Source organism: Mytilus trossulus, chromosome 1 (genome assembly GCF_036588685.1).
Source record: "Mytilus trossulus isolate FHL-02 chromosome 1, PNRI_Mtr1.1.1.hap1, whole genome shotgun sequence".
Lineage (NCBI taxonomy): Eukaryota > Metazoa > Mollusca > Bivalvia > Mytilida > Mytilidae > Mytilus > Mytilus trossulus.
Genome location: NC_086373.1, coordinates 53,906,526 through 53,978,614, shown reverse-complemented (window position 1 = coordinate 53,978,614; position 72,089 = coordinate 53,906,526). Strand labels below are relative to the sequence as shown.

Sequence of the window (72,089 nt, the reverse complement as noted above, 5' to 3'; positions counted from 1 at the left end):
CCGTTTTAAAAACTGAAGTCAAAGAGTATAATGATCATCTTCGAACAGAGCTTGTATACCCTTAAATCCGATTACAGTAATCTTAAATTGACTTCTTTCACCTAGCTTGGATACATGCAAGACTAACCGACAGACGTTCCTTGCAATCAGTTTAACTTTAGCGTACTTACTTGACGTGTATATAAGCAAAAATAAGTTAAAGTACGGTTTTCTAACACCAACAAAGCCAACGACCAAATTCATGACAAAACAATTAATAACAAGAATGTGTCATAGTTCACGGATGCTCCACTCGCACTATCCTTTTATATGTTTAGTGAACCGTGAAAGAGGGTCCAAACTCTAAGTTGGCATTAAGATTAGAAAGATGATATCATAAGGAACATGTGTAATAAGTTTCAATTTGATTGAACTTCAACTTCATCAAAATCTTCATAGACTACATTAACCTGTAGAGGGACAGACGAACGGCCAAACAGGCGAATAGACGAACGAAAAGACGCACAAACTGAAAATCATAATGTCTATAAAAAGGACATAAACATGTATAGCAGACAACAACCAACGACAATCACTGAGTTGCAGCCAATACCGAATGTGTAGGTTAAACGTGGTTGGGTGCTCTCAACTCATCCCTTAATCTACACAATGTTGAAAAAAGCACAACATAAGAACAAACTGTTTAAGTCAATAAGAAATGGTTTAACGCATCGATACGAAGTACAACAAAACCAACTAATATAAGGGTATTAAACATGATGTTCCGATCCATTCGAACCCGCACTTATTGAAAGCTAGTTTAAAGACAGTTACAACCAATAAGCTTGTACCAACCAATGCAATATACTTTTTTTACTTAATATTGATAAAACGTTGACGAACGTTGTACCCAAGTTTCGTTATGTATTATAGTAATACCACGAATTCTCCATACCAAAAGACAGTTTAAGAGATTGTTTACAAGCAATAGCTTACACTTGCCAAACAAATAAACAAACAAAAAACGAAACTATTTGAAGTATGATTTACGATCGTGATCTTAACAAATTAATTTTTCCTTCATAACTTTTTAACTTAGTTTTACACCTGTTCTTTAGTAATTATTTTGTATTTTGATTTCAAGCCAATTTCATTTTTTTTAAAGTTAAATCGAAATGCCTAATCTTTCTTTCTATCTTAACACCTTGGATATATACTGTAGATATGGTTTATAATTTGCGCTACACGAAACATAACTTAAACATTTAAAACTATCGAATCAAATGCCAAGTGTTTGAATGTTCTTCTTTTACTTATTAGACATTTGAAAGGCTTTATTTGAGCATCACTATAATGAGTCTTTTGTGGACTAAACGCGCGTCTGGTGTACATAATTGTCATCCTGGTATCTATATGATAAGTTTATTTGATAAGAATTAAATTTGAAATGGTTAAAAACAAAAACAAAATTTGGTTCTACTAATTCGGACCATATTAAAAGAAGTCCATACAAACTGACATAAGCAGTCTTGCATTTATGTTTTTATTCTAAATAAGTACTGTACCAAGGTATTCACTACTGATAAACACTTTCTAGTATTATCATGCATATTGCAAGTTGCGGATACGCTTTGTTGAATAGCTGTTGAAGAAATAATTGATGCAAGCCATACTTTATTGTTGTTTTGACATTGGTAGGCATTATATTCGTGATTATTTTTATATTAAATATAAATATGGAATAACACGAAATTAATGCCTATCCATGTTTAAACTACAATAAAGTATAGCTAGCATCAATTATTTCGATTCTCAATAGGAAAATTACGGTAATTTCTATGTCCGATAAGTAAAAGTGTAAAGTCGTTTGTGTAGGCTCTTCCATGAAACTACGTTTTTGTTTGTAAAGAAGCAAACGGCTGGCACTATGATTTTTCAGATGGAGGAGTTAAAACAGCCAGTATGAACGGTTGTCGTATCTAGGTCAAATACTAGTATGTCAATTTCGGATAGCAACACATTACAGTCATAATAAATGAATAAGTAACATCCTGTGCACCATTTAAGAGTTTAAAAGTGTTTTAAAGTTAAGGAAATACATAAAGTGCATGATAATTTGATAAAATTCATTATTCTGAAGAAGTCAATATACGCATGTGTAAACACAATTTTATTGGATTTAGAGCATGGGTTTGTTCACAAAGCAAAAGAAGCACGTCATGTAAGAATGACTGATACAATTCATCTTAATACTACACTTTCATACAATATCATTACACCATTGATGAGTTTAAAATATTGTAGTTGTCGATCTCAAAGTTGGTCTGGAAGTAGGCGGATATTTTGTCTTTGTTATTATTCAGTTGGTTTCTTTGCAATTTTATGACATTATCAACTGTTCTGTTTAAGCCAGGTAGGTGATCTGGGCAGCCCACTCACCAGGTACAACTTGATGTAGTACTGGTTCACTTTGATGATAATAATTTGAAATTTTATATTAATAACGAAGAGATAGAAATTGTTAAAAGCAATAAATACCTTGGTGTTATATTCTCTAGAAATGCATCTTTTTGATGAGCTACTAGAGCTATTTATTGTGTTATTTAGAAGTGTATATCAAACCATCTATCTATAGAATGCCAGCTCGATATGTTTGACATAGCTGTTTTACCTATACTCTTATATGGGGGCGAAAACTGGGGATACAAATTCTTGACATTTTGGAAAGGGTACATTTTAGTTTTTGTAAGCATGTCGTCATCGACTTCAAATTTTATGGTTTACTGAGAATTGGGAAGATATTCGATTTCTTTAATCGTTAAATTACGGATGATAACATTTTGGTGCAACCTTCTTGATACGCACTTGATAACGAGATTTCGTTAATGTTATATAAGTTGATATATATTAATTATAATAAGTATGGAATTGAAAACAAATGGTTATCATTTATGAAAAGTATTTTCTGATAATTGTGGTATGTCAAACATTTGGCAAAATCAAGACTGGCTAGCAAATGTAAATCAATCCTCAAACATTGTCAAGAGGTCTATGCTATAAATCATTCAAAACAGAATTATATTTCAGTTTTATCGTTAAAAATGCACTAAAACTATGTAATTTAGATGTGGCAATCACCGTTTGCCAGTGGAGACAGGGAGGTAGCAAAATATTCAAAGACCCGACAGACTATGTCACCTTTGTGAATCTGCTGACATCGGCGATGAATTCCATTATGTAATGTCTTGTCCTTTTTTTTTTTTTTTTTTTATGAAAAAACGATATAAATATTTACCATACTATTGTTGTACAAATGTTAATATTCTTAAATTTAAAAATGTATTCACTACAGTTAATATTGTCTTACTAGAAAAAATGTGTAGATTTATAAACTATATACATGTACCAGTGAAACTATGTCCTCCCGGTTAAATTACATGTATTTATGTATATTTCACACATGCAAAATATGTTGTATTGTATATATTATCATCTCTGTAACTATGTTATTTAGTTAATGAGAATAAAGATCTATCTATCACTGTCGTGAAACGATTAAATGACGACCCATTACCCAACATCACGGATACTCTTTTCACAATAAATCTTACAATTAAAATTGATAAGTTATACTGAAATGTGCATAACTTACGAGTATGTTTTACTCTTCAAATATGTTTTGAAAGGAGTCGCAGGGCCCTCGGACGTCAGACGGCAAAACACTCTCTCACCCACAATAGGGTTTTGAGTGTATTCTGACGCAGACGTTTTCACAGACTGCAACATAGCGTTAAATTGGTTTCTGTGATCACAAATATGTCGGTCAACCATCTATTCAGCAATTAAACATTGTAGCTTGCAGAAAATAAGGGCCTGATCAAGCACGTCCGATCAGCTGTAAGGACTGAGACGTGACTGTTGTTCCATGATGATGTTTAATGTAGATGTATGATACCTGCAGGAATTTAATGATAAAAACTTGTATTTCACATTAATTATTAAATTGTTATATTGATTATTAAACAAGCTTTTTTCGTTAAGTGTTTTTTTCGTGGCTTGACAAAACTTCCTGGTTTATAGTTATAATCAAGTCAACCGCCTATACTGAAGTACAGGACAGCATGATTTCGTATCGTTACAAAAGTGGAAGGTTAAACACCTTTCTGGAACTGTCAGCTTTCTTTAATGCGGGCTTGGCATTTTATTATGTTTCTTGTACAAATAGGTTAGCCATCTTTAATACCTTTGTTATGTAGTTAATCATTGTAACATGTAGTACTACATGATTCAGCGATCTAATTGAATTGTATAAAGAAAAATGCTAGCAACTAGAGCGTGTGGTATTGCATATGAATATCGAATAATTATATAAGTTACATTTGTACTTTTGGATGAAAAAAAAAGTACAGATGTAGAGGATGCACATAAACATATAATAATGGTTAAAGTGACTTTGTGGAACAGTGATTTGAACAACCACAATTTTAAGATTAAATTGCTTGACTTTACAGAAATATTTATTATTATTCTCTGTATTTGAATCCCCCCTGTTTTATCTAGGAAAAACACAAAAGAATTATATATTTTTCTATGTTCATTTGCAGTTTCCTATAATATACATGCAAAATTATATAAAAATCTGTGAGTTTGCTCGTTTATTAATTTAAGTTATTCGTTGTCATACAGTGGTTCAAATGTCGTAAAGTACTATTATATTATTCATTTGTATATTTCTCTGACATGCGTTTGTTTGTGCTGTGTTCCTGTTGTGTAGTGTTGTCGTTTGGCAGTATTAACATTCTCATAAAGTGCGAGGTTTTGCTAACCACAGAACCAGGTTTGGCCCACCTTTATTTTTTAGGGTGTCCTTAGGAGTCGGGCATTTGTTATTTTTAAATAACGTTTATATATATACATTGCATTGTCGTTTTGTTTCTGTTGCACTTCAGTGTTCTGTTGTTTCCTTGTTTTCCTCTTATAGTTGGTGCGTTTTTCTCGGTGTTAGTTTGTAACCCGTATTTGTTTTCTCTCAATCGAGTTATGACTTTTGAACAACGGTAAATATCTTTTGCGTTTATCTATTTTGTAATTATCATAGTTTCTGTAAATTTTATTCATAACTGTCATTCATAATTTAAGATATTTCTTAAACAACTATCGATTATAAAAGATCGAACTTTTACATTTAGGCTATGTGTTTATTGGTGTCGTTATAGGTTGCTGTGTCTTTAAGGGATAACCAAAGAGGTTATATGATCTCATATAATGTGGATTCATTATTATTCGTTGGATACCATTTTTTTGTGGTTTTCGTGGGTACTGGTGAACAACGAAATTAAATGTTCAAAGAATAACAATTTTTCTATAGACTTGTATGCAGATTTCGGCAAAACCACGAAATGTAGTATTTACGAACAGGCAATTTTTCCCTAATCCACGAAAATTGGTACCCACGAAAATAAATGAATCCACAGTAACCTCATTTAACCTTTGTAAAGCTTATTTTTCACTGAAATAAATCAATTATGCAATTAAAGCACCAAGAGGGTGTTATGATTTTGAACAGTCATTGTCAAATTTAAGGAGGCTAGGCAAACAACATTCTACAACACAGTTATTACTAAAATAACCCCCTCGACAATAGCTTAATGAACATTGGTTCAGTTTCTTGTTCCACTAGTTGTAACTGTTAAGTAAAAACATATTTGGGAGACTGCCATATTGAACAACCCATCCCAGGGTAATATACTAGTCAACAAAAGAAACGATACAAGACTTTTTTCAAATTAAAGATAAATTTTTCCGTTCATTGGACCAATATTGAAGGTAGTAATACTTTTATTATTATGGAAATATAAATCTGTTTAAAAAAATTTTTTTTTGCTTTCGTGACGTTTTTTCGCATTTTTTTTTTTTTACAAAGTTTACATAAAACGACAATTTAAAAAAAACAGAAGTTCCCACTAATGATGTCAACCTCTCATTTAAAGTGGAAGACAGTGTTTGCCATCAATTTGTTTTTAAAAATGATACAATTTCTTCGTTTATTTGTTAAGCAAAGTTCGGCCACACGAGAAATCGTTAAAATGTATACATTATCAACTGTTTTACCATAGACAGTATGTGTAAATTGATATTCTAAAAGCGGTAACAATCTTAAAACTAATCCGAAAGGTTCCAAATTTACTGTGTGTTGTTTTCATATCTAAAGCATTTATTTTAGAAGAAAATAAAAAAAAAAATGCATTTTTTGAGATTTTTGAGAAGAAAAAAAAACAATAGTTCAACCCATTAGTTTTAACATGAACATAATTTGATTAGCATATTGAATATTTTTAAACAAATTTGAAATTTTATTTAGTACTTAGAAAATTATGTGTCGATTTTTTATTCAACTTTCCGCAAACCTAATTTGCACCCTATGATTGTTTACACGGAATTGAGATATTTCCCGACAAGTTTTGATTTTCATTATCACATGTGCATACATTGGAAATGAAAGCATTTTAAAATAGTGGATCTCATTTTGTTTTATCTTTAATACTTTTTGATAAATTTTATTTCAAAGTCGTGTATCGTTTCTTTTGTTGACTAGTATATAAACACTGATAAGAAATAAAATCCTGGCAGATATATGCAAGTTAATACATCTGCTTCTGAAATGTTCTGTGTTGAAAGTAATGTTTAGACCTTGAGAAAATGTCTCTTGTTGCAAAGTTATAATTTCACCCGAGCCCTATTGTCGACATGAAGTTTTTGCCTTCTCATTTAAGTAATTGTTCAGACTTAATTTATCTCAAGTTTATTGCTGTCGGTATATGTATTACCCTTCTGTGATGATCTTAAACTCACAGATATTCTAGACCTTAGTTTTTATTTTGAACATGTCTGGATCAGCTTAAATCATATCCTTTTGTAAAAGTTCAATTTTCTGGATACATGTGAATTTTTTTCTTGTTTATTAATAATTTCAATTAAAGGATTATCATTAAAATTAACCTTTCCGCTGAATTTAGTTTTGAATTTTAAATGTTCATGTATATTTGAAATGTTCATTTTACCGCATTCTCTCACGTCTATGTAACCCTTATAATAAGTTCAAATATTTAATAATCGTTCCGTGTTTTAAACATTTTAAAAATTTTGAAGTACATTATTTTATTGAAATGATATAATAAAACTATAAACTTTTCAAATCCTTTGGTTAATGTGTAAGACCACACAATATATTTGCAAAAATGCTACGAAACACGTAAGCTGAACGATAATAACATGGTACCAAAAGTTTAATATTTTTCGTACCAGTCAGATAGAAATTGATTAAGGGTACAAGCTTCAAGGTTAAGCTTCAAGCTCAAGTGGCAGTTTTCTATCAAAACAAAATTGCATGGAAAAGGCTATTCATCAAAACAACAAATACAATGAACCAAATCAAAAATACAGTTACACGTAAATAATTAAACAAATACTTAAACTAAGATTTCTTATTAGTTCATAGGGTACTATTTCATCCTATATATTTGCTTCGGTAATTAGAGTGAGAGCTCGAGTTACATCGTTTTGGAATGGGATTAGTCCATAGATGTGTTGCCATGGTAACTCTTCAAGTCTAATTGGTCAATCATTCTCCTTAATTAATGTAAGTGAATTTAACTTTATTTCTTAGACTTCAACGGATGTTGTAATCGTGTTCCAAAAAAAGGCAAAATTTAAACGGAAATTCCCTAATCAAATGGCAAAATCAAAAGTTCAAACACATCAAACGAATGGATAACAGCTGTCGTATTCCTGACTTGGTACAAGCATTTTCTTGTGTGGAAATTGATTTTTTAGACATGGTTTTATAGCTGGCTAAACCTCTCACTTGTATGACAAATTATACTGATATCAAAGGCCATTGACCGGGGCCTTACATGTTTCTAATTTTGTCCAAAAATTCCTATTGAGAACATTTGATTAGTTCCATGCATTCAATATTTAAAGCTTGAAAATGACTTCGAAACATCAAAAATATGGATTATGCTCGTATTGTTTGTCAACCTAAAGGATGTTGAAAGAGTTCATAAGTTATCATAGTAAATTCCTTTACATAACTGAATACACTTAATCCTAAAATTCATTTGAATAGGGTAGGTTAATTAGACAAATAACTTCCTACTGAAAGAAGAAATTCGTATGTCAATAGGTGTAAACTTTTTTCAACTCAATTGGTAAGTTGCGGCAGCTACCAACGATTTATATAAAGTAACATGGTACAACTGAAAGCGCGTGCGAAATTATTTAAACATATGCAAATTGAGATAGAAAATGCTGTCCGACTACGTAGTTAATCACATAAATGCTTGTTATGCCCCACCTACGATAGTAGAGGGGCATTATGTTTTCTGGTCTGTGCGTCCGTTCGTCTGTTCGTTCGTCTGTCCGTCCGTCTGTCCGTTCGTTCGTTCGTCTGTCCCGATTCAGGTTTAAATTTTTGGTCAAGGTAGTTTTTGAAGAAGTTAAAGTCAAATCGACTTCAAACTTAGTACACATGTTCCCTATGGTATGATCTTTCTAATTTTAATGCCAAATTAGAGTTTTTACCCCAATTTCACGGTCCACTGAACAAGGAAAATGATAGTGCGAGTGGGACAGTCGTGTACTGAGGACACATTCTTGTTTATTGCATATCAAAGAAATTTAACTTTAAAATATTCACTTCAATTATTATTTGTAAACTTACTTGACATAATTGAGTATAACTTGCTCAAGGGGAGATAACTATTATAAGTATTCGAATGTAAAATTAACACTGGTTTTTATGCAATGTGAAAGTGCAATGTAATAACTTGAGAAATAAGAAACGTCACAGATAAAAAAAATGAGAAAAAGTAAAAGCTTGATTATTCGTCAGCGTCTGAATAATTTGAATGTCTGTAAAAGCAGCATTAATATTGCTATATGAGTCGGAACAAAGGGGAAAACGAAAAAGTACAATCACAAAAATGCTGAACTCCGAAGAAAATTCAAAAAGGGAAGTCCTAATCAACTGGCAATATCAAAAGCTCAAACACATAAAACAAATGGATTACGACTGTCATATTCCTGAATTGGTATAGGCATTTTCTTATGTATAAAACGGTGGAATTCACAGTTCAAAAATTTCTGAAAAACCCTGACAAATTTACTCTAAATCCATTAAAGAGTGTACGACGCATGAACTATATGGTTCTGTTTTCGTTAGGGTTCTTTTTAGCACTTGATGGACATCTCATGGATTTATGAGTTTTGAACAGTGTTATACTACTGTTACCTTTATTGAGGATCTAGGAACAATTGTCGGTAATGCAAACATTTGTTAAATGTGGTAACAATAGCAATTTTAAAAATGGTACAAAAAATCCAGTTCTTTCCTGTTATCAAAGTGAATCAATTTTAAAAAGTTTTTATTGGGGAAAAAGTATAAGTTTTAGATACTATTTGTGGTTTGCTAGTATATCCTGCAATAGTTTATCAAATGCCAATAAGTCATTTTAGCATTTGCAATACAAAAGGTTAAGAAATATAATAAAATATAGTCCGATATGTCGGTAACATGAAGGAATCTTGAATAACAGGACAGAGTTGGTAATCGGAAGGATTTTTTTCAAAACAATTGCTTTACTTTCATAGTTTACGAAAAATACATCATTTCAGATTGGTCACAATTGGAAAATAACCGCAAACAATGTCATTTATCTTTTGAAACTGTATTTGCAAGATGAAAAATCTGCCGAGGTAAAGAAAAATTCAAAAAGAAATTCCTTTCTGTAACCATCTACTTTACTAGACCTGCACAATAAAATGTTCTCTGCTGTTATCAACAGTAAAAAACCTGTCTTTTCATTCAATATACTGCATACTATGTTGAGATTTAATTTATTTAATAATATGATCATAACTTATATTAAATGAAATGGTTTGCATATAGTAGACTAACTTTGTGATTCGTGAGTGAAGTTGTCTTTTAACATCCTTCCTGTTACTGATTATGGTTATGCTGTTACTTTTTATCAGGTAACATGACAGAACGTAACAGAAAGGAATTACACAGTACTTTTTGTCCTTTTATTCGAATTGTGAAGAGGCTTACTTCCATCTAGCTACACTATCAATCTAATAAGATGCGTACTATAAAACACATTTACTGTTATAGTGCTGACAATAAAATATTCTCAGAAGGTACACAAAAAGGCTGTAACAGGAGAGAAAAACAAAATCATTTTCCCCTATATTCTGATCTTTGTTGACGTTAGGATTTTAAAATTTAAAACATTTTGATTATAATATTTTATTAGAAGAAATATATAAGAAAGAGTGTTTAAAATTGACAAAAGATGGTGCATTATATACTCTTGTTAATACTGAAACTTAAAATTTTCCATTAAGATACCTGAATAAAATAAATGCTGGTGAAAGATGGAACATTGAAATAAGCCTTTTTCAGGAACCGTTTTTCAGGATGATATTGTCTCATATGAAAAAGCAATATTGTCTTTTATGAATTGTAAATATGCAAACGCTCCATGCTGGAAAAGCCACACGTTAGTTTTCGGCAAAGAAAAAAAACAATTTCAATTCATATTGTTCACTAGACAAGTACTGAAATACAAACAACAGTTAGGTAGAAGATAAATATTTATTCAGTAGGTGGTTAAAATCGAAAGTTTAAGTCCGTGTAAAATTTGTAGTGCTTTATGAACGCATCGAAACACCATATATCCGAGATTCTCTCCGCTACACACGCATGACAGACTTTCTTTATTTGGAACAATGAAACTATAATACTGTGGCAAAAATGTAGCATACTTTCCTTGTTTTATAGTATTGATTCTACAAAATCTCGTTTTTCTATACCGGCGGACTAAACGGTAGGTGTTCCTGTTTGGTTGGTTTTACACTAATAATTTTGGGGCCCTATGTAGCTTGTTGTTACGAATGAAGACTATATACTTTGACCTATTATGGTTTACTTAAAGTTTAACAAATTGTCATTTGAATGCAGAGTTGTCTCATTTTCTCTTTGACACTCATGCCACATCTTCTAATATCTATAAATCTTATTATGATCCTGGTACTTTTGATAACTATTTACACACCACTGGGTCGATGCCACTGCTGGTGGACGTTTCGTCCCCGAGGGTATCACCAGCCCAGTAGTCAGCACTTCGGTGTTGACATGAATATCAATTATATGGTCATTTTTATACATTTTCTGTTTACAAAACTTTGAATTTTTCGAAAAACTAAGGATTTCTTACCCCAGGAGTAGATTGCCTTAGCCGTATTTGGCACAACTTTTTGGAATTTTGGGTCCTCAATGCTCTTCAACTTTGTATTTGTTTGGCTTTTACACTATTTTGATCTGAGCGTCACTGGTGAGTCTTATGTAGACGAAACGTGCGTCTGGCGTATAAAATTAATCCTTGTACATTTGATAACTATTTACACAACTGGGTCGATGCCACTGCTGGTGGACGTTTCGTCCCCGAGGGTATCACCAGCCCAGTAGTCAGCACTTCGGTGTTGACATGAATATCCCAGGAGTAGATTGCCTTAGCCGTATTTGGCACAACTTTTTGGAATTTTGGGTCCTCAATGCTCTTCAACTTTGTATTTGTTTGGCTTTTTCACTATTTTGATCTGATCGTCACTGATGAGTCTTATGTAGACGAAACGCGCGTCTGGCGTATACAATTATAATCCTGGTACTTTTGATAACTATTGAATCGTCTGACAACTTCATTGTATCGCATTGCATAATTTAATTTGCAGATGTGAAGTATATTATAAGTTATTTGGTTCGCTACTGACCACCTACGGATCCATAGAGGGTTATTAAAATCCATAGGGGGAGAAGGGAGGCTGAATCCCCCTTTATATATTGATTTTATTCACCCTCTATGGATCCGTAGGGGTCAGTAGTTAACCTTATAACAAATTTATCGCACGCTAGACTTTTGCTTATGCGTTTTGTTGACTAAATATAATTATTTCAAAGAAACACAACAACATTATATAATCAAGTAATAGATGACATTACCATTACCGCGTCACGAACCCTCTATGGAATTTACTTCCCCCTGTGGTTTCATAGGGGTCACCACGTGAAGGCGCTAAAGTAATCACAACGTGATATAAAATTACCTGCGGTGCGATAGGCCTAAGATTGATTATCTTTTCATAGATCCTTGTTAGGAGGAAGATTATTACAAGTTCACGCAATCAATTCACTCGTTTCTTTTCCCCATCGTTGTAGTGTCCCTGAAAATGACAACCGATACAATCGAAAGATTTGAGAAGAAAATAGTAAATAATGATGGGAAAAAATTATACTGTCGTTACTGGAATGAAGAGCAACAAATAGACAGTGCTCCAACTAGGTAATTTGTTTATTTAGATTGAAACAAGCGAAAAAGACGTTGATTCATTTTGATAATAATTTGATGATAAACAGGTTATCTGTAAATTGTAATGATCTGTAATGTGCTGTTTGAGTTAATATAGCTCTATATTTATATATATAAAAGTGTGTTAAAGCTATATGTTTTTCCCAGATAAGGATGAATGTGGATAGTTAAAGTCATGCAGCCTATCCAAGGTAGTCCGAGATTACTCTGAAGTCCAATCCATATGATTCTCACCACATCCTCTTTTACATTGTAAACATTAGACCTTTTTGTCATTTGGAAATATGTGCCTCTTTACCTGAGAATATGTCTTTTGAACAATTGAAGTCACACAACAATCACTTTCCATAAGGGTGTGAGATGCTCACTATTACATGTACATGTATTATGATGTCAATTTACTCAAAATTTACAGGAACCTTTGTAATGTCTAGTAATTCAAATTTAAATTCTTTATTTCCTATTCACAGGGCCCTCTCTGGCACTATTAAAAATATGACCATTTACACTTTCACCAACTTTTGCACTCCAGTCACTTTGATTATGTTTAAAGTTGTTAAATAGATACATGTATATAATGTAAATTAGAAAAGTATTAAAAAAATCATTAAAGTCCAGTTAGTAAATAAAGAAAGATTTATGTAACTTTGATTGTTGAAATAGAGTTATATATTGGGAACAATAACAAGAAAGTTGTACAAGGTCAGTCAGTAGAGCCAAAGGTGAGGGTTTGTGGGGTTGGAACAGACCCTTTTTTTTTGGATGATCAATGCTTTTAATAAAGACATACAAAATGTATAGTTGGATCCCTTCCCCCCTTTTTATGTTGGGTTGGGAACTTGGGAATCTAACCTTTGTAACATGGCTTGGTCTTGTCAAGAGAAAAAAATATTTCTGTCGTCATGGTACAATGTATTTGTCATTTTAAATTTTGAACATATGGTATTATATTAATTTGAACATTTTTAATGACATGTTTTAATTTTAGGGGACTTGTATTCATTTGTCATGGAGCAGCAGAACATTGCCTATGTTACACAGAACTTGCCATGTACTTGATAGAAAATGGATTCTATGTTTTTGCACATGATCATGGTAAACTTTTACTGACAGTTATGTTATAAGATCCCCTTCTAGGGAAGCTTAAGTGGATTGATGGATTGCACTATGTCTGTTAGATTAAAGCTCACCATCATGCTTTATAAATCCCCCCATCAGTTAGCAAAAAATAATATTCCAATTGACCAATAAGAAATGACAAATGAATGATAAGTGTTTTCTAAATTAAAGAAGATTTATATTGACCTGCTTTTTAAAGTATTTTTTGCTGTTTAAATCATATGACAGTACATGTATATATATCAATGTATAAAAAAATGTCATATAAATGCCAAAAAGGAGAACTAAAAACTCATATATAAGTAAACAGAGACAGACAAATTCAAGGCAAAAAAAAAACACCTAAATAACAGTCATGACAGTCTACAAAACATTACATAAAACAACATTATATCATATACTCAAGAAGGGTAAAAATATCTTGGATTTCCAACAGCTCTCAGGAGAACAATATCATAAATATGGAAAACATGAAATGAAATAAAATTTGAATTGTAAATTTTCAGATATATTTCTTCTTTCTTACATTTTTGTTTATAAATTGTAAGATCAAATAAATAAAATTGGAACTGGACACATGTACATGATGTAGGTCATGTAGGTAGAGATCAAAATCATATTTTCCCAAGTTATTTGTAAATCATTTTGCTATCTCACATGTTTAATACACAAAAAAGTACATGTCACAAACAGAAAAAATGAACAGTATGTCTTTGATTTTCTGCTTTTTGTTGACTTAAATATGTTAATGTGATTTATGTCTTTAATAATTTCAATGTAATATCAATTTAATATCTATATATAACACATAACAGGCTATTATTTGAACTTGTAATTATTTTTAATTATGGAATTTGCATAAATTATTGTTCTGGAAATTTTTGATGAATTCCATGTTTATATTCTGTATTCATAGGGATTCAATAAACATATTACGCAGTTTGACTGTTTTTTATTCTGAAAACAAATAAAATTCACACGTACGCGACACAAACAAATCCACGATAGACTGCAATGTGCGCGTATCTACATGTATATGAACTATGGTATTATTGCCCTTGATATTCTGTCCGTTACATCATATGGAAGGAGGTACAGAATAAATACGCGGCTTTCGTACTGCATAAAAAATGTTCTGTGCGGTGCACAACACTTTCTATTACAAAGAAGATGGCACATTTTCAATAGAATGTACTGTGCCACGCACAACACTATTATAGTAAGTATCTATACAAATTACTTTGTGTGGAAACTGTTCTGCTCCACTCAAAAGATTATAATACAGAATAAACATCAAAATTATGCAAATTCCATAATTAAAAATAATTCCAAGTTCAAGTAATAGCCTGTTACATGTACATGTACAATGATCCATTAAATATGTTAAACATTGAAATTATTAGACATAAATTAAACCACATTAACATGGTTAAGTCAACAGAAAGCAGAATATCATTATGAAAGAGATATATAAAACTGAAATTCTGCATTAGCCAAAATTTAATTTTATAATATTTTACAGTTGGTCATGGACAGAGTGATGGAGATAGAGTACATGTGGAGACTTTTGACACATATGTAAATGATGTATTCCAGCATGTAGACGGAGTTAAGAAAAACTTCCCTGACAATACTCCTGTCTTTATTATTGGTCATTCTATGGTAATTGTTAACTATGTACTCGGTATAAATTATTAAAATGTCCAAATCTAGTAAACAAAGTAAAAAGAGTTTAAGCAAAATTAATGTTTATTTATCACATGTCTGTTTTGTCTCATTTTTTATAGCACATTGTATATGTTTCTTCAGACATGCATATATTCCTTACTTTTATTAAAATAGGTTTGAGTAACTAGATATTTAAATTCCTTATACAAAACCCATAGTTTAGGCAGCTTTGTTGTTTTATCCCATTAATGACCAATCACTATTCACATAGACTGTAAACATGAACTGTCTGAATGTTAATTTTTTGTTAACTTTTATACTTATACACTATGCTTTTAACTACAAAACACTGTAAGTTCTAAATTAGGTTGCCTCAATTTTACTGTTATTTATGTTGTCATTAAGTGCAAATGGGGCCTTTATCTGTGTCCCATGTACATATTCTCCATTTATTTATATCTAAACCAGTCTTAAAACTTCAATTTTCTCATCTTCTTTGTTCTACTTAGTTGATTAAAACTGATTGTTAAAGCTTGTAGTATACTGTGGATTCATTAATATTCGTTGGATACCAATTTTCGTGGATTTCGTGGAAACAGGGAAACCACGAATTTAAATGTTCAACGAAATACAAATTTACAAAAGGAATGCATGCAAACTTTTCCAAGGCAACGAATTTAAATATCCTCGAATATGTGAGTTTTTCGCAATCCGCGAAAATTGGTACCCACGAAAATAAATGAATCCACAGTACAATTCAAAATAAATATCACATCATGTGAGTAGATTAACGAAATTAATTTAGAGAAAAGTCTGTCTTAAAGTATATTTTCTTTATCATGACACATCATTAATTCCTTTTATGTAGGGAGGGACTATTTCTGTTTTATGTGGACTAGAGAGACCAGATTACTTTAATGGTGTGATATTAATTGGTCCAGCACTCATTCCAAGTCCAGATGCAGCATCTCCAGTGAAGGTTCGTATTTTATAAAAGACACTTTAAATAAAGATGTCTGTGGTATTAACTATTTTAAGGATTTGCTATTGACATATATAGGAAACTTGTGATTTCATAGAATTCCTTGATGCAACACCATTATCTGAAGATTCAAGTAATGTTAAGAAACATACAATGTGTCTTTATTGTGCTTCATTTTCAATAAACAGTTAATTGAGGAAGAGAATATTTATATCAACCAATAAAGATGAAAAAAAAAAAATGTATGCTTAGAGTTTCTAACCAAAACTTTAAAGGGTCAGTGGGTCAGAAATTTTGGCAGAGTTGGGACAAATTTGTGCACAGATGATGATAAAAAGGATTATTAAGATGAAGACTTCATAGTGAGTGATTCATTTTATTTTCAGTGCAAAATCTTTTGAGAATAATCAATATTTTCCCCACAAACATAAAATTTGTTGGAAAATGACAAATGGTACCGTTTGGGAAATACTGCCATTAATTTTTAAGTCGCTCATTCAAAGGACACAGTTACAGCAGTGTTATTTATGAAATGTGAATGAAATTTTGGTTTCCAATTATTATCTTTTAAAGTAAGGCCTTGCAGACCACCACTGATTTAAGCTTTACATGTTAATATGCGGATACAAACATTTAAAAAATTCAACATCCTTATCTGTATTTAATTTTCCCATTTATGATAGGTAACATGTTTTTCATCTCAAAAGTGTTTTCTGCCGTATACTTTTCAGGTTTTCTTAGGCAAGATAGCAGCTAAAATACTTCCACAGCTGTGTGTCATAAAGCTTGACTCAAAAGGCTTGTCAAGAGATGCTGCTGTGGTAAATGAACCAAGTTTTACATGTTCAACTAATGTTACTGTGTGTCGCTATTATATTACTAACTGCTGATGTCATCTTTTTCAAAAGCTAGGTGTTGCTTAAGATTTTTTTTGTTGTTGACTGTTTGGCATATAGGTGTTTCTTGTTGCAGTAAGATTGAAATCTTGAACAGAAAGTAACTTTTTTAAAGTGTATTTCATTAGATTAATATGTTTTGATATATAACCATGTACTCAAACACTACCACAACTATGATCAAATGAAAATATGGCAAACACTCAGAAAAAAATATTTCTCTTTCTTAAAAAGATGTTCCATAAAGCAGGAATCTTTCAAATGTCAACTCTTGACCATGAATGCCCTAGGGATCATTCAAGACAGAAAATTGAAAGTTTTAGATTAAAAATTGAAAGGAAAATCTTTTTACTGTAATATATTCATTGAAATTTATCAGTTCTTTTCAAGTGGTTCATCTTATTATTGTCAACCATGCATTAAAGACAATAAAATCACTTATAATAATATTTTTACTCCTTTATGATTTTTGGCAAAAAAATAACTACATTGTATAATGCTTCAGCAACTTTTAAATTCAAGTATCTAGCAATTTACTTTTGTATTATAGAAGATATTTCCTTTTTCTGATAACAATATCTCTGTATTCCTGGGTGTTTGTAGCACATATGTTTATGTTATATTTATATTTAAAAGTAATATAAACCTGTCTGTGATATAAATTTCTTTCTTCTGCACTTACTTTTCATGTTATTAAACTTCTTTTCACTAACATTTTTGTTTAAGCACTGTTGTTTTGAGGTAACACCAGCGTGGATTTAGCACCTAACTGTTTAGAAGGTAAACCATGGTAAACTGTACCAAATATCTTAATAAATTCATGTCAAAATATTTTAATTTAAAGGCTCAAAATCATGATTTGCAGTACATGTAGATAAAAATTTCATTGAAAGGTAACTTATGGCCACCGAAAGCTCTTTTTTTGAGAGCCCAGGTGGTAGTGTGGTCTAGCCGGACGGCTGCAGTGCAGGCGATTTGGTGTCACGATATCACAGTAGCATGGGTTCGAATCCCGGCGAGGGAAGAACCAAAAATTTGCGAAAGCAAATTTACAGATCTAACATTGTTGGGTTGATGTTTAGACGAGTTGTATATACATTATGTACACAGCCATGTATCACCATCATTGATGGCGATCCGATGGATACATCTGTTGTAGGGTTGTCACTGACTCAGACGTACTTATGAATATAATTATTTTCTGTGACTGTATCTTACATTAATTTGTAGGATCCTTTACTATAGATAATTTAGCTGATCTGTAACAATAACATCTTCATGCCTTATATATCATGTACTGTAGTACGCCGCTAGATTAAAACTGACGTGGAAAGGTAACATATGGCCACCGAAAGCTCTTTTTTTGAGAGCCCAGGTGGTCGTGTGGTCTAGCGGGACGGCTGCAGTGCAGGCGATTTGGTGTCACGATATCACAGTAGCATGGGTTCGAATCCCGGCGAGGGAAGAACCAAAAATTTGCGAAAGCAAATTTACAGATCTAACATTGTTGGGTTGATGTTTAGACGAGTTGTATATACATTATGTACACAGCCATGTATCACCATCATTGATGGCGATCCGATGGATACATCTGTTGTAGGGTTGTCACTGACTCAGACGTACTTATGAATATAATTATTTTCTGTGACTGTATCTTACATTAATTTGTAGGATCCTTTACTATAGATAATTTAGCTGATCTGTAACAATAACATCTTCATGCCTTATATATCATGTACTGTAGTACGCCGCTAGATTAAAACTGACGTGGAAAGGTAACATATGGCCACCGAAAGCTCTTTTTTTGAGAGCCCAGGTGGTCCTGTGGTCTAGTGGGACGGCTGCAGTGCAGGCGATTTGGTGTCACGATATCACAGTAGCATGGGTTTGAATCCCGGCGAGGGAAGAACCAAAAATTTGCGAAAGCAAATTTACAGATCTAACATTGTTAGGTTGATGTTTAGACGAGTTGTATATACATTATGTACACAGCCATGTATCACCATCATTGATGGCGATCCGATGGATACATCTGTTGTAGGGTTGTCACTGACTCAGACGTACTTATGAATATAATTATTTTCTGTGACTGTATCTTACATTAATTTGTAGGATCCTTTACTATAGATAATTTAGCTGATCTGTAACAATAACATCTTCATGCCTTATATATCATGTACTGTAGTACGCCGCTAGATTAAAACTGACGTGGAAAGGTAACATATGGCCACCGAAAGCTCTTTTTTTGAGAGCCCAGGTGGTCGTGTGGTCTAGCGGGACGGCTGCAGTGCAGGCGATTTGGTGTCACGATATCACAGTAGCATGGGTTCGAATCCCGGCGAGGGAAGAACCAAAAATTTGCGAAAGCAAATTTACAGATCTAACATTGTTGGGTTGATGTTTAGACGAGTTATATATATATACATATATATGCAACTCGTCTAAACATCAACCCAACAATGTATATATATATATGTATGCACTTGATGAGGAAAATAGGGTAAGAGTTACAACAGACCTACAATTAATCAAATGCCCCAAGATAATTTGAAAAATTTGTTACAATTACAATGCACTAAAAAAAAGCCTAATTAATCTTCTGTATTATTCACTGTTATAATATTTTAAAAACATGAAAAATATGCTGTATAAAATGCCCTGCAATTATTCAGAATAGAACAGAAAAAGGATGGTATACTTCATATGGTCTAAAAATACATAATTTCAGGCTCTATCTATATACATGATCTTTTCTTATACTAAAAAAGTTGTGAATAATTCAAAAGTGACTATAATATATCAGCCAACAAAATAAAATCCTGTAAGTGACAAAACATCATGAAATAAACTATATTTTTATGATATTCAAAAAATATATCTGCTAGTGCAGTGCAAATAGTTGAATGTATATCTAGAATAATATTTTCATCATTTTGCTGTTACTCTTTCTTGTTTATCCATAATTCATAAGAGTTCTATCTAAAATGTATATTTGGTATCTGATTATATATTACATTTGTACTTCTTTTACAGTTTACTGTAGTGAACACAATATTTGATCTAAGTTGCTTCATTTTAATGTTTCTTTTGTCTGTGTGTAAATTTTTATTATTAGACCTCAAAAGTATCATTTATTTACACACTCTAAATTCAGAAAAGTATTGTCATATAAAATGTAGAGTGGGGCGCTCATATTCGCCGTGGACACAATTTTTTTTGAGAGCCCAGGTGGTCGTGTGGTCTAGCGGGACGGCTGCAGTGCAGGCGATTTGGTGTCACGATATCACAGTAGCATGGGTTCGAATCCCGGCGAGGGAAGAACCAAAAATTTGCGAAAGCAAATTTACAGATCTAACATTGTTGGGTTGATGTTTAGACGAGTTATATATATATACATATATATGCAACTCGTCTAAACATCAACCCAACAATGTATATATATATATGTATGCACTTGATGAGGAAAATAGGGTAAGAGTTACAACAGACCTACAATTAATCAAATGCCCCAAGATAATTTGAAAAATTTGTTACAATTACAATGCACTAAAAAAAAGCCTAATTAATCTTCTGTATTATTCACTGTTATAATATTTTAAAAACATGAAAAATATGCTGTATAAAATGCCCTGCAATTATTCAGAATAGAACAGAAAAAGGATGGTATACTTCATATGGTCTAAAAATACATAATTTCAGGCTCTATCTATATACATGATCTTTTCTTATACTAAAAAAGTTGTGAATAATTCAAAAGTGACTATAATATATCAGCCAACAAAATAAAATCCTGTAAGTGACAAAACATCATGAAATAAACTATATTTTTATGATATTCAAAAAATATATCTGCTAGTGCAGTGCAAATAGTTGAATGTATATCTAGAATAATATTTTCATCATTTTGCTGTTACTCTTTCTTGTTTATCCATAATTCATAAGAGTTCTATCTAAAATGTATATTTGGTATCTGATTATATATTACATTTGTACTTCTTTTACAGTTTACTGTAGTGAACACAATATTTGATCTAAGTTGCTTCATTTTAATGTTTCTTTTGTCTGTGTGTAAATTTTTATTATTAGACCTCAAAAGTATCATTTATTTACACACTCTAAATTCAGAAAAGTATTGTCATATAAAATGTAGAGTGGGGCGCTCATATTCGCCGTGGACACAATTTTTTTTGAGAGCCCAGGTGGTCGTGTGGTCTAGCGGGACGGCTGCAGTGCAGGCGATTTGGTGTCACGATATCACAGTAGCATGGGTTCGAATCCCGGCGAGGGAAGAACCAAAAATTTGCGAAAGCAAATTTACAGATCTAACATTGTTGGGTTGATGTTTAGACGAGTTATATATATATACATATATATGCAACTCGTCTAAACATCAACCCAACAATGTATATATATATATGTATGCACTTGATGAGGAAAATAGGGTAAGAGTTACAACAGACCTACAATTAATCAAATGCCCCAAGATAATTTGAAAAATTTGTTACAATTACAATGCACTAAAAAAAAGCCTAATTAATCTTCTGTATTATTCACTGTTATAATATTTTAAAAACATGAAAAATATGCTGTATAAAATGCCCTGCAATTATTCAGAATAGAACAGAAAAAGGATGGTATACTTCATATGGTCTAAAAATACATAATTTCAGGCTCTATCTATATACATGATCTTTTCTTATACTAAAAAAGTTGTGAATAATTCAAAAGTGACTATAATATATCAGCCAACAAAATAAAATCCTGTAAGTGACAAAACATCATGAAATAAACTATATTTTTATGATATTCAAAAAATATATCTGCTAGTGCAGTGCAAATAGTTGAATGTATATCTAGAATAATATTTTCATCATTTTGCTGTTACTCTTTCTTGTTTATCCATAATTCATAAGAGTTCTATCTAAAATGTATATTTGGTATCTGATTATATATTACATTTGTACTTCTTTTACAGTTTACTGTAGTGAACACAATATTTGATCTAAGTTGCTTCATTTTATTGTTTCTTTTGTCTGTGTGTAAATTTTTATTATTAGACCTCAAAAGTATCATTTATTTACACACTCTAAATTCAGAAAAGTATTGTCATATAAAATGTAGAGTGGGGCGCTCATATTCGCCGTGGACACAATTTCACCGTTTTATGATTTTGAGGTGTAAAAACTTCAATGGATGGTTGAAATTGAAGAAATATGCCGTTAAATTATATTTTTGTAACAAATATGATTATTTTTGAAAATGAGACTAAATTTTGTCAGTTACAGCAAAGGACCGAAAATGGACAACGATTCTCAGCCAATTTCATGAATGACAAAAATGAGTTTAAAGAAGCATTCCTTAGTAATCCTTTGAATGATTGCCCTCAATGTCAGTTTTTTTACACCTTTCAAATGTCTGCTATTCGTCTATAATGAAATTTATTTGATAAATATTATTTAAAGGTGCAGTTATTTGGTTTTAAATAGATATGTAAAAACGGCGAATATGTGTCCCCCGTTGGCAAAAAATAGGAAATTTCAAACACCCTTTAATCCAACTTTTCAGATGATTTTACTCAAAACAAACACGTTTTCAAGCTAAGAATATTTTGCATTTGAAGTTATCTTCATATAAAAATATCAGTATACTTCAAAAACATAAAGACCTGAACATAAACTGAAGAAAACATGGAAAGATAAGGCGAAAATGAGCACCCCACTCTATATATAAAGTTATGCAACTAAACATCATACAAAAATCGGATTTTTGATAATTTTATTTTGAAGCTTTGTAGTTTTGAAGGATGCACATTCTTGTATTTCTGGTGTTATTGTATATTAACAAGTTATGAAAATATCCACAGGATATTTTGTTCTTTTTTGATATATTTCATTGAGTAAAAAAGAAATTGTATAAATTAATTTAGTATGAAGTAATTTATTATTTTATAAGCTGTATTTATTTGCTGTAATTTCTTCCTGTGTACATTAACTTTCACAGTTGTGTTTCTGTTTTGCAAAATTTCTCTATGATAGATAAGATATTATAAATTTGGAATAGAAGTTTGAAGTTTGAAGTTATATTCTAATTGGTTAATTTAAAAAAAATGTACAGGGAAACAATGTTTTAATTTGCTGTCCATTATGTTTAGGTTAAAAAATATGATGATGATCCATTGGTCTGGCATCATGGTCTGAAAGCAAGGTAAGTACAGATATGATAAATTGTAAATGTGAAATTTTTTAAATTGTCCCATATTAGACCTGGAGTAATTGATTTTGAACCTATTACAGTATTCTGCTAATGTCGAAACTTTACAGCCCTTTCCTTAATGATAAGTATTGCTTAACCTGTATTGTGATGTCACAAAGACCATTATATTATGTAAATATAAAAAAGAAGATGTGGTATGATTGCCAATGATACAACTCTCTACAAGAAACCAAATGACACAGATGTTAACAACTACCGGTTACCATACACCCTTCAACAATGAGCTAAGCATGATCAAAGCCAAAACTGGCTAGTCGGCTAAGAAGGCCCTGAAATTACAATTGTTAAACAACTCAAACAAGAAAATTAACAGCTTGATTAATGTAAAAAACAAATGAACCACTAAAAAATATAACTTGTTTGATTACTTTTGATTTAGATGGGGAGTCAGTTTCTTAAAAGCAATGGACACAATAAAAGAGAAACAGTCAACAGTAGAGTGGCCTTTCCTTGCACTTCATGGTGATGAGGACAAGTTATGTGATGTTGAAGGTGCCATAAAGTTTCACGAACTTGCTAAAAGTACAGATAAAGAAATAAAGGTATGGGGGAAACAATTTATTATGATTTTAGAATATGAAAATAGTTTTCAATTTATAAATATTAGAAGAAAGGAAAAGTCTGAGGGGCAATCCTGGAATAACACAGTCATTATTTGAAGGGGGAAACTTTTACAATCAGAACTCAAGATGAGAAATTTGACGTAAAACAACAAAGATGTATGCATGGTCTGTATATCCTGACTTGGTCCAGGTAGATAATGGTGGTAGGGGACAATAAACTGGCAAACATATCAATACTGGAAAGAACAAAGCTAGTTGTAGACAGCATCAATTTTTCAGAAGGAGAAGCTTCACCTGAACATAATGAAATGAGGGAAATGTTATGTTTTATCAGAGTTACTGCTCTTTGTCAGTTCAGAAAATCAGAAAATTGCCTATGTACAGTTCAGAAATTGTATAACAGCAAATGATTTCCTCCAGTTAATGAAATAAAACTTGACACACTTGATATTAACTAATTCAGATTATCCTATATAAGTATTAAAAGAGTTATAACTGACTGTTAATGCTTTTATTGCAGATTTTGTACATAAGAAACTTGATAAGGGTTAAATATACACAATGTAACTAATTCTGTAAATATTTCAATGTGTAATACACCTATTGCAAATTTTGTGATTGAATGGGATCATATGAATAAAAGGCATTTTCTAAATATCTGCAAATGTCATTAAAATATCTTTCAGTGGTGTATATATTTTTATGCCCCATTTATGGGCATTATGTTTTCTGGTCTCGGGGTCTGTCCGTTAGTTTGTTGGTTCGTCCATTTCTCCATCAGTCTGTCCCGCTTCAGGTTAAAGTTTTTGGTCAAGGAAGTTCTTGATAAAGATGAATTCCAATCAACTTCAAAACTTAGTAAGCATGTTCCCTTTGATATGATCTCTCTAATTTAAATGCCAAATGAGAGATTTTATCCCATATTCATGGGCTACTGAACATAGAAATGATAGTGCGGATTCTTGTTTTGTTTGTTACTGTAACATTTTAAAAGTATTTTTCTTACAGATATACAAAGGACTATATCACCAGCTGCATAACGAACTAGAAGAAGATAAGAAAGTAGTATTTGAAGATATAAAGAGCTGGTTAATGAAAAGATCTTAAATTATTTCAATTAGATATGGCTAGTGAGAATATAACTTTCAAATTAAGGTCTGAATATGAAATGAAATAGAGTAAATAGCATGTATTAGTATGTTATAACATATGAATACATACTATGCTAAGATTTAAAACATTTTTGACCATCCATTTTTTTCAAATCTACGACTTTAGTCGAAAAAGCGAGACTAAGCGATCCTACATTCCATCGTCGTCAGCGGCGTCCACAAATATTCACTCTGTAGTTAAAAGTTTTTTGAAATGTTAATTACTTTCTTAAACTATACTGAATTTCTACCAAACTTGGACAGAAGCTTGTTTATGATCATAAGATAGTATCCAGAAGTAAATTTTGTAAAAAAAAATCCATTTTTTACGTATTTTACTTATAAATGGACTTAGTTTTTTCTGCGGGTAAACATAACATTCACTCTGTGGTTAAAGTTTGTAGAATTTTAATAACTTTCTTAAACTATCCTGGGTTTGTACCAAACTTGGACAGAAGCTTATTTATGATCATAAGATAGTATCCAGAAGTAAATTTTTTTTTATTTTACTTTTAAATGGACTAAGTTTTTCTGCGGGGAAACATTACATTCACTCTGTTGTTAAAGTTTTTGAAATTTTAATAACTTTCTTAAACTATCCTGGGTTTGTACCAAACTTGGACAGAAGCTTACTTATGTTCATAAGATAGTATCCAAAAGTAAATTTTGTAAAAAGATAACTCCATTTTTTTGTATTGTACTTTTAAATGGACTTAGATTTTCTTCCAGTTAACATTTCATACATGTACAGTCTGCAGTCAAAGTTTTCAAAACATTTATTAGATTCATTAACTAGCCTAGATGTTTACCAAACTTGGACAGAAGGTTCTTACAATCATAAGATAGTATCAAGAGGAATATTTTTATTAATTTATCTTATCTTCACATTCCATCAAATGTTATTGTCGATTTAATTATAGTTTTTTTTTTGTAACGGGTCCAAATTATACAATTAGATTTATTTGTATTTATATAACAAGAGAGAATTATATCACAAACATTTATTTCATAATCGAATATGGGTCTGCTTATATTAGTTCTTAGTTGTATATTATTTTTCACCAACAAATTTTATCCACCTGATATCGATGGGTTTGTCATGGTATATGGTTGCTCGCCTCTATGATTGTCTATTCTTCCACATGTACTAAATCTATTGAAGGAAATGATCAAATCTCAGGAATTTATATGAAATATTTGAATTGTTATAGAAAGCTTCCTGTAAAAAATAATTGGGGGTTTATAGTTCAGGGTTAAGTGACTTTAACTGTCAGAATTAAAACAAATTTTCCACATGTCAAATATCAATTCTGAGTATGAGCATGGTCAGGTTTAAAAAAAAATCCCAGAGGTATGGCATTTAAAGTCAAGTTTTCTGCCTGGATTTTCTGCAAAGTTGCATAAAATCTTTATAAAATGTGCATAGATGAAATTTTACATCATTGTTGGGCTTGGTGCTCCCATTCAATTTTGAAAATTTTTGTAAATACTTTTCCTGAGTAATGGCACTTTGAACCTCAGTAATGAAGGCAATTTTTATTTTATAAGCAAAATGAGACACTATCAAGCTTTTATATTTCTTAAAATAGATTTACTCTGAAGCTTTCTTTTCATTTTCAGTGAGTATTAAAGACTAGTACTCAGGAGTGAAAGAGTAGTGGGGGAGGGGGCAATGACCATCCAACTTTTTGGCAAAGTTAAAGACAATATTGATAATATTTTTTGAGTGTTATGTTCAGAAGTTTTTGCCTGTTTAGTCTACGCCTACACCACTTCCTTGTATTAACTTGTGATATCTTTCTACAAAAGTCTATTTATGAACATTATTAATAATTGGTAGAGTAATGAAAAACATCAGCCTACACCTCCCATGTTTTGTTTTCATCATTATGATAAGAAATTGTAAACAGGATGAATGTATTGTATATAAACATGAAATTAACATTATCAATCATGTTTCAAGTTTATGACACTTTTATTGTAGTTAAAATTTTTGTTGTGAATAATTATTAATTAGATGTAGCTCTATATTATTTTTTTTTACTTGTTTATCAATTTATTGCTAGAAATTACTAAAAGCATCATTTCATGATTTTGTAATTTTGTATTTCATATTTAATTTTTGTGGAAAACTTGTCTTTTGTATAAAGACAGAAAAATGCTGAGAAATAAGGAATGATTTTAAAGTTTCCTACAAAGTTCTAAAATTTCCAAGGTAAGGCACTGCTACATATCCTCAAGTGTGCATGAATATTTTGGGAAAAAAATGCTCATTTTTATTGTAATAATACACATTTTTTTTCTTGTGTATCATGCACAATTTTTGTAACATAATGTATGTTTTGAACTTATCTGTTAGTATGATCTGTCTTAAACTTCTCAAATTTTACATATTGTAATGGATGCGGGTATTTTAATTGTTACATTCATGCTTAGCAGGTGTACATAGTCTTCCAAACTATACCTTGGGGAAGTGTTACACTCTTAAGGGAGGAAAAAACTAAAGCTTAAATAATGAACAAAAAGAGATGCAAAAAATACATCAATGAGACAGCAACATAACAACACAACAAATCTCATCAAAAGGCCAAAATAAAGTCTTCCAAAAAAAACCATGATAAATAGTGTTAACTTTGTCAATGTGTTCTGTTGTTCAAAAAGTTATTGGGATATTATAATGTTTAGGTCTGTAGAATATAGAAGGTAAACCTCAATAGACAAGAGAACATAATTGAGAAATAATTCATGGGGGCTTGAATATATCGGGATTTTACTACGGGTTGGCCCTTTATGACAAATATTTTACCCTGAGCGATTCTAATAGTACAAATACAGCAAGTCTTTTGATCAAATCACTCTACGTGGAGGCTAATATTTGCCTTTCCCATTAATAAACGCACTATTAAATTGGTGTAAAAGAACAGAGCTAACTAAATTAATGACATGCTTAAATTATTTAAAATAATATATTTAGGTAGTTTTGGATGAATTTAAATGAAAATTTATACCACATTTTTGACATCGATTGTTTATGTTTCTTTGTTGTGTTGATTTTTGGTTTCACAAGCTTGTATTTAATTTCCCATAAAAAATGCTTTATTTTAATGTCATCATTCTATGATGTCGGGAAGCTCATTGATAAAAAAAAGCATATGACGTCACAAGGGAGTACAATTGGAACAGGAACAGCCCAGCAAATACATTCATATTTTACCACTTGTGTGTACTCGAAGCATTTGAAGGACGTCATATTAGAATAAGGATTTTGAACTAAGGGAGACAACCCTAAGCTGGGTTGACAGTTTTGGATATCTCCTGAGTCATACAAGTAAATGTTTTATTATTCCATACAAATATTGGCATTCAATTTGCCCTCGCATGCAGTAAAGTTACAGCTATTCATTGGACTACACATTTTGTAAAGGTTATTCATCGCCCTGCTGAGTTAGACAAAATATCTGAATTAATGCATACCTCATGATATTTTTATCAGATTTATTCAGTTTAATACACTATTAGTTTTAATAAAAACGTAATTTTGATCAAATGTTTTAAGTTCTTTGCTCTATGGTCTTAAATTAATTATTGATTATAAAATGTTATTTGCTATTGGGTCATGCCATTCTTGTCAGAAAAGGGTAGAATTATACCAAGGAATTGTATATTTTAAATATACAATTCCTTGATTATACTAATATAAATCAACTACATATTATCAAAAGTTTATTCTTTGTATATTTTCTTTGTTTATATTGTTATTTATATTTTAGAAATTAAATTCTAGCACACTAATTGGTTGATATGTTTTTATGCCCCACCTACGATAGTAGAGGGGCATTATGTTTTCTGGTCTGTGCGTCCGTTCTTCCGTTCGTCCGTCTGTTCGTTGTAGCGTTCGTCTGTCCAGTTACAGGTCAAAGTTTTTGGTCAAGGTAGTTTTTGATGAAGTTTAAGTCCAATCAACCTGAAACTTAGTATATATGTTCCTTATGATATGATCGTTTTAATTTTAATGTCAAATTAGAGTTCTGTCCACTGAACATAGAAAATAATAGTGCGGCATCCATGTTACTGTACTGGTGACACATTCTTGTTGTTTTTCTTATGTGAGAAAAAGCTGTTAGCTATATAGCTACATCTGCCACATGTTCTTGTTCTTATTTCTCCTTAACAATGTTACAAATAAAATTTATGACAATCATACTACTAGCAGGCTCCCTTTAAAAATGAAAGAAGTTACAAAGGATGCAATAAAAAAACATAAGTTGAAGAAATTTGGCAACACCATAGCATAAGGAAAAATTATTAACAGACAAGTTCAGTCCACAAGACACTACACTGCTTCTATTGGGTGTTTAACTACCTTGACTACCTATGAAGGTTTTGTAGTACTATACAATAATTAAACAACATGAATCTCACCCAAAATTGGATTGGAGACCCAACTACTGGAATATGTTAATCGGAAGATAGATTAAACTTATGGGGATGCTGCTGCAATTTAGCTCCATAAAAAAAAGGAAAATTCAAGATTTAAAATATGTTTATATAGGTTGTTCGGATCATACATCCTTTGGTGCAGCTTTTTATTTTTTTCTAAATGAATGGCATTGCAATGCTCTAAGATAAATTTTTCATGTAGTTTTTACATCATGACAAGTTATAGATCGACTAAGAATTTTGTTCCATTACAATGATTTTTTAACTGTTAGGGGACTATGTATTGCGATGCAATACTCACAGAATGCTTTGTTTAAGATGTTTTTTTTTGTACACCAAATATTTTACGCTTTCAAAACTTCGACTTCCAAGTGTATAGATATAGGAAGATGTGGTGTGAGTGCCAATGAGACAACTCTCCATCCAAAAAACAATTTATTTACAAACCATTATAGGTCAATGTAGAGCCTTCAACACAGAGCCTTGGCTCACACCGAACAACAAGCTATAAAGGGCCTTAAAATAACTAGTGTAAAACCAACGGTCTAATCTATATGAGAAACGAGAAACATGTATAAATTACAAAATCAATCTCTTTATAAATATTAATCCATAAATTGGAATTACACTCAATCAAAATTTTTTTGGTCAATAAAATGATGTAAAATGATTTAATGCACGTAAAATGGAAAGGAATAATATGTTCATGACCTTCAAAATATATTAATGATATCAAACATCTGACTGGACATGAAACCCATGCTAACTTTTCATAGTTCAATTGGTTTTTAATTTGATTGATAACTAAGGAAATGATTATTTGACTTGAAAGTACAATAAATTTAACATTATCTTTGATGTAGATATTTTACTTACAAGTTTTTTTTCTAATATTTTAAATTTATTTTAAAAAATAACTTCAATATTGGATTGTTGCCACATAATTTATAGCATTCTATATTCGAACATTGAAAATGATTGATATTAAAATAATGATATGTTATATTATTGCCAATGAGACACCTATGCACCAGAGTTCAAATAAGATAAATGGGTTTTTTAAGTAATTACAATATAGGTAACCCAATGGCCCTCAATAATGAGAAAAAAAAACTTCAGTAAAGACGGCTATAAAAGGCCATGACAAATGTAAAATAGATCGAACGAAAAAACTAACATATATACAGATATAAACCAACGGCAGCCATTGAACTACAGTCGTCTGCTAACTTGGGACAGGCAAAGAAATAATTTAGCGTGGTTAAACATTTTTGTGAGAGCTCAATCCTCCTGACTTGCACAGTGGAGTTATAGTGCAACATGAGATCAAACTAAAAATCAGTTGCAATTGTAATATGTTTAGCACAAAAGATTGAAACGAGTATAACTTGAATTGGAAACATTACGGTGACCAATGTAATGTTTGGAGGTTGCACACCTCATAGAGACGACCTTGTGGATGACAATTCAAAAATGTCGTGTCGCCTGAAATCGACCAGCTCTGTCGACACAAGAACCACCAATCCAATCAATTAAAGTTCTGATATTTTTTTATTGCCACTATTTTTGTAACAAAATAGAGCTGTATTTAACAATATCAGAGGCATATAATACACATTTAATATTGTAGTATATGCCTCTGACCGTGAGTATGTTCGCCTGAAACAGTTTTAAAATAACACCAAATATTATTTTTTTGGAATAATGTTGATTTGGTTTGTTAGTAAATACTCATTTTCTTCTAGTGCGTTAACATGTCTGTATATACTCATTTTCCATTTATGCGTTAACATGTTAGTAAATAATCGTTTTCCTCTTATGCTTTAACATGTTAGTAAATACTCATTTTCCTCTTATGCGCTTACATGTTAGTCAATACTCATTTTTCCTGTTATGCGTTAACATAAAAGTCCGTATCAACATACTAGAATTAAGTGAAGTAAAATTGGCACCTTTAAAGTTATTACTGTCACTGGTTTGATACCTTTCCAGGCGGACTGTGGGTTCCCTAGGGGTATCAACAGCCCAGTAGCCGGTGCTTTGGTGCTGGCATGAAACATACGGACATTGTTTCATAAAATTTTCTGTTCCAAATTTCTGAAATTATTTGAAATTATTGAATATAATATCCCACAATCAAAGCTCTGATTCATTGTCCGGCTTTTGCAACCCTTTTTGTCCTATTTGTTTGTTTTTTCTTTTGTTTTATCAGCTCTTATTTTTGTTATAAAATTGGACTTTCAAATATTTTGCTGTCGATCATTCCTGTACAGACATTTATTGTTAAATTCCGTATATATGGTGCTGTAAAATTGTTACCCATTAAAGCTAAGCATATTTCATAAAAAGAACTTTTTGTGGGTCCCATTCTGCGTTGCAGAAGGATTTTTATTTTCTTTATTACACTAATAAATATGCAACAGTAGTTGTAAATGTGACGTCATGGTTGACACATATCTATGAACTACATATTCTAGATTAATCTTCACAATTAATTAAACACATTTTTGAAAGCCTTTGACCTCCTTTCATGTTTTTACATTATTTTTGTTTGGTCTTTATTCAAATTCATATACCCTAAAACTGAAATAAAAATGAAAACGTATGTATAACTGTTTGTTGATTTTTTTCGGTTGTTGTTTCAGCAATCTTTGAAGCATACTCGGAAGTATTAAATATATCCCAAAATGAGTTATGCTAGATGGTTAATCTTGACATAAGATAAAAATATTTTATCAACAAATGTTTGTGGTTTTATGAATATTAAGTAAATAAATGACATACATTCAAAATAACAAATTACAACGATGTCTTAAAGGTGTTACAAGTATCATTGTTACAGATGATCAGATGATACGCACAAAAGGTGATACTAAAAGTTAATATTTTGTGTGATCTGATTATTGTCCCCCAGGTATCAATGTAACGTCTTGTCAAGGAGCAAATGACAGACATGCAAAATAAATGTGCCTCGGGGCTACGAACATTGACATATCCGAATACATCACTAACCATATCAACAACTATGGTAATTTTGGAACAAGACAAGGAGCACCAATAAGTGATCATTTATATATTCGGAATATTTTATGAGTGTCATTGTGTTGTTTTTCAAGGAATATTTTCGTTTTTAGGATATATTGTTTTCGTATGTGAAATGTAGATGTGTTTTGGATTTAACGATTTCTGCTGATTGTGCATTTTAAGAATATTTTTCAAAGATATTACATGTAGAAGAAAAGTCTATAATTGTCAGAACAGACATGTAAGTAATCTTGTACATAGTGTTTTACTTTTGAAATTTACATACATCATATATATATATATTATATGTATTTGATATATTGTACCACTAATATAATGTCTAAATGTTGCATCAGCTAAGTTTCTTTTTGCTTTTGAAGAATTTGTAAAACTATTATCGAATTTAATAGAAACAACCTTTCTTTTTACAATGGGAAATAGTTTTTTTTTTATAGACAAACCACTTTAAAAAGAAACAAACATAAAAACAATAGATACATACAAACATAAACAACAACAATAGTCTCTAGAATGTAACAGGAAACGTTTATTCAATATAGTTTCTTGAAGAATGATTATTCAAAAGTAATAAGACGATTTGGGTTTTGATTTTTAAAGTTATGTTATAATAATAGCGCCTTTATTCTTAATTTTACACCCACATATAATTATATTAAATTAATTATTGAAAGGTAAGAACTATATACGTTCTTGTGGTGATGTTTTTATGTGACCTTTGAACATTTGAAAAAAACAATAAATAAGACGTTTTAATGGTCATTATACCCGGAAGTTTATAACGCAATCGAAAATATGTCAAATAAAAGGGCAATATTGTAGACTTTGTGACGTGTTTGATGAACTGATATTTTGTCATTGATAAATATACTAGGGTATATATAGTGTCGAAATAACCCTAACTTTTGTTAATACCTTTATAATAGTGATCAATCTGATTAATATGTTAAATGTGCATGCTTGTGTGTATGATTGAACATAATATATTGTATACTTAATTAGTATATATTCCCATGCAGGTGTATGTTATACCGTCTAGTTTTTTTTATACGAAAGCGTCAAATTATTATGAAATACGAGCGTATATTCTTAGAAAACTATATATATCATATGTCAGTTATATATAAACAGTCACAAGTAAGAAAAAGGAATACAACATACAGAGTTAATAAAGAAAGAGGGGAAAAGATGAAAGATAAAAATAAAATAACCCAATCAAAATCTTTTTGAATAGCAATTTCTTTTCTTAAAAATAGTTGTCTGATGTCAATTTACAAAGGGCCCTCAAAACACCTTAAATATCTACTTTTCTTAGGTACAACAAATCAAGTTGTAAACAATTATTTTGAAAGGCACAATATCTATCAAATTAAGCTACCTTTGTAAAAAAAAATGAAATTTAGTCGCATATTTGAAATGTAGGAAACCTCTCAAGGAATTTGACATAGAATACAAATATGCGGGAATGTCCCCCTGTGGAATGTGATTTGAAGTAATTTCCTTAACCATATCTCTGAACAAACACTAATTACAAGTATATCTACTTCACAATAAGACTAAATTAATCATAAATCAACGTTATACAGTTAATATATGTTTGTAATATATTTGTCTATAATAATTTACTGGTAGCAATTAAGATGCCATCTTAAGGAATATTGTCTAACTATATATATTTTTTTTACCTGAATAATGCATGAATTCTATTATAAAGATATTTCTATAATATTTTTATATTTTTATCGTGATATTTGTTCCGAATTTATAATTAAGACCAAATACACCTCCCTTGAGACTCAATTTATAATTAAGACCAAATACACCTCCCTCGAGACTCAATTCATAATTAAGACCAAATTCACCTCCCTCGAGACTCAATTTATAATTAAGACCAAATACACCTCCCTCAAGACTCAATTCGTAATTAAGACCAAATACACCTCCCTTGAGACTATGTTCTGTATATGAAATTTCAATGTGTGCTGTTACCCCAATATCCAAAATTAGGTTCATCGTTCACATAAATGACATCTACTATGCTTTTCATGTGCATGTTCTAAGTCAACAACTCTTTATTCGAAAGTTTTCTTTAATTCCAGTCTGTCATTTTTGCTTTTAGCATGAATAAAGCTGCTGATTTTTTGTTTTCAATAATTTTTACCTTTTATAAAAGAGAGACGAAAGTTACCAAAAGCGTATTCAACTCCTTAATTGAAAAAAGACTGACAATGCCTTTGTCAAACACAAACGAAAAAGACCAAATTACAAAAACAGAACACAAATCATAACATAAGAAACTAAAGACTGAGCGACATGATCCCCACAAAAAACTAGGGGTGATCTCATCTGTTCCAAAAGAGTCAAAAGATCATGCCCCGTATATGGCACCCTTCGTATTGCTCATATTAGAACAAAACCAGTGATAAGTCTAGTTCTGTTAGCCACAATCGAGGAAAAGAGGATGGAATTGTGCTTACGACAATTGGAACATATATTGATATAGTTTTTTTGTGGGGTTCGTGTTGTTTATATATTCTTTAGTTTTTCTATATGTTGTGTCATGTGTACTATCATTGTTTGTCTGTTTGTCTTTTCATTTTAAGCCATGGCGTTGTCAGTTTATTTTTGATTTATGAGTTTGACTGTCCCTTTGGTATCTTTCGTCCCTCTTTTACAAACATTATTGAACGGTTAATAAACTCATGATAGCGCCCATAATACTTTTTAAAGGGATAGTTTTAGATTACCACTAGGAACTCTAGGTTTCATAGGTTCTTTCCAATTCTAAAATGACGTCCTTATTACGCTTTGTAAACAAAGCCGTGTTCTAATGAGCACAAAATATGTTTGACACATGCGCACAAACTTACTGTTCAAATCTACGTTATTTACATCGTTATCCTTTAAAAAATATACATTTAGGCAGCTAACATAAACTTTTATTATATATTTTTATGAAACCACATATGTTTACCCTGCTCGTAGTTTTTAAACTTATCAAATATGAAATGCAATGCACAGACTCCTCGAGGAGGAAACGGGAACAGCCAAACATTTTCACGGTAATTTCGTACGCTTCGACCTATCAAAATACTGTATTTGTCCTATTAGAATCGAAATAATTCCTTCATGTCATGCTCTATGCTCATTTTAACATGGGTAGGCATTATATTTGACCACATTTTACACCTCGCTAACGCTCAGTGTAAAATATCGACAAATTTAATGCCTACCCATGTTAAAATGAGCATAGAGCATGACATGAAGGAATTATTTCTTAAACAGCAGTACTTTATCATAGAAACCATTATAGGGAAATCAAGCTCTGGAATATCGTATCAACTGTGTTTTACTAGTATATAATATGTATGCAGGAGCTTTACAGACATTGAAAGTTCACAATTTAATAGCTGAGATAATCTCTTTTGTCGTTTTATTCCCAACCGACCCTTATTGTTATATTAAAGATGCAAGTCAAGATTAGGCAGATTTAACTGTTTATGTGTGTATTTTTCATTTTGAGTTCAATGAGATAAAGCACCAAAATTTGAATTATTTCGTGAGCGGAACGTGAAGTGAGAGGGTAGGGCTAGATATTGTCTTTATTCCTAACACTGAGCTCTTGTATAAAGTCAGCCTCATATGATTAGACGAACAAATACACAAAAAAGAGGATCACAGTTGGTTCCCATGGAAATGTAGTTTTTTTGTTGAAAAACACGCCCAAACAAATATTTTGTCAAATGTGGATCATTGATCTTAATTTGATAATGTTACTCTCAAAGAATTTGCTGTTAGAATTAGAGTAATGTTTGTAGCAAACCGTAAGATTTGTCCTTTTCTAAGACAAAATTCTTGTAATTACTTAGCCGCCATCCTTTTTTATGAAACAAAGCACAGGGTCATTATTTTATATTTGTCTTTTACTTTGAATTGGGTATACTAGTGTAAAAGGTAGAACAGTGAAATGTTTTAATAAAGAAACTTAGATCGTATGTACTCTTGTTGAAGTATGTGCAGTGACCTATAACTGCTTAAATCCTTGTCTTTTGGTGAAATGGATTGTTGTCTAAGTGTCAATTTCACCTCACTTTATTACAAGTCTTTAATTTTAATACAAACACGTGTATAAAATTATCTTACTCACTTTATGTTTTATTAATAAACGTATGAAAACTTGCGTTAATAATTAATTATGCAGCTGACATTTGCATTTTATATGTATTTTTATCGTCCTGTTTAACAAATTGTGAATTTTGTCCCGCTTTCACGTTAATGACTGAAGATGGGCCATTGTACAAACATATTTTATGATATAGTAAATCATGTATTACGTATCAACAAATAATTACGTCAATGTTAACCGTTTTAATAATATTTCTCTACTTTTAAAAAGGCTGATTAATTTCGTTTTTAAGAGCGCAAAAAATAAATCTTTTTCATTTCTATAGTTTCCACATTTTAAAAAATTTGCACAAATTGCATAGAAACGTCGCAAGATACTGGTGTCACCTGACGTTACTTACTGTAAGACGTTATCCAAAATAAAAACGTTAGAATGCACATTTTTCAGATGGCTTTTTAAAATTAACGGATTCATGGGATTTTATGAGCGAAATTTATGAACTTTAGATTCATGTTTTCTTAGATAATATACTAAGCTTTTTATTAACAAATAAAAAAATAAAAAGTTAATTGAAACTGTTTGTTTAATATACATTTTAATTACAAAAGCAATCGTGTTTTTTTTTAATACACTACGCACTGTTAACATGCCTAATGCACTCATGTATACACTGCAGAAGCTTATACGCTTAAAGAGTGATGTACGAGTTTGGTAACCATTAATTTATCAGGGCCCGATATATGAATTTAATAAGAGGTAGAGAAAACAGGAATACGTACAGTTGCAAAACATAAAAGAAAAAGAAAACGATATTACACACAACCAACAAACAACCAAAAACATCAAGATTTAGCAAACGTGACGAACCACATAAAAAAAATCCCTGTTTTTTTTCTTTTTATTGGGGGAGCGGGGTACTAGGTATGTGATTGAGAAACTACTTTCTTTTACTTCAAATATATCTTAAAATCAATGATTTAGAACTAACTTGCACGGACGGTGTAATACACATGAAGATTTATGTGCGTCTGTAAATCATGTAACACATCATTTTTGGCGACGGGAATTCCTGATAAAAATTTAAAAGGTAACAAAAGGGTCATTCTAGTACTCTATTTATCAGTTTATTTTGTAAATAAAAAGATTGACATTGTTTTTTCTCTATCTGGTCTTCACTGATTATTGTAGGTAAAAACATAAGACTTTTAGTACATCTATGTCTCTGAATTTTTATACAGTATATAATTTATGCTTTAAATTGGTGACATTAATTTAGATCATATATCTTGTTTTTTGTCTATAAAATTTATTTTAAAACAATTTAAAAAGTTGTCTATAGAATTTAATTAAAACATTGTAAAAACAATATGGATACAGTAACACCGCCAAACTTAAAATATGACACTAAATAACCTTATCATCCGCAATATGTAAAAGATGGTACGACAAGGGTGTCCACTAAATCGCCGGTGATAAAAGAAAACTATTTTGCAAAGGTGAATTACTGAAAGTCGGTCTTCAAGTATCCACTGAGAAGTGAATATTAAAAGAATAATAAATATGCACACAAAGGCTTATCAAGGAATTGTATATTTAAGTATACAATTCCTTGGTCTTATATTGTAAGTTCTAAGTTTAACCAAAATAATACGAAAAAACAAGATTTAGATTTCAACCATTATAAATCATGGTAAACTAGGAACCTCAACATATTTTTTTTTTTTATCATAAATACTTATAGTTTATGTGCTATCTTTATTATTCTGTCAGTAACCGTAGTGTACGTCAGGGCGTGTGATAATATACATGTATGATGTTCAATTGCCTGTGTAATCATGAACAAATTATAGTTAGTTTCCATAGTGATTGACATGAAATATAACATCTTTATTACACATCTGTCCTGTCAATGTCACACGATGGCGTCGACGATTTAGTGATGTAATTTCTACTGGACCATTAATATTAGATAGAAACAATAATTTAGTTTATAGCTGTCAGTTGCATTATGCAAATGTAAGCGTTATTTGTGTTCATATTAATAATTTAGTTGATATTAGCTTTTTTTTATTTTTATGACTTTTAAAACCATAGATTCATTGATATAGACATTTATTTGAGTGCGAGGGAGTCATTAAAAAATATTCAAATTATGCATAAATTTAATTTCAAATAAATTAAAAAATTTGAATGGGATCTCGCGCAAGTTTTCATTTCTCTTCAACTTCCTAATTTGGTCCTTGATGTTTCTTTTTGAATGACAGATTGTTGATTATTTTGACATAGTTACTTATTAGAGTTCTGGTTTCCTTGAGTGGTACGTATTTGTACCATATCTGTTAAGAGAGTAATTTTAAGGTTCATAAAAACTCACGAATACAATGATTTGAATAATTAAGAACAACATATCAAGAGAGTCGTGCAAAACTTTAGAAAAGACACATACTGTTGTTCTAAAAGGACGCAGACAAACTCAAGAGACTCCCCCCCCCCCCCCCCCCCCCCCCCGGTTCTTAGGAAAAACTGCAAAAGAGCCGTCCATATTACATATTAAGTGTAAGAAATTTCGTCATTTCAAAAAGGTGTCGTATCACCTGCATTTTCATGTGCACCAATTGATTGACGAATTGAGGGAATAAATGAATATTTTAAATGTTTAAATCTAAAATTTATGTTCTACACGAATATACCGTTTCCTATCAATCATCTAATAGAAAGGTTCATTAACTGATAAGTTTTCGCCTATCTATAAATTTTCATGTACAAAAAATGATTGAAGTATATTTAAACTATAATGTTCGGTGTTCCTTCTGACAAGTTGAGCTTTAGTTTGATTGTTCTAGTGAGGGTCTTTATTTGATGCTTCGGAGCTTGAAATGCATTTAGCGTCCTAACTTTTTGATCTATTGCGTTTATGTGTAGGGACCCCCCCCCCCCCCCCCCCCCCCCAGAAATCGTGACTTTGCACTGATGTTGGTATCATACGCTTGTGTCTCAAACTTTTTGTTTATGTTGTATCTCAATTACAAGACATCTAGTTATAAAAAACGGGTTTCAACAACAAACAAGTGTTTATACCAAAGATCTAGCTCTATATTTACACAGAGTCTAGAAAGTTTGCGAATAAATGATATACATTCATGTTTAGAATAATAATCAACATACACATATTTAAGGAACAATGAACGCTAACTTAAACTTTAACAAAGGCAAATGTTGATGACATACCTTGACCATTAAGAGAAACTGTCATACTAAAGCAATACAGAAATAATTAGATATCGCGTTTACAGGCAAACAAGTACTGTTAGGAGTCAAACTACGCAGGTTAAAGGTATTGTAAGAAGTCCGAACTCAGAAGCACATGTGAGGGTAGGGATTGGATATGTTAAAAAAAAAGATGGCTCTTGTCCCAAAATTGTACAATTTTTAAAAGTTATTTCTAATCGTTCACTTAATTCAGAGCAATGCGATTGTTAACATGTTGACACTATAATCCAATCGGTGTCTTTTCATTCTTGAAAAAAGTAAAATCACAAAAATACTGAACTCAGAGAAAAATCTAATCGGAAAGTCCATAATCACATGGCAAAATCAAATGAAAAAACACACCAAGAACGTTATTCCTGACTTGGTACAGGCATTTTCAAATGTAGAAAACGGTGGATTAAACCTGGTTTTATAGCGCTAAAACCTCTCACTTTAATGACAGTATCGGAATTTATTTACAATGATGCATAAACGAGTATTTATTACACTGGCCCTTTTCCATTGTTGTTGTATTCTGTTGCACATCTTGTATAGTTCGATGTATAGTTTCCTGCTTTTCGAACTAGTATACTTTATCTTTAATGTTTTTATAAAAAAAAATAGTAATGTTAATGACCCGTTTCTTTCTTTTAGGTGACCAAACTAGATAATGACCAGGTGGCGGTATGTGGTCAGTACAGCCTTTGCATTTCTTTTTCTCACAGGTTAGTGAATAAGTAAAGCATTTTTTCCCCATGTCATTAAATTACTGCTTACATTTTATAAAACATTTACAATATTTGTGGGTTTAACCCAGTCAGAGTAATGGATGATGATTACGGAAACCCAAAGGGCTTGAAGAGGATAGGCGAGGTAAGGTGAAACACCAGCCACACGTGTGCAATCAAATTTGATGTGGAACCCCATTCGTACAAGATCCTGAGTATTTGTTTATATCATGGTTGATAATAGTACAATGCAGATATATTTATAACTTATAGCGAACATAATGATATCTGAGAGAATTCTTTAATTTAGGGACCTTCACTATAATACAAGACTCGGTGCTTTGCTTTTGCGCAAATTTGGCATTTCATTTGCCCCAAAATAATTTTTCATTTGCACCACAAACCATAATTCATTTCACTAGACTAGTTAACATCAGTTGTGCAATATCATGTTGTTTTTTGTAGAATAAAAAAAATAAAATAACAGGTAAATCTTTGGGGGAAAAAAAATCGAAGAGTTGCATGAGTTCCAATGAGGATGTTTTAAAATAGGAGTTTCTAAATGAGATTTATTTATTTTTTGATTTTTTTCCTTTTATTTTATTGCTGCTGCTATTTACCAATCATAAGGATTTGTATAGTAAATTCTTTCCAATCAATTCTTTTCATTTGTTGTTTTCCTATTCAAATAATATTAGTCCGAATTAATGAACATCGTCCTAGAAAAAACTAATTCATAAGATGTTGTCACTGAATATTTAATATGCATATTGTCATAAATAACATTATTATTGTGGTAAAAACGAAGTATAGGTGTTTTGCCATATTTTATTGGTTACCGTAGTTTATTACAATGACAATATATGCAAATAAAAACAGCGTAAGTTATAATTGGTCTAATGGCGATGATAGGCACTAAAAAGCCTCGAACAAAGCACATGCCATATATTTACAAATAAAATGTACATGTCATGTTTGACATGTTATAGTTTCATAGGTGATTTCTAAGTGGGTTGACAGTTTCCTGGTCTTTAATGTAGAAAAGATTTGTTTCACTCAAAATCTTAAAAACTCGCTGCCGTAAATGACACATATCTTGCCTGCATTTAAAACTACTACTTGTGGAATGTTAAAAATTATTTAAATTTTATAATACTGATTGTAATACATTACAGTGATTCCGCATAATGCAGTCACCATCCAGAACTTTTTGTAAAGGTGGGAATGGTAGGGATTGGGGGGTTACTGGGGGCCCCACTAACTGGCATAAGGCGCTCAGTTCATGCTTCAGTGATTTCCTATGTAATCAATCAAATATTTTCCCCACAAAGCTCCCCCCCCCCCTTTTGAATCCGCCTATGGTATTTCCTTACCGGTAAATTGTATAGACTCGCCGAGATGGGATGGGTGGATAGACATGTAGTTACCCGATTGTAGTAATTTTTTTCGATGAGTTGCTGACTCAATGGAATTCAATCTGCATGTTCTTTTATTCAGATTCAATGGCAATTTTTGAATAGATGTTTTTAATTTGTATAAAACATAAGAAATTAAGAGACTGATAAAATAGTGAAATAAAGTATGATTTACATATCTGGAGATTTATTACTAAAGGAGATTGTTTTAGTAACCGAAAGGCGAGCATTCTTCGATAGGTTGTTCATTATCTAGATGAACATATTTGTACATGTATACATGTAGTATTTTGTCTATATATGGCAGTGTCTTTACAGTAATATCTATTGTACATGTACTTAGTACATGTAGTCTGCTTTTACATGTATCATGTCAGTTCATTACTCACCGAAATGAAAAAGGAAGAACTCAAAGCTGGTTTATGCCGGTTCCATAACAGGAACCATGTCATTGGTGAACTTTATAGTAAAATTTTCATGTTTTCTGTGCTTTATATGATTTGATATTGATGACACATATTTGGTGAAAGTTTGTATGTATTGCTTATACACAGTCGGGACGATCCTCACCTTTAAATATGAAATCGACATTTGTCTATAGTTGAAGACTGTATATTGACCTCCAATGTTTGTGTTTTCTTTTAAATTGAGTACTAGTATGTCGTTGGGTATCTTTTTGTTTTAATTTACTATCAGTTTTTAAGAAATGCTACTTGAAAAAAAATTCTTATAAAAAGAGGATATAAAAACTACCGGACGATAAACTAATTTTTTCATACAAGACTGGTTGGAAATCATAATTTTCAAAGGGGAAGACGTCTCTTTAATTAAGTACAAACCAATTGGGTAAAATGTTTAAATTCTGTATGAAAAGAATAAAAAAAATCGAAATTGAAGATATATTTTATTTACAGATTTTATTTAAAAGGTATGTAAAAGACATTGAGAAATTAAGAAATAGGAAAACATTCAAGTCTAATTCATCGCTATTGAAAAGTCCAGGGAAGTAACGAAAGATACATGTATAAGCAAGTCTGGATGTGGGTTTACAAAATAGAGAACAATATGAACCAAATTACAGAAAAATTGATATACAAAAATAAAAAGAGATAATAAAAAATAAGAATAGACTAAGAAGTTGTGAGGGGGGTTAAAATGAACAGAATAGAGGAAAATGTGCTTAACATATAAGTGATAGAGAGAAATGACAAAAAAAGGTTCATACAGTATTGGTAGAAGACCCCTTAAAACCAATACCCCCATATTAACAAAATTAAGATAAAATTCTGTGTAGCAAATACCCTTTTTAGAACAGCTTGTTGATTAATATTCTATTTAAATTAGACAATAGTTGACACATGTGATTAATTTTATTTCTGGTCCTGATGTCTTTTTATGGTCAAAAACTGTATCTAAAAGAGTAGTGTCTCTGGTGCTTACCATACCCATACTATAGACGCTTTTGCAGCCGATGGTAAAGGACCTTAACTTCTATAGTAATTGTAAGAGGATTTTATCATCGCATTGGACAAGTGCCCTGTCTGATATATTAAGGTGGATCATCGCTAAATATGTACTCAGATATACTATCTAATTTTTACAAAATGTAGCTTTTATGATGAAATTATCATTCTTTAAAAATCATTAAGTACGGGTCATCATGTTGTTCTAGCTACAAGTTGTGCAAAATTGCTAAATTTGGCATTAAGATTATTCATGAAAAACACTTCAATGTGAAAGAAAGACAGAAATCTATTAATCAGAATTTGAAATTAAATATTAGGAATAGTTTTGACTACATTCTTTTAGAAAATATATAGAAAAAACAAAGTTGTTTTATTGCTAGAAGTAAAAAAAAAAAAAAAATCTTTAACATCATTTTAAGAATTTTCACTACACAAATTATCTCCCCTTATACATATATGACCAAGACCAAAAGTTGAAATATACAAAATAAATTTTGGTTTATTAAACAGTCGTAATGATAAAATAAATAACGTAGTTTACTTCAAAATTATACATATATTAACCTTCTGTCCCAACATTTCAGATTAAAGCAAAGAACTACACCGGTGGTGTACTGCTATTTTACAATCCAGGGGCCTGGTTTTCGAAAGTATCATAAGATATGTCATAAGATATATCTTAGGACATAGTTTATGATCATCTTATGACTATCATATAATATGTCATAGGATGTAAATCAAAGCTGTCTTAAGGTAGTCATAGCTATGATGCTCTTATGACTGTCATAAGAGAACATTATTTTCTATTATTTTAAAAATGATTAAAAAGTGATGTTTATAAAAATGAAAATGAAAAGAATGAACATATTAATTATTACCACTTCTAATAGTTAGGAATATTTTTTTCCCCATTATAATGAAGATGAAATTTTATACAAATAGTAATTGAAATATGAGTTGATAATTTGTTTAAAATTAGTTTGTACTATATAATTAATCTTGAACTTCGCTTTCGTGTATTATCATACGTTATTTAAATGTGAATACTTTTTAGATTTAGTACATCGAGTACCCGCTTAACGAAATGTCCGTGCACATACGAATATATAGTATTATTAACTATACTAGGAACGAATTAACATGCACATTTATTAACAAAACAATGAGTTAGAAAAGAATTCCAAATTGTATGTCGCAGGAGATTCAAATTTTAATTCACATAGTTGAGAAAAATAAAATCTTTACTATTTAACTAGTTGGGAAACACAAAAAAAAAACGTTTTTATTGCAATTAACATGATATTATACATGAAATCTAGTTAAAATTTTAGTTGACAATCATAAGACCATCATAAGTCATGTCGCGAGGGGTCTTAAGTTTACGACATAAGTTATGACAAATCGTAACTTGGGACACTTTCGAAAACATATCTTACGACTATGATATGTCATAAAGACCATCATAAGACATGTCTTAGTCATAAGATACTTTCGAAAACCAGGCCCCTGGACGGCGATATATAAGTGCAATAAATGGACAAATAACACACTCAAGCACTTTTCTCAGATTCTTTTTTCCTTTGAAAAAAATTCCGAGACAAACCTTAAGTGCCTGTGACAACTAATCAAACTGAATTTATCGAAATTATTTCAAAACTATGAAGAAAAAAATAACTATGTTAATGCAAGTCTGGAGCTGGCATGTCAGTTAACTGCTAGTAGTATGTTGTTATTTATGTATTATTGTCATTTTGTTCATTTTCTTTGGTTACATCTTCTGACATCAGACTCGGACTTCTCTTGAACTGAATTTTAATGTGCGTATTGTTATGCGTTTACTTTTCTACATTGATTAGAGGTATAGGGGGAGGGTTGAGATATCACAAACATGTTTAACCCCGCCGCATTTTTGCGCCTGTCCCAAGTCAGGAGCCTCAGGCCTTTGTTAGTCTTGTATTATTTTAATTTTAGTTTCTTGTGTACAATTTGGAAATTACTATGGCGTTCATTATCACTGAACTAGTATGTATTTGTTTAGGGGCCAGCTGAAGGACGCCTCCTGGTGCGGGAATTTCTCGCTACATTGAAGACCTGTTGGTGACCTTCTGCTATTGTTTTTTTATTTGGTCGGGTTGTTGTCTCTTTGACACATTCCCCATTTCCATTCTCAATTTTAATGCGTAGAAATCTATTTAAAATTTGGATATGTGACAAATTGTAAAGGTTGATCTGATATAAATACAGATACGGGTCTAAAATTAGTTTTATGTGACACTATAAGGATGTCCAATGCATTCCTACCAATTCGTTACATATTGATGAACAGATAAAACGTGATAAAACCATAAAACAAATTATCCACATGAATAAAGATTGCCTTGTAGATATGCTTTACACTTTCAATACGTATTTCGTTTAGAATGAATGAATGAATGGATTTATTGTTTTCTGTGTTCAAGAATTTATTGAGCATAATTACCGTTTCAATAAAAGAATAAATACAATTTAACATAAAAAAAAGATGTGGTATATATCATGTAGTTGCCTATGTGACAACCCTCCGCAAGAGACCAAATGACACAGAAGTTAACTCTGTCTATATCTATATATATGTCACCTTCTGACCCCCAACAATGAGCAAAACCAATACCGCACAGTTAGTTATAAAACATGACAAATGACAATAAACAGGTAGTTTTTTTTCTAATTGCGAAATGCGTTTTTATTTATTTTCTTATTACCAAAAATAACTAAAATATTATATACTTAATATATTAACGATTAGTATACTGGTATAAACAATAAATAGGGAATAAGGTATAATGACCATGAGGACAAAAATAATAATAATTACATGCCATCGTTCGGCCTTCAAAAGTGAGCAAATTCCATAAAAAAAACTATTAAAGGTTCCGGTATCACAAAATCTTTAAAAAGATGAAGTGCATGTTTTTATACAGAAAGTAGGCACATGTGGTACTTTTAGCAAAATTGAAGTCTAAATAAAACAATGGTAAGAGAAAGTATAAACACATTCGAGAATTCATTTTTTCTGATGTAATCTAAAAACAAAATCTATATTTCTTTTTGGGAGGGTGGGGGGGGGGGATTGGTAACAGAAATCTTTTTTAAACAAAAGCTAAATTTTACAAAAATATATATATATTCTCAGTAGCAACAAGTCGAAATGGATATCCTTTTATGTATAAACTTAAAATGTTGAAAGTTGTCTAAAATATTATGATAAATATATCTTTTTTAGTAGATTTCGATTTGTGTAAAATATTATTACTCATTTAAATGAAGCAAACACGTGCGAAAATGACCTGCCCCTACTTTAAGAATATTTTAATTTAAAGATGGAAATATGTGTATAAAACTGTAAAGGCACCATGTTTGATGAAGTCAAACATGACACGAAAAAAATGAACATTTCCATAAAGAGATTTGATTATAATCTTCATTAGTTAGTTATCTGTATTTATAAATGAAGAAAACAATATAACAAAATACGACATGAGAAATGAATCATATTTTTACAGGATATATCTTAAAAGTGAAAACAAAAGAGATAAAAAAAAAATGAAAATATTATTTTATTTTCAGATATCATAAGAATATCATATTGCCAGTTTCCGAATGGACCAAGACAATTTGACCCCATTAAAAACTTTCGAAATATACCGGATATTCCAAGATTTCGCGGAAATGCAAGGATTGGAAATTTTCAGAGAACAAATTTAAATGTTGTGCAACAAAACAATCTCCGATTCCAACAACAACAGCTTGAACAGAGACTTTTAGACAGACGAGAAGCGGAAGCATCTGAATCTGATCGCGGTTATACAGGTGGAAACAATGTACAGTCTCAGTTTCCAAATACGGGATTTTGCCGTGATGGTTGGACAGAAGCATCGCTAGATGGCGTTGCTATATGTATTCGTGTAAATACAGAGCCATCAAAATGGGATGATGCTCAAGAAAAATGTAGACAGGATTATTCATTTTTGTTAAAACTAGAAGTCCCAATCAAAGTACAATCAAAATCTATTGAAGATCATCTCCTATCACTTGGTAAGTTTAACTTATTAGCTTCATAGATATTAGAGACTAATATCATACCTGATCATTTTCATTTTACAGACAGAAAATACAGTCAACTAAAAAAATCAAATCGTACATTTTCATTCTTGGACTCGATCATCGCTGAAGTGAAATTATATAATATCGAAATGTTCATCTGATGCAGTACATAGTAAAATCACAAAAATACTTAACTTAGAGGAAAATAAAATCGGAATGTCCATAATCACATGGCAAAATCAAATAACAAAACGCATCAAAAACGATGCGTTATGTACCAAGATTAAATTTTATGATCATATACTTCGTGTTGATGTAAATTTAACACTGACATACGTTTTGTATGTATGTGTGGGTCGGGTTGGGGTTTGGGGTTTCAGAATAAAGAATAATAACCAAAACACAATAAAGAACAAACAAATCAATAAAATATAATGGAATGTACAGGTATAAAGAAAAAAAATTGTAAAATAAGAAAGTTAAGCAATAAAGTACTAATTACAGAATTGAACGATGTACAGTATGAAATAAATCTTTTTCATACGTAAATATTAGTTATAGTTCAACAATTCCATGAACATTTTACACAAACATTTTAAAACCATTTCATGAATATTTTACAAAATAAGCCATATTTGTAAAGATAAAGAAAACTGATACCATTAAAGTTAATGAATACAGAAAATAAGTCCTTCATCCTGACATTATTGTTTACAGTAGTTTGAGTTACCTATCAGTTTTTTAAGCAATTCTTGCCTTTATTGCAGGTATAAAAAATGTGTGGACTGGTTTACATTCGGAGCATACTCATTTAGTTTGGGATGGCATCAGTCCCAGTTTAGTGAAGAGTGAGTCCAGGTATGGCTAAAACATTTAATAATTCATCGAAATCACATTCTTTGTAATTAAACACAAACTCAAAATAATAGTAAAATAATCAGTTCAGGAATTCAAATTTGTGTACAACAAAACTGTTCATAAACATTCTAGTTCATTCAGCAATGCAACACATTCCAGCTGTTATAGTTAAAATTAATTTGCATATTACACATCGATATTCTTCTATTATGCATATGTGTTCCCCTTTCAGAAACCATTATTAAGGATCTTTGTATAACCCCCCCCCTCCCCCCCCCCCCAAAAAAAATATATATAAAAAATACCATTTTAAAGTCTTTCTCCTTAAATCTATGACATAAATTTTACTTTATTTGATGGCTAGTTTACAACATAGTTTGTCCAAAAGTTATGTCAAATCTACTTATATAATTTAGAGCATCAATAATCTATACCATATATTTATAAATTTAACAATAACAATATAAAGCACAATTTTACGTCACAATACTCACATATAAGCTTTCTGTTAGATGTGACAAGGCTTTATGTTGTAGGCCATACATTGACCTATAATGGTTTATTTTTGCAAATTGTGACATGTATGGAGAGTTGTCTCATTGGTACTCATACCACAGCCTCTTATGTACAAGATAAAATTGAGAATGGAAATGGTGATTGTGTCAAGGAGACGATAACACGACCACAGAGGAGCTGTGTTTTATCCTATAACTATGAATGAGACACATCCTACTCATTTAGTGACAACCATCAAGTAGGGCCTCTACTAAACTGGTTCCCGATCTCAATATTCCGTATGTTACACATATACCAAGAGTTAGAGAGTATGGATAATAGCTAACACCTGGAACGTAGTACCGGGAATCAGGATGCTTTAATACAATATTCATTTGACTTTTAATATTTCCAATTCTTCGTACGCCTTGAATAATACACCCCCTTTTTTTATATAAACAAACAAAAAATAAAATATGCATTTTTTAATATTTTTTTTAAAGGTTTGAGAAATCTCCATGGAAATTCGACAAAAACTTAGTACACAATGGAAATCAACTTTGTGGAGAAATTGACATCCAAAATAACTCCCACATAGTAGAAACTAAACGTAAAAAGCGTTCTGTTGGAGAGAACCGAGAAAAGCGAGCACCAGAAGAGAAAAAGAATCGTAACCGGTTTCCTAGTTTTTATCCATCTCCAACACCAACCCCAAGTTCTAATGAAAATATTAATAGCAATTTTCAAAAAGAATTTTCAAAGCTTAACATTGTAGATAGACTAAGAACGTTAAACAATGCACGTAGAATTATCAATTTTGCCAACAACAGAAACCAAGGATTTTCAAATCCTCACAACAATCCGATATTTAACCAAGGCCAAGTGCAAAATAAGAGGTATGGAAACTCACAAAGAATTAGAATCAACCAGAAGTTCAAGGGACCTTCAGTATCACCAAACAATTTCAGACCCGTCAATAACCAAAGATATTTAAACTTATTGAAAATGTTACGCAGCGGTTCAACACAAATACAACAAGATAACAACAATGAGAATTCAGACAAAATAAACGTGATGAATCAAGACAAAAATCTTAACGAAAACTCACCAACAACCATTAAACCACCAGAGGAAAAGGATCAAACTGGGAATAAAAATACGGAAAGCCTTCAAAAGATAGGGGATCTATTTAACAAACCTAAAACTGGCGACGATGATGATTCAAAACTTAAATTTGATAAACTCAAAGAAAAAATAATGACTACTTCTGAAAATTTGCAATTTGTCTCCAATCTTAATTCTGAAATCAGACCGACCATGGAGACCATTTTTAATACCATTAAGAAAAGTGCTGATACAGATAACAAAAATCCACTTATTGGATTGTTAGAAGCCAACACTGGATCAGAAAAGAAGAAAACATCTATTAGTGATGTATTCGAAAAAATATTAAGTGAAGACAAACCTAAAATAGACATGGAAAACGATAATAAGAATAACCTCGGTTTAATTGATTTTGGCTTCGGTATGCCTTTAGCTGTATCGAAACAAGATCCATCTAGAAGAATAAATATAAACAAATTACCGAATCAACCGTTATCAGTTATACCTACGACCCAAGTACCAGACAATGAAGCAAGTATTACCAAAGCTAAAGATGAAGATGAAAAGAAAACTACAGACTCAAATTTAAGACCTGACGAAACGAATTTTAACCCGATTTCGAATCCACCATTGACCATCGTTAAGCCCAACATACCGTCGATATCTCAAGATCCAAATCATATTGCTGGTGATCAGGAAATACATGACACAAGTATACTAGTAGATACAATAGAAAAAAATATCGGTAAAGATGAAAGTGATATTGCATCTAAAGCTGAGCAGAACCAAATTGGAGTTGATATTACAAATAGTCTGCCTGTTGACCAAAGAAAAAAAAACGATGTAAAACAAAGCACTGCAAATATGGGTATAAAAATCTCATCAAAGGAAAATTTAGAAGACGAAATTTGGCCACTACCAAACGAAAATCTAGGCATTATTCAAAAGGATCAAAAACTAGACAGTAAAGTAAATGCCAAGACAAATGAGCATTTACCGTCGGACATAAATATTGACAAGGCATTATCAGATATAGACATAGTTCTTGCACAGGATGATAGTCATAGCATGGTTGTCACAAGTCCACCACATCCGATTCTGAAGGATGTTAGAACCGATAGTAAAAGTGATAATACTGATGAAAACATACCCGAGTCTGGATCTATCGTGAAACAGTTGCAAAGGAATGGAGCTGCAAAAGGAAAGACAGATGATGCAAAATCTAGTCATATCAAAGGACAGGAAGAGGACGTTAACGATATGCTTCTTAACATTTTAGACGGAATTGACAGTCATACGGATGTGAATCTGAACGATGGAACTTCCATTGAACGACTCCGGAAAAACTTAGAAAGAAAATTTATAAAGGCCGATAACTCACAACAAAAGAATACTAAATCAATGGAGACTGCTACTGAAGCTAGTATTACACACGAGACACCTGTATCTAAAGATAGTATTGTCACTGAGACAGATGTAAAGGCTTTATCTAATGATGGTTTGATATTACAGACATCACATGAAGAAACAACAGATGATAAAGTAGAAAATAAAAATGGAGCAAATATGAACAAAAATCTCTATGGCAAGATAATCGACGAGAAATTTGGTGGAAATGTTGGAAACATCCTTAAAATACTTAATAAAATGAGTGAAACAAAACCAACTGAAGTACCAGATCATAATGTTTTTGGTAGTAGCGTTGTTCAAAACATGATGACAAATGACAGGGAGGCTGCAAGTATAGCATACTCAACGACACCTTCGAAACCAAAGAAAATTCATGACGGTCAAATGATACTGCCAACAGCAGAATCAAAAGCAGAAGAAAGCAGTAAAATTTCTCAAGATGTAAAAACGGCATCAGAAGGTATTGTGATCATTGAGAATAAATTAAATGAAGACATAAGCGCATCGGACACCAGTGTGTCTGCAGATGACAGTGATGCTCCTGTAAATGAGATACTTATACCGATTGATGATACGATAAGTTCAGAAGGTGATACAACTGTCATATTAAACATTCCAGACGAAATGCTGGTTGAGTCTTCAAATCCAGATTTGGACGACAAAACAAAAGTTTTAAGTGCTGGTGATTTTGATGATATGAATGTTGATGTAGATGATAAATCACTGAATTTGGAAGAGATATCAATCAAACCTGTTGAAATAAGTCTGCAATCTTCTGGGTCTGTAGATTCAATATCAGTGAATGATGAGAATAAGTCAGAACTAGGGACAAGTAGAACATTATCAGATGACGATATTGATGGCACTAATAAACAGGTACCATCAGTAGACGGTATCACGGTTACTAAAACAGATGATAAAACTAGTGAAAAAAGTGAAAACATTTTCACAGAAGAGGCAACACAATCGGAGGATAGTAATGAAGACGATACCATTACACAAACCCCATCTGACAGTGATGATTTTCTCGTAGAGATTGATGAAGTGCCTCCCGCCAATAGCAGCAAACTTGCATTAGAAGAGAGTTATTCAACTTCCTTGGAACAAATTGGTGATGTTGACAACAAGGAAAACAGAGATATAATAGAGAAAACTCAAGACATAATCGAAAATATTCAAGACTCTTTTGAAGCAATTCAAAGTTCGAACGATGGAGAAATCAAAAAATCGTCAGAGGGTAGGGTGGCAGTAACAATTGTTCCCGAACTTTATGAAGACGTTATTGAAAAAATTGGAGATATGACAGACAATATGAAAGAAAGAACTAACGATATAGCAGACGAAACCAACGAAACTTTCGAGAATGACTCAGAATATGACATATATAGCACAGAGGAAGAGAGGCTTTCTGAAGAAATTGCATCAAATGAAAACGTAACTTCTGACAAATACTTATCTGACGAACTTGACTTGAATGAAACCAATGATATTTCTGGCGAATATTTGTCTGATGAGGGTGACTTAAATGAAACCAATGATATTTCTGGCGAATATTTGTCTGATGAACGTGACTCAAATGAAACCGATGATATTTCCAGCGAATATTTTTCTGATGAGAGTGACTTAAATGAAACAGGTGATTTTTCTGACGAATATTTGTCAGATGAACGTGACTCAAATGAAACTAATGATATTTCCGGCCCATATTGGTCTGATGAGAGTGACTTAAATGAAACAGGTGATTTTTCTGACGAACATTTGTCAGATGAACTTGACTTAAATGGAACAAATGATATTGAGATTTTAAATGGCGAACACGATATGGAAGATATCTTACAGGACACATCTGATGACATAAGTGAAATCAGTGATAATCAAAATGACAAGTTCGACGAGCAGTTCAATGATACAGATGAAATTCCAGGTGATGATTTAGACGTAAATGTAGACGAAAAAGATAATGTAGCGAAGGAAATCATCAGCGAGAGTGACGAGCTATCACAGGAAGTTAGTAGTCAAACAGATGAAAACATTTCAGATGATATACTTAATCAACTGTCCAATTCAACATCCATAGATGTCGATGAAAGCTTTGAAAATACTACCGATAGTTACGATTCAAGTGATGAAATACTTGTTAGCGAGGCTGCCGCACAGGACGACGCAATACATCAGCGTGAATTTCGTGATCTTGACCCGGAAGAAGATGTAGAGGAGTTCGTCCCTCCAGAAGATATAGTAGAACATATACCAAAACGATCTGAAAACATAGAAGATACAAAAAATCTGATTATGCGTCTTGGAAGTTGTGAAAAGCCAAAACCATCAGTGTGTTTCACACAGCCAATAACAGTGGATACAACAGGTACTTTAAGTTTAAAAGTATTAAGGCCTATTATCATTTGTTGTTATTGATAACTTTTAGTTTATGTTGATGATTTATTAGTTTTAAAGAATAATTGACTATATTGCAATTCTAAATCTTTACATTTGCGTATAAATTTGTTATATATATATTAGATCTAAAATAACAGCACAATATTTAATAGATCTAGCATGAATGGTTCCGGTATGTACACAAGAACGGATAACACTTCCCATAATATTAATTCAACGAGAACATCAAAAGAAGTAGAAAGTTATAAGAACATAAAACTCACTATACGATCTATCAAAATATGCGAGACAACAGTATTAAATGAATGTAATTATTATACAAGCAAAATAAAATAACAGTAATATACCTTTTTTTCATATGTAACGTACTTTTATTATAACATATACTTTTTTTATTTTTTAGTATCTATGTGTGGAATTGGCTGGTACGGAAATGTTTTTGTTGACAAGTGTTTCCGGTACATATCAGAAGCAATGACATTTACCTTTGCCAGGGATACTTGTATTCAGGAAGGGGGACAACTCGCAAGTGTTGACAACAGCTTTCTACGTAGATTTATATTAACATCAGTAGCACTAGCAAGATACAATTCTAACATTCAAAGTATGTGTCTATTGTTATTTAAGAATTGAATGCTTCTTTTTATAACTTCATTTGGGTGTAAAAGCATTGACCAAAGTACATTTTGTATGAAGCGCACGGTCAACTCTTTCACAACACTATGAAGTTACAAAAAGAAGCATTCAATACTTATAATTACATTTTTTAGCTAGAATGATGAAAATACGAATGATACATTATATTGTGTAATGAAATCGATTAAGGAATAACGCGAGATTGCAGTTAGCCAATCAGAATAACGCATTATAATGAAACATACATCTAATCTAATTATTTGCTGACATGATGCTAATTAGTTTAAAAGCTGTCATATACTTATTTATTTGAGAAAGACGCAATTGAATTTAAAAAAATAAATCAAAATAACATGAATATTATTTCCAAAGTTCGATGTACATTTCCAAATGAACCTTTTTTGAACAAAACTATTAGCAAATGACGAATTGATGCACGAAGAACAAAAAAATGCAAAAACAGTAAACGAACAGTTAAACAAAAACCAGTCACCTAAACGATTTAAACAACAAAAAAAAAAAAAAAAAGTTTCACAAAGATCACAAATAGTCATGTTAATGAATATGTGTTGAGAACTTATTTTGAAAATTTGACTTACAACTAGTTTCTTTAAATATTGTTTTAGACACATGTGTTTGTATTTACAAATTGACAGGGGGGAAATCTAAATTCACAATTATAATAATAAAACAAATTATAGAAATAAATAGATTGAACAACACTGACACTGATTAACAATGCGTTATTGTATCTTTCAGGTAACATTATAAATGTTTGGATTCATAGTGAGACTAAAAGTAATCAGTGTCGTCAGTTAAATAACATAGGAGTGCAGAATGCTAACTGTTTGACGTTAGCTGAAGCAGTATGTGAAAGACCAAAGCAACAAATAAGTGAGTAGTCTTCGATAACCTTTGTCTAGCAAAATTTGATATAGACTCTGAAAAAGTAATAAAATCATAAAAGTACGTTTTTATATTATTTCATTTACATTTACAAATTATGTTGAAGAAGTCAGGAAATTATTGATATAGTTGTAAACACGGGAAAAGTTCTTTTTTTATTTATCTGAATGTAATCATAGAAAAAAATTTAGGTTTAATTTTCGTTAAAAAAACATCAAGTATGGTCTGAATATCTGCTAAATAGTTGTTGATCATGAATTTAAAAACAATTTAATATTTTGTATTATATGAATATCATATTTTAGAACCATTCAATGAAGGTGACCTTACTGACCACGACTTTGAATATGTTCAACCAGAGGTCAAACAGTTTAAGATGGAAAGCGCTGATAACAAATTGGAATGTCCTCTTAATAATGAACATCCTGAACTGCCTGTTATGTGGTATAAGGATGGCATCCCTCTAACACCAAAGTTGACAAAAGAATCAAAGAGTATCACATTCCCTTCACTCTCAAATATAGGTAAGATACTTTTTCCATCCACCATGTGCTAGTATAAAAGTTTCTTTTGTACTATGTATCACGTTCATGCCCAATATTATACAGTTTCAAATATTAATATCCTTTAAACAAGTTTTACAAATGAAGCAGTTTATTCTTTGATATGCAAAATGTGTTCAATCATTGACAATTTAGGTAAATGTATATGAGAAATATGTGTTTTAATTGACCTCATTCGACATGACCACAAGTTTATATACAATGTAAGATTTATGTTTTGAGTTAATCTTAACAAAAATATTTATTACATATACTTTAAACTATAGATAATTAGATCTGATATTTTGAATACATTGGTTTAACACTGAAATAATTAAGCTGTTTAACAAAAAATAAAGGTGTATATTAAAACAATGAAAATTGCAAGCACTTCTTAAAGAATAATTAGTTTGAACATCAGAAAGTTAAATTAACTGGAAACAACACGTCTAGGAACAATATTGTCATAGGTCGAGTTTCATTGTTCATCTCAACTCAACTCTTCTAAAAGCAGATACATTAATTCCATGCTTGTAACATAGAACACACGTACAGTTACATAGCATTTTTTTCCAGATAGTTGACTAAGACCCCTTGGAACCTTTAGTTTAAATCTCTAATTATCATGACTCTTAATTATTGATAAGGTGTTATTAGAAAACAAGAATTTATGGTAGATGCACAACAAAAATCAGCCTCTTATGACCATATTAACATCATTAGGAGACACAGGAATAAATGTGTCAAAAACGTAAAATTATAAAGAGCTTGATTTCATTGACACGAGAGTTGCATAAGCTTGTCAACATAAGGAATAATTCTCTTACTTGTTATTTGACCTTTGAATTGTTTAACAGATGCCACTTTGACGTCAGATCTGTACCTTACGACAGACCTTTCACGGTCACTAGATTTCAACGATTCAAACGACACAATGGAAATACTTCAAGGAAGATATTGGTGTGAAGTATGGACAAGCAACCCATTTAAACGTCTAGAATCCAAGCCAACACTCATAAGATACTCTGGTAGGCATGATAAGAATTTTTCAACCTTAAACATCATTGCTGATAAATGTGTCAATCATTCAAAATGATGAATGAATACTTGTTGTATAACACAGTAATTTGTACATTCCTAACGATGAGATGCAACACTTATTCGATAACATCTCTAACCTACCTATAATTATTAATTTGTAACAATGAAAAGTTCAGACAATCTAAAATAGCAGGCACATATGTTGCTTCTTTTTGAAGTTTTGAAGCTTTGTTTTAAAGATTAATAGTTTTTAGGAGTAAATGCTTGTGACAAATTATTCATCAATTTTTTATAAATTCTAAAGGATAACTTTGAGTTGACATTTTCACTATTTGTTTTTGTCTTACACAAACAATGTGGTAAAATGATTGTACAGCGAGTGCAAATATGTAATACAGCCATTTCAACTACAAACAAAAGATCTTTATTTATTGCTTGTATGCACTTTGAATATTTCGTTGTACAATATTTTTCATCACATCATTGTTATTTACAGATGTTATGTCGTTTGTTGGTTTCCTGAATATACATCCGCTAACGGTGTATGAACGAACTGTTTACAACATGATGAATGAAAAATCACTAGCAATCCTAAATGTGGTGAAGGATCTACAGACGATACATGACAGCATCTTGTCAGATATTCAATTGATTGTTCCTGAAGTTGTAACAATTAAAGTCAAACCAGATTTTGTTGAAAGGTAATACAGACGAATAAAATGTTATACAAACCATAGAGAAAGATTATAAAGATCAGTTTATATAATTTAGTAAACTCAGTTACACAAGACCGTTTGAAAATTGAAAGATGCTTAGTTTTTCTCTTTTGAATTACTTTTCTCTTTTCATGGTTCCTTTTATACCTGACTATAACATATGTTGATTTTTTTATTTTTGAAGTTCGTACCGTGACCTATACTTGTTTACATTAACGTTGTTTGAACTAAGAGGAATAGTCTCATTGGTAATTTTTCACATCTACTTTTTCATATAGTTACACTGGAACCGACTTACTATGATACATGTCCTACATGTAACAGAGACTCTTTGAAATTAAGTATTTTATTTATTCTAATAGTGGGAAGCAACAAAGGCTGAAATTTTACACACATGTTACCATGTCCACAACCTATACAATGGCAACAGAAAGATCAATTAACGTACATTTAAGGAGCGAACTAAAGGAGAATTTACAGAACACGTCATTTATGCTGTCCCTTCCAGGAAGAACACCAATTCATCAAGCCAGGTCATTAAAGTTCTACAGCACAGGTGTGTAAATTTGTTTTTCATATTACACTTTTTCAACCAAATAAAACTTAATAAACACGAATTTAAAAAGATCAGTCGGTAATTCCTTTTTAGATATGATTTCCACCGTCTGGAATTAACTTATAACGAATTAACATAATTTATTTCAATTAAGTTGTTTGTCCTATGGACCAATTGAAAGATAAAGGAACTTCACTAGTTGATACCTCTCTTAGCTCAGCAACAGGAATATAAGTCAGTAATTCTTTTATATAATAGTTCAACTAACTGCGATTTTACTTAACTTGGATTTCCATAATTTATTCCAATTCAGTTGCTTGTCCCATGGATCAATTGAAGGACAAAGAAACATCTCTTGTTGCTACCTTTCCAAGTTCAGCAACAGGACTAGAAGTCACAAGTATAGAAACATGTGGTTAGTAACACTATTTATCTTTATCTGTAAACAATGTTTACCCTAGAGCATGCAAATTGTTTATTTACCGGATACTTAGATACATTTGCACATTCAACGTTAACAATTTATTTTATGTTACGTTTAAAAGTTGGAAACACTGAATTATTTTATTTAACATATACACAATTTGTTATTAGTAACTGAAAAAAGGGAAAATGTATCAAGCAGTCAATCACAAATATAAGTAAAAAAACCCTGACAACACAATTACAGTATACTTTTACGAATATATCCTTAATCAGTTAACTAATTAATTCGATATAAATAATCCAAATAAGGTGTATAAAGTAAAAGACATTAACTGCTTGATATATTGCCAGTAACTGCAGAAACATCATTATGTCATTTCATCCTAAGGACCTGATTACTCACTTGTTAGTTAAAAGAAAAATCATTGGCATACACCAGTGTTTGTTTCAAAATGGTACTCTATGTGAAGGGATATCTAATTATGTGCATTATTCTATTACACAGTAAGTTGTTTTCTGTTTTCATCTTTATGCTTTAATGTGAATCCATCGAGAATAATAACATTACATTTAACATATATATTTTGCAGAAGGGGAAGTTGCAGGAAGGGCGAAATGTGACGGTGATTTCGAAACAGGGGCCCATTGGACAGACGTCCGTGTTTTTAAAACATGCAATAATAATGGGGATGATGATAGTGAAAACACGGATTCGTCCTCAGAGGAACAAGACGATGCCACTGTCATGGGTCATATAAGTAGGGAAAGGAGACTAAAAGAGCTAGCGGAGGTATGATATGTATACATAATATATCATTCAATATCAAAGAAATTACTTTTAGTTACAATATTCAGACTAGTTTTGTCTGAATTGTGCATTTTTTAAAATTAATTATTCATTGTGCCTTTGCAGATTTTGCAACGATAATTATTGTTTATCACCAAAATACGTTAATCTAATTTGGAAGATTTCAAAAGTTATTTGTTACTGTTTTCACAGCATTTATTTGTTTATAAAATGATAAGACTAGCCATACTTTCGGTGCGTTCGCTATCTTAATTAACCAGGAAGCTTAAACCCACACATTTGTAAAGCCAATGATGTATATAAATACTTCAATACTTTAAGAGATACGTAACCAAAAAGGTAATTTAAAAATACCGAACACCTAAGGAAAGCTTTGCCTGATTTGGTTTAAACCTTTATTTCTAATAATATCTAATGTTTTAAAGGTTGATGTCGAAGATAACAATGCAGAAACAGTGATGGAAGAAACGGCAGAGATAATAGAAAATGCCCAAGAAATAACCGCCGAGTATATCGACTACATAGCTGAAATTGTTGATAAAACTTCAGAAGTAACGCAAGCAACAAAAATGGTAAATTCATACTTTGTTTTCATTGACCTAATTAAAGAAGGGGGAATTTTAACAATCTTGTTTCGCAATAAATCTCTTTAATTTACTGCAGCCTGTTCTTTTAAGCAGCATCTTAATGTAAATGGACATTTTTCATTATAAGTTAGTCAGTTAAATTATTCAATCCAAACCATGATACTATAGTTTGTAACAATTTATTTTAAAATGTTTTTGACATTTTGATTTGTAAGAGGAGATAACTCCGATAACTTTTTGGTTTGCACGAATTTATTACAAATTAAAAAAATTCGTACAATAGCGCATTACAACTAATATCAAATTGAACGTCAAGCTTTTCATTATTTTTTTAACCAAGTCTTTGGAAACAGCTTATTGTAGCATATTGCACATATAATTGTTATCCTTTAGATTTTGTTCTATCCATTAACTTTGCCTTTTAAATTAGAAAACAATAGATGTGATACTTTTGTACAAACTCTTTCTGTCAACAAGATCTGGAAAATATTGTTTACAATATATAATGTAAAACAGAACAAAAAACGATATTCATATTTTGTCAATATTTGATGATTCCTTAACCAAAAACAATTTTTCCGTTTCACTATTTTCATTTCGCTATATATGAAATGAATTAAGACAAATGTCTGTTTGAGATTTCCTTTTTATTTTTCATATTTCAAGAATTATAATTATGTTATATTAGTAGGCTACTCAAACCAAGGTTCCATGTAGTAAATTAAAACAAAGAAAAACTCATATAATTTCAGACAAGTGAAAATATTGTTAAGACTGTTGATAGAATATTAGATATTGATGATGACGAGATAAAGAAATCGACGAAGGCCAACAGGTATGTAAAATAAATTATTTTCCTTCTATACTTCTTTTGAATTTTTAGAAATTTTATCTGAGCACATATGTTACACTGGTACGAAAAAAATTTATAAATTCGATACTATTTTCGAAATAATAATATTCTGTCTGGCAACTCTGATTGACAAGGTTGACATTATTGCTTTATTGTTTTGCACCTCTAGTTGATATGCTCACTGGTTATTATCGTTTGGTTTTGTGGATAATTCGATTGTTTCATTTTGGGAAGTCAACTAACAAAACTATCGAACTCCAAAGAAAATTCAAAACGGAAATGCCCTTATCAATTGTGAATATTAAAAGCTCAAACGCATCAAACGAATAGAATATAATTGTCATATTTCTGAACTGGCACATGCATTTTTCTAAGGAAATTGGTGGCTAAAACCTGGTTTTATAGTTTGCTTAATCCTTTATTTGTATGACAGTTGCATAAAAAGCGTTGCAAACACAACTTTCAGATGTTTATTAAAGAGAAATTCTCTGCTAAAACTCACTTGCAAATAATGTGTTTTATATTATTCAGTATTATAAAAAGTCTGGAAAAAGTGGCCGGAAAAATGAATCTTGACGTAAACGGACAGTTCAGAATAGTTACTCCAAATGTTGCGTTAGAAGTGTGGGACTTGAAGTATCAGAGCCTTCCAATAATAGGATTAGCTGCTAGAGAAGATCAAAAGAAAAAAGAATTCGACGAGAGTCAAATCATAACTTTGTATAACAGATCTCAAATTTACTTCGATGACCTAAATGCCGCCATTGAATTACCACCGGAACTTGTTGAGGAAGTGATGACAGGTATGTTAACGTTGATTGTAAATAAATTTAAAAAAATACGTATTTATTGAATCATAAACATAAATGTATTTTAATTCGAAGTGTGAACTGGTCAAACAGATTTGAGGACTTAACATTTTTATAACAAAACTATTGTTAATTTGAGAATGGAAATGGAGAATGTATCAAAGAGACAACAACCCGAACATAGAAAAAACAACAGCAGAAGGTCACCAACAGGTCTTCAATGTAACGAGAAATTCCCGCACCCGGAGGCGTCCTTCAGCTGGACCCTTAACAAATATATACTAGTTCAGTGATAATGAACGCCATACTAATTTCCAAATTGTACACAAGAAACTAAATTAAAATGATACAAGACTAACAAAGACCAGAGGATCCTGACTCTGGACAGGCGCAAAAATGTAGTATTGAATTCAAATCGAGCGTAACTGACGAGTCTGTTGTAGATGAAACGCTCGTCTAGCGTACACAATCATAAAGCTGGTGTCTTTGATTAGTTTTATGTGACTGCTTTTAATCCCAAATGCCTGTATGTATCTCGACTAAAGTGGTTTGGTATGACCTTAATTTTTTTTTAATTTTTCACCCAAACACTTATAACATTTAAAAGAGTAGACATGTTTATCCGCCATGTAAATAATCGAAATATTATATTCATCTGTAAATAGCAAACTAATAAATATTAACATATTTTGATTTTGTGAATTATAGAACAGGAATCTCGTTTGTACATGATGGTGTACAGACATGGCCGTTTGTTCCAAACAATGACAGAAGCACAAGTAAACCTAGAACAAAACAGAGAAGCACAGTTTGTTGATGACAGTGGCACTTTAAACTCCTTTGTTATATCAGCTAGTATTGGTGGAAAGAAAATTGAAAATTTAAAGAACCATGTGAAAACCATTTTCAAACCTCTCAAGGTATTGCTTTAGAAAAATTTACATGAGAGCTTTATTTACAATACTTTATGTTGCGAATCATCCTTCTGCTGTGTGCTTGAATGTTTAGGCGATTTTACAAAATGTGTGGTTTAGTCGAACCTGTTTATTATTTATAATTCTAGAAAAAAAATCGATCAGAAACTCTACTTATTCCCTTTTTTGGAATTTGTTACTTAGATTTTTTCTCTCTTTTTAATCAATTAAACTGTAATTAATTTGTAGTTACTGAAATTGATCTGCAAAAGAGAATTACTTACATCATTGATTCAATGAAGATCTATTTAGATGAACTTAAACTAATACAAAAAATGTATGAAACACGGTTTGAAAAATGCATGCTCTACCGTTAATCGGTTTCTAATGGGAATGGCAACATTGTAGTTCAACACAGATATAAGTCATCTATCTAATATATGTTTCCGTTTGTCTGTGTTCGTACGATTTCCCGAGGGATCAATTTTTGTATGACTTGTTGTACTGGCATATATTTCATTTGAGATTAGTTATATTTTCATGTTACATTGTCTCTATCAAAAACACACATGTAACATACCTCAGTTTAGTTCATAACATGTTTAAAACTGTTTTCCCAGTTTTTCAATATACTTGTTTTTTATATATATATTTCAAGTGGTGTCAATCGTGTTTCTCCGTTGTATATTGTTACAAAGCTCAAATACGTGTTTGTTTTAATTCGGATAAATTTTTCCTGATAAACAAAACTGATAAAGCTAATTATTGTTACTATGCACTGTCGAAATATATGTAATAGCATTTCATTTAGAAACTGTTCAAGTAAACTCCTTTAACTGCTGGTTGGTCTTTAGTTCATCAGTATATAAATTGTTAAAAAGAATGATTTTGATAATTATATGTGTATTTCAGGACGTTAAAGGAAAAGAAAAGACATGTGCCCACTGGGATTTTACATTGAATAACAACCGTGGAGGATGGTCAGCCAAAGGATGTGTTTATAACGGAACTGTAAATGGGAGAGATATATGTCTATGTAATCATTTGACCAACTTTGCAGTTCTAATTGTAAGTTTAAGGAAAATGTTAATCTTTAATAAAAGTTAAAACACTACTATTTAGTTAGTATAGAATATGTATTAAATGTAATGAAAACCTTTATTGACTTCTCACCATATACTAACCATATACTAGAACAAAATGAGGCTGTTATCATATTTGATAGTCGGAAATCAAGTATATAAACGTGTATCACCAGTAATTGTTTATTTCATTCCAGGACTTTTATGGTCAAGCAGAGCCTATACCAGAACACCATGAGATATCTCTCAGTATTATCTCATTGATTGGTTTAAGTTTGTCTATCTTAGGACTGTCACTTACTATCATCTCATACGCCTTTTTCAGGTATGTTAATAATGTTTCTTCATTCTCTCTTATTTCTGGCTAACATAACAATTTTGATAAAAATCGGATAAAAAGGGTTCTTTAAATGGAACTATTAAATTATTGACTGCAACTGTTAATCACTGTATATCTTTGCTCTAAATTTTTGGGTTTTACTATTCCTAATAAATTTAAATCCAGAAAAGTGCATCGGAGGACACATTTTAAATGTGTCATCTTCATTTATTTCATTACCGATCGCGATGATAGCAAGTTTCACCGGATGCAGTTTATATTCATAAAGATTATACCTCCCTTTGTAGCTATGAAAATAAAGACGTATTCAATCTACAGTGCACATTGAGACATATTCATTATTACCATATTAATATAAATAATTTATTTAACTACTTGTAGGAAGTTACGAAGAGGACGTGCACAGCAGACATTATTTAACTTGGCCCTTTCGATGTTGTGTTCTTGGGTTGTATTTCTAACTGGTATTCGACAGACCCATAGTTTCTATGGCTGTATTGTAGTTGCCGTCTTACTGCATTACTTTATTTTATCATCGTTTATGTGGATGTTGATGGAGGCATTTTTACAGTATCTTACATTTGTGAAAGTTCTCGGAACTTATGTCACTAGATATAGACTGAAGACAGTCCTTGTAGCATGGGGTATGTTAATCGGTTTATCACACACTGTATGGGGGGGATCTTTTAACTGCTTTAGTTTGCAATATAAAAGTTCTGACGAACTTATCTCTGTTTATTAAGAAATTATTTAAAATAATCTAATCATAATCTACATTATATGATTTAATATCAACATTGTTTTGAAGTGACCATAAATATGACTATGTAGTTTGCCTCATGTTACTCATGCACATATGTGTCTTAGTGTTTCTAAATACAGTATATTGTTATTGTAAACTAAAAAGGTAAAATATCAGCTTTGTGACTTTTAAAATATAATCAAAAGCATTTATAATTAAAGGAAAAAAATATGATATTAAACAGTCATGTTAATATTAAAAATTATGTAAAACTATGTTTTAAAGCCACTTGAGTTCACTTTAATTTGAAATATATCAACTGCTTTATTATTTTCATTACAGGTCTACCATTAGTTCCAGTTGTATCTGTTTTAAGTATAGACTACACTCTATACTCTGGTGGAAGTAGATAGTAAGTACCATTGATCTGTTTTGGGGTTTCAGTAGATAACACTGATAGCACAACAATAAACATCCGCTGTGTGGGTGGTAATGTCATCGAAGCTTTACTGATATTACAAGAATTCTCCAAAATGGTCTAAGGAAACAATATATATTCACTAGAGTGATAAATTGCGTTTTTTTAATTTTTGGGATAAGTTCAAGCGTAAATAGCCTTTATACGAAATATATCACAGAGTTATTGCTAGAAAGGATATATGTATAACAAAACAAATATGACTACATTTCAAAAGGTTTGTTAGTGTCATTATAAAATTCATAAAAAGAGCAAAATTATATAATAAAACACAGTTCACAGATGTGAGAAAAGTAAGTTAGTTCTTGCAGTTGCAAACCAGTAGGAATAAATGTAGTATATAGTTGATATATCACATGTTGAATATTAAGATAATATTTAAATATAAGTGTTTTGAAATGTTCCTTATTTAGTATTTAATGGTTTTAATAATGCACATACTAATTCTTTTTTAGTTGCTGGATGTCTCTAACAGCTTTCTATTACTCATTTGCAATTCCTGTTGGGTTAATTATACTATGTAACCTGACAGTATTCGTGGTAACAGTCATTAGTATATGTAGGAGACCAACTGGTTTACGGACCAACCAGTCGAAATCAAAGATGGCAATGGCCAATTTGCAGGCTGCTATAACAAGTTTTGTTTTGCTCGGTATGTGTTTATTTAAATATTATCTTATCAAATGAAGTAATGCGTTTATTCCTCGTTTCATTTCTGGATCTTTATTGCGTTACTTGTGTAAAATAAGCCGAAAACATGTAGCAGTGCATATAATTATGCTTAGTTACACAAAACCATCATGATTGATCTTAAGGTGGTATGGGAGTCTAAAATAAAAATGATAGAATTTGTTCATACTTTGCCAAAATGTAATATCTATTGATATATGTTGAAATAAATAATGAAAATGATAGGTCACCGCGCATTTTCTTAAGCTACAGGACGCGACAAATTGAGACATTTTGTAAGGATTATACAGGAAAAAATACCAATTTGTGGTTAGAAACTAAACAAAATGATAGAATTGTTAAATACTTAAGGCGAAGATAGCTTTCAGACAATGCTTTGAGAATTTCTAAAGAAAAGATAGGGTCACCGTGAGTTTTTTCCAGCTAAAATACAATATAGGAAAATTCCATGTAGAATCCAACAGAAAATGCACTATTTGAGAGTTACCTTCCCTTAAAATGGCGATTTAAAAAAAATAAAAAAACAAACAAAAATTATCATCATTTGCAAAAATATTATTATTTATAAGCTAAATTCTTATAAATTGGTTCTTTTAAATGAAAATTCATATTAAATATCTGCATTCCTGCATCACATTTTGCTAACATGATAGAGAATCTGGACCTTTGGTTCACTGTTTTTTACAATCCAAGATGGAGGAAGACACCCATATCACCTTAAAATGTATTTATTAACTTTTATTATTCAGCTAGATACTAGAGAAAATATATAATTATACTTAACTGAAATATAAAGTTTTTGTCATTTTTCTAAAATCATTTTTTTGTTTTTTTCAGGACTTACATGGTTTCTTGGTTATCTAGCAATATCAGATGCTCGACTACCATTTCAGTATGCCTTTACTATCCTGAATTCATTACAAGGATTTTTCATATTCATCCTATTTGTCTTACGAAAGAAACGTGTGCGAGACCAATGGCTAATTTTGTGTTGCTGTAAGGTTCCAGAACAAGAGAAAGCATTACGATCATTGTCGGCATCAGGTTCGATTCCAAGTACCGGAAGTGGAAGGAGTAGCTATAGCGGAAGGAGTGAAAGATCAGACAGCACAAGAACAACAACAAGTTTTGTTAACGATTCATATGACTCTTTATTTTTCCCATTCAAGTCATCAAGACCAACTCTTTACTACAGAGAAAAGTCGAACAGTATAACAAGTGAATAATATGCGTTTACATTTGCTTCTAAGTACGCATGTGCGCTTGTTATTGTATAGTGTTCAGGGGCGGATCCAAGATTATTTAAAGGAGGTTCGTTATTCTAGAAAAGAAATGGAAAATGCCAAGCGGAGCGTGGTGAAAAAATTTAAGACATTATCTTGCTTAACAATCATATTAAACATGAGATAGTTTATTTTTTAGCGATCAAAAATAGTAAGCACTATATGCCCTATTCTGGATCCGCCACTGAAGTTAGTTATGTTTTGAAAGCTGGCATGGTAGGTTAAAGCTATGCTTAGAAACGTGTTTATCAGGGTCAAACATGTGATAGGAGAGTGATACTGTTACAGAATATATCACATAGTCAAGTTTTCTTATTTTTGTCCTACTTTGTATGTGTAAGAAAAAGTAAAAAAAAACCATATGTAACCACTGTCTCTTGTGATGATGTATTATTATTGGTACACTTTGTGTATATATAAACTATTATAAACTTTTAGTGCTAATATATTTTGATATATACATCACATGATATTGTCTCATGATGAAGAGTCGTCTCGTGTGGTCTCATGAATATTAAATTGCACTATGTTAAAATACAGTTGTCTCCCTGTAAATATAAAAGTTGTCTCCCTTTGACTTATTTAAATATTATGTTATTGTGAGATAAGAAAATTAAGACTGTTTATACCAGCATTCTTATATCAGTTTGGATAACAATTTATAATGAAATTTATTTATTATTTTATTACCCTTGTAGTTGTGAATGTGAAATAAAAATAAAATTACAAAATTTGTCCTTTTTAGATTTAGATAAAAATCCTCTAAGGCTTGTAAACAACCATCTCACTTATAAATGTGTGCTTATACAAAAAAAGAGTTAATACATTAATGTAACTTGGATTGTAAAACACATATTGCATCTGTTTAAGTACACAAAAAGATATAAAATTTGGTGGTCACCAAAGAGAAGTGTGAAGTTGAATTCATATTTGATTAAAAACTTTACAACTAGAAATAAAACCGTTTGTAGGAGATAACCAGAAAAAACTATATTTAAATGGAAAAACAAATAACAGAAAATAAAAGCACTATACAGAAAAAGATTGTTTGACACAGATCCAATTAAAAGCCCGAGGTAAACTGAGTTGCTCGGGAAGATTAAGCTGTTATTGTTTATGAGTTTTTAAGACAACTGGGTTAATGCAACTTTTGATTGATATGTTTCTGTTCTGTTCTGTTACTGTTAAAAATGTTGAATTCCTCAAAACACTAAGGTTTTCTAACCTTTAGGATAGATTGTATAAGTCATATTTAGCACAACGCATTGTATAGTTTTGTTCTACATGTTCTAGTGCTCTTCAAATTCAAATTAAATTTGCCGACCAACTGTTTTCACTTGAGCGCCTTTGATTAGTCTTTTATATACGAAACACGTGTTTGGTCGTAACCTAATAATAAGCCATGGTTCTCTGCTGAGTTGTTTTCTATAAAGGCAACCATATTATGATGGTGGCCTTAAATTTGAAAATGTTAAGATTAAAATTGTTCCTGAACGTTTTTAGTTTGTTAATTATCAGCTGTTATAAATCAAACACATTACACATGTATATGTATTTATTTAAGTAAATTAAATGCATATATAACTTGGCCTTAGACATATTACATAATGTTCATTTCATATTTTCATGATTTTATAGTTTGTGATTTTAGAGTTGGAATGACAAAAAAAAACACATTTTACTTTTAGAATTTGATTTTCAAACAAAAGTTCCGAAAAAAATATTTCAAAATGTTTTACTTTTATATGCGTATAACTCCTGCACCATAGTCACAAACAAAAGATCAGTGCTGTTATTTGCCTACAGGCAGAGTAAGTCCTTCAACGTATTAACAAACCTCATACATATCTTAAAGTTGAAGCAGATAGATACCAGAGGACAATTCGTTGTAGGGTGCAATAATCCTCCATCTGTGTTTTTTTAAACCGAAAAATACGGATTTATATCGAATAGGTGCTATCAACAACTGCCACAAACATTGAACAATGGTTAAGATAGTGAGTCGGAAAATTTTATTGGATAATTTAAAAGCAATAACAAATTTAGATATCCACGGATACATCAAGATATTTGTTTAAACAAGTTGACATAATGTATGAGTGGAAAAAATTGTTCGAATGGACAGCATATGTAAGAACATTTTTCATGAACTTGCAGACCAAGAAACAAATGAAAAGCAGGAAACCTCAAAAGGTATCTTCAGATAAAAACACAATAGCTATAAATTTGGAAAAAAACAAACTTTCTGCAACCTCCAAAACATGCAATGGAAAAAGGGATACGGATGTTTGCCAATTTAGCCAACATGATGGCACATCTCTATAGTGTAGCCTGATGGGAATTTTAATACACGGTCGAAAATTTACTTTAGCAATCTATCCAAAATTCATGACGTCAGAACACATCCTTTTTGGTATTTTTGAATCTTTATTTAAAGTTATTATTCAAAGTATACCCCATTACGATAACATTACTCTGTCATTGATATGAAAGTGCATGCATATTCAATAAACATGCTAAATATAATGAAGAAACCATTTTGACTATTCTTCAAACTTCCTGTACCAAGTTAGTAATATGGCAGGTATCAGATAGTATGTTTCTGTGTTTGTTTGTGATTATATTTGATGTAGTTCAGTGTTTCTTTTGTTCCTAAAATTTCTTCTTATAAGTGATGTGTATCCCTCGGTTTTAGTTTGTAACCGGGATTTGTTTTCACTTAATCGATTTATGACTTCTAAATAGCTGTATACTTCTGTTGCCTTATATTTTATATTCACTTTAAACCATTTTTATATCTTATTTTCTCCAATTTGTTTTTAATGGGTTTCAGATTTACCCTTTTAATGTCCTTGTTCCTTGATTCTATGATCGAAACGACTTCCTGACTAATCTAGACATGTTTGCCCTTTAGGATTTTTTTTCTTTTTATTTTCGATTCGTTAAATAAGATAAAATTATCAGAACCATGATGGTGACATGAATATCAATTATATGGATTTATATCGGAATATATTGTGTTTTTATCTGAGGATAACGAAATATCTGACTTTCCGTATTGATTTTCCTCTGAGTTCAGTATTTTTGTGATTTTACTTTTTCCTGTTACAAAACGTTCGAAAAACTAAGATTTTTTCATCCCAGGAATAGATTACCTTAGCCGTATTTTGGAATTTTGGGTCCTCAATGCTCTTCAACTTGTTTGGCGTTATAACTATTTTGATCTGATCGTCACCGATGAGTGTTATATAGACGAAACGCGCGTCTGGCGTACTAAATTATAATCCTGGTATCTTTCATAACTATTCAAAAAATTTAACTAATCAGAGAAAATTAAAATACAAACATCAATGAAATAATATAATACACATTTCAATTATCTTTCGGTATCAGAACACACTGTGAAAACAGAACTTTTCCAAACTGGTTGGTGGTTGAGATTCAAATTAGTTATTGATTGAATCAAGACAACAGCACATAAAAACAAATATACAATTATACTGTACTAACTGAGCATATGTGTAGGTTAAGATTTGGAGTAAACGTTAGTGATGTAGCTACAACTAACCGGGAAAAACCAAGAGGGCAGCAGTCTTCTGTCGTAGTACAATATGTTTGAATTAATATTATAGAAACGAATGAAAACAAGCTGGATCATTTCATCTCTGAATTTATTTCCACTTGGGATTTGGAGATAATGTTTTTTTTTTCAACGGGCAATGCATATTCCTATATGAACAAACCGTGCTTTTACTGTCATTTTTTTCGTTGATCTTACAATGCTAAAGTTTTATTGTATATTATGTAGTTTCCACAATAGCTTTATATGTGAACAAAATAGTTAGCAAATGTTGCAATACATGCAATTTTGGTTAGAATTGAAAGACATAAAAGTAATATTGATAGTCGTAACTAGAATCGCTTGGATACAAGTAGAACATTGGTATGCCGATGTTATCAATTGTTAGTTGATTTTTGTTTACAATGTCTACCGATGCGAAATTCTACATTAAACGAAATATGAACTAGTATCAACATTGTGTAGCTCCTTTTTTTTTAAATGTTAGTGTAAATGCTCAAGTCGTAAATAAATAGATGTTCTCACTCTCCTATCGAAAATAGCTCTAATGAAGATAGGTATTTTTAGACAAACGATCACATTAACAGTTAAATATGTAAATGAAAAAAATAATAGCAATCTTCTTTTTATTGTCATACCATCCATGTCATATAAACATTTCATTGAGTTTAAAAATTGTCAACTTCTCACAGCATGTCAAGCTTTGTCTTTATATTGTCAGTTAATGCAGATGGAAATTCCACGATAACACGTTCAAGAAAGGGACAGGCATTCTTTTTTTGCGAATACTTGGAAAGTATGTTTTTCAATTATTCGGTTTGAATTTGAATATAAGCTAACATCTACTAAATACTTCTAATAGATGTGTATACAGCAAAAATAATAGAAACACTGCTGAAACTAATATACAGTTAAAATGGTTGTGTAACCTTGACAATATAAGTAATGATTCATAGGACAACCCTACATAATAGCACATTTAACTTATATTTGTACAGTAGAAAATGTATATTTATTTTTTTCAGAAACCAATGGTTTGTGTTAGGAAGAAACATTACTCCCATACTTTGTTTAAACAAAATCTGATAGAATCTCTCTATTTGGAGATTTAAAATTTTTTTCAACAGACAATGCATATTACTATACGAACAAACCGTGCTTTTACTGTCGTTTTTTTCGTTGATCTTACAGTGCTAAAGTTCTATTGTAGATAGAATTACTTGACCTT

General features: G+C 31.2%; 2 protein-coding genes across 2 annotated transcripts; both read left to right on the top strand.

Annotated features, from left to right (window-relative positions):
* The first annotated feature begins 12,214 nt into the window (after positions 1–12,214).
* LOC134708640 (monoglyceride lipase-like) lies at positions 12,215–25,224 on the top strand. Its single transcript, XM_063569290.1, has 8 exons — positions 12,215–12,380; positions 13,396–13,502; positions 15,049–15,188; positions 16,063–16,173; positions 16,908–16,997; positions 23,224–23,276; positions 23,725–23,887; positions 24,917–25,224. The coding sequence occupies exons 1-8, from the start codon at positions 12,268–12,270 to the stop codon at positions 25,013–25,015; spliced, it is 876 nt and encodes a 291-aa protein (XP_063425360.1). The 5' UTR covers positions 12,215–12,267; the 3' UTR covers positions 25,016–25,224.
* A 7,273-nt stretch (positions 25,225–32,497) lies between these two features.
* LOC134727351 (uncharacterized) lies at positions 32,498–68,015 on the top strand. Its single transcript, XM_063591731.1, has 23 exons — positions 32,498–32,764; positions 40,571–40,641; positions 47,132–47,599; positions 48,376–48,466; positions 49,465–53,840; positions 54,276–54,476; positions 55,268–55,402; positions 55,720–55,938; positions 56,814–56,984; positions 57,494–57,698; positions 58,076–58,269; positions 58,583–58,684; positions 59,286–59,485; positions 59,929–60,075; positions 60,843–60,925; positions 61,475–61,746; positions 62,461–62,672; positions 63,579–63,734; positions 63,946–64,073; positions 64,470–64,732; positions 65,173–65,242; positions 65,764–65,960; positions 66,836–68,015. Exons 2-23 carry the CDS (start codon positions 40,587–40,589, stop codon positions 67,222–67,224), a joined length of 8,334 nt encoding a protein of 2,777 aa, XP_063447801.1. The 5' UTR covers positions 32,498–32,764; positions 40,571–40,586; the 3' UTR covers positions 67,225–68,015.
* Positions 68,016–72,089: the final 4,074 nt, after the last annotated feature.

Excerpts from the sequence above, each read along its gene's own strand:
- LOC134727351 (XM_063591731.1), top strand. The coding sequence starts at position 40,587 with ATGACCAGGTGGCGGTATGTGGTCAGTACAGCCTTTGCATTTCTTTTT. Across the intron at positions 57,699-58,075 it reads AAACCAGATTTTGTTGAAAG|TGGGAAGCAACAAAGGCTGA; the intron begins GTAATACAGACG and ends TTATTCTAATAG. Across the intron at positions 62,673-63,578 it reads CCATTTTCAAACCTCTCAAG|GACGTTAAAGGAAAAGAAAA; the intron begins GTATTGCTTTAG and ends TGTGTATTTCAG.
- LOC134708640 (XM_063569290.1), top strand. The coding sequence starts at position 12,268 with ATGACAACCGATACAATCGAAAGATTTGAGAAGAAAATAGTAAATAAT. Across the intron at positions 23,277-23,724 it reads CATCATGGTCTGAAAGCAAG|ATGGGGAGTCAGTTTCTTAA; the intron begins GTAAGTACAGAT and ends CTTTTGATTTAG. Across the intron at positions 23,888-24,916 it reads GTACAGATAAAGAAATAAAG|ATATACAAAGGACTATATCA; the intron begins GTATGGGGGAAA and ends TTTTTCTTACAG.